The sequence below is a fragment of the Lepisosteus oculatus genome, chromosome 8 (assembly GCF_040954835.1).
Source record: "Lepisosteus oculatus isolate fLepOcu1 chromosome 8, fLepOcu1.hap2, whole genome shotgun sequence".
NCBI lineage: Eukaryota > Metazoa > Chordata > Actinopteri > Semionotiformes > Lepisosteidae > Lepisosteus > Lepisosteus oculatus.
In genome coordinates, this window is record NC_090703.1 from 9,885,603 (window position 1) to 9,948,514 (window position 62,912).

At 43.7% G+C, this 62,912-nt stretch overlaps 2 protein-coding genes and 1 long non-coding RNA gene across 5 annotated transcripts; 2 read left to right on the forward strand and 1 right to left on the reverse strand.

The window, feature by feature from the left end:
* Positions 1-10,775: 10,775 nt before the first annotated feature.
* slc35f4 (solute carrier family 35 member F4) lies at positions 10,776-50,710 on the forward strand. 2 transcript variants are annotated; one of them, XM_015350063.2, is made up of 7 exons: positions 10,776-11,378; positions 45,292-45,592; positions 46,493-46,712; positions 47,308-47,433; positions 47,768-47,960; positions 48,494-48,583; positions 49,871-50,710. In XM_015350063.2, the coding sequence occupies exons 1-7, from the start codon at positions 11,078-11,080 to the stop codon at positions 50,110-50,112; spliced, it is 1,473 nt and encodes a 490-aa protein (XP_015205549.1). In that variant the 5' UTR covers positions 10,776-11,077; the 3' UTR covers positions 50,113-50,710. The 2 variants fall into 2 exon arrangements, with proteins under 2 accessions (XP_015205549.1, XP_006632280.1); XM_006632217.3 differs by lacking the exon at positions 10,776-11,378 and adding an exon at positions 35,585-36,375.
* On the reverse strand, positions 26,066-26,831 carry LOC107077725 (uncharacterized). Its single transcript, XR_001478727.2, has 2 exons — positions 26,647-26,831; positions 26,066-26,554 (listed from the first exon to the last, which is right to left on the reverse strand). It is a non-coding gene; the product is annotated as an uncharacterized lncRNA (long non-coding RNA).
* A 1,891-nt stretch (positions 50,711-52,601) lies between the features above and the next one.
* On the forward strand, positions 52,602-58,363 carry LOC107077738 (uncharacterized). Of its 2 annotated transcripts, XM_015350102.2 has the most exons (6): positions 52,605-53,723; positions 54,348-54,415; positions 55,016-55,084; positions 55,448-55,531; positions 56,136-56,271; positions 56,921-58,363. In XM_015350102.2, exons 1-6 carry the CDS (start codon positions 53,492-53,494, stop codon positions 57,526-57,528), a joined length of 1,197 nt encoding a protein of 398 aa, XP_015205588.2. In that variant the 5' UTR covers positions 52,605-53,491; the 3' UTR covers positions 57,529-58,363. The 2 variants fall into 2 exon arrangements, with proteins under 2 accessions (XP_069049290.1, XP_015205588.2); XM_069193189.1 differs by lacking the exon at positions 55,448-55,531 and having other exon boundaries at positions 52,602-53,723.
* Positions 58,364-62,912: the final 4,549 nt, after the last annotated feature.

A 62,912-nucleotide genomic window follows, 5' to 3' on the forward strand; every position in this document is an offset into this window, starting at 1 on the left:
CGATTTCTAGCTTGTTTCTTCCTAAAATGAAAACCAGTAAAAATCTAAAAATGATTGCTATTGCAATGTTAAGCAATGTTACGATCAAGAGGAGACCATTTGTCACATCTATTTAATTTGAATGCTAGTAGCTAAAAATGAACCCATGATCCCATTCAGCCATTTCAGCCTTAAAAACATGCTAAGTAGCTTTTCCCACAACCCTTTGTGCAAATGGTACCTCCTGCTCTGTTTTCAATACCTTCCTCCACAGTTCCCACTGGGGTTCCCTGGTTCCTGCTTCAACTCTTTCCTAAAACAGTCAATTGGGTTGACTTTATCTATCCCTTCAGCCTTATTTTGAGTGAATGTACTGTATCAGGTCTGCTGGTATTTTCCGATAGTTATCCCTTAAGTTTAATTTCATTTAGCCTGAAGTCTTTTTTTAATTTCCTCTGTACAAATTTCAAGGCTTGCTAATTCTCCAATGTTTATATCATCAGTGAACAAGCACTCCAAAATGAGCATTTGCCCCTGATCTGTGCTCCACTCATTACCTAGTTCTCCACATAAAGGCATGGCCTCAAATACCTACTGTACTGCCTTCAAATCAGGAATTCATCTTTTATGAGGAATTTAAGTAAGTCATGAATGTCATGATATACTGTATGTTGTTTACCTCTCAACATTGCTTTTACGTCTATAATTAACTATAATGAAGAAGTTAATTAAGCAAGACCTTTTGTAAATCCATTCTAATTATCCTCTTCTGTCCTCTTGTTTATTTTAAGTGCTTCTTATACCTGTATCATGCCTGCCTCTTCTGCTCTAATACTATTTAATACAGAGCTTGATCTTTTGATTTTTCCACAGCCTGTTGGCAGTTTCTTCCATGGTAAATACTGAGTGGTATACTCATTCATGTATGAGGCATTTCCCTTTCATTTCCGAAAACTTTTCAGTCAACTGTAAGGACACTTTACATCAGCCTTCGTTGTTCTTTAGCTTCTCCAATACCATGTTATACATACATATACAGTAATAGTTTGAGTTTCCAAGCGGAAAATGCGAAGCTAAAGAAAATAGTTCCAAACTAAAGAGCAATTACTATCAGACCATGCAGCTGTGCAGTCCATTAGCTGCTGACAGCAAGTACATTATTGAGTTTGAATGAGGTGCGTGTTTAGTACCCTGAGCAATGCATCTCATTATTAATCTTTGTAATGAAGACTCTCTCTGTATAAAGTCTTTGTATAAAACATATAAAAGAGGGATATTACAATAAGAGTCAAAAGGTTTGCTGAAATTGAATAATCTAGACAACGCATACAGTAGGTCATGCAGAGCTTTTGACAGTAGCTAACTATCTCTGTGGTTACATCTGATAACTGGAAAAAAAGATGTGATTTCAAATGTAAGTTGTGGTTTTTAAACTGAAGCTCCAGGGTGGCTAACACCCCAGTGCTGCTTAGTAATGGGTACCACTTCCACGAGAGGTGGATAGGTGGAGCACCCACAACGCCCCCTCCCAGCCCCTCTTCAGAGCAGGTGTACAATTCAGCAGGGGTGAACAAGCACTGGAGGAGAAGACTTCCACATCCTGCTTGGCCTTTCCATTCATTCTGGGCTTGAGCTGCGATGCACAGCTTCTCTTGTGTGCAGAGAAGTGAGCTCTACAGAAATGTGTCAAAACCAGTGTCATATACTGTACAACGCAGGTGATCACAGCCCTTCCCCACACACACATCCTCAGTTTGCATTTTCAGTCCAGTGCAAACCTGATTACCTGACTGCATCCTGTAATATTTGAAGGTGGGGGTATATTTTTCAAATACATGTGGACTCCGATTAACCATAGCTCTTATTTTTATTTTGCAGGCATCTCCCTTTTTTTCCCTCTTAACACTGCGCATACACGAGGTAAAACATGACCACATTACCACGGTGTGCACATTTCTTCCCTTCCTGTGCTTTATGCATCAACTTATCCTAGCACTCTAGCGAAGGGTTGAAACCCCTGTTATACGGCTCAGAACGACAGAGAGAAAATATGTGAATTGAAAGGTTATACAGTCATTTTTAGTGTATGCTTATTTCTCAAACAGTCAGTGTATAAATCTCTCAATGCCAATATTTCTACAAGAGCTGTGTCCTTCCAGGTGAAAGATGGCTGAAACACTGTATGTCACCATGCAGTTCATGTCTCCTGCAGGGCCAGAGACAGAGCATTGTCCAGCAATGGTGAGGATAAGGCTCTGTCAGAAGCCTTTTATTACCTTTACATTCTGTATGCCTTGCAGAAGAAGGTGTACTGTAGATGTGCGTACTTAGGAAAGTGTGGGATTAATGAGGCCTGATGTATAAACTCTACAAAACCTTGTATTTTCCTGAGCACAGCTAATTAATTTGTTTATAACCAGCCTTTTTCATTACTGCAAACTGCATTTTTATGACTGGGTTAATACCCACCTCCCATCATTAAGAGTGGGGTCGATTAACCAGGTAACCTTGACTTAACGAGTGTGACTTTATTATTAAAAGATTCATGGAGACCCAGCTTCACAGAGACAATTTTCCGGGCAAGAGTTAAAAATTGAATTTTTATTTGACCTTGGCAAGGAAAGTTTTTAAATGGTGAATTTTCTTTACCATTGTTTCCTAAATGTGGCATCAGTTTTCATCATAACGTTCCCATTTATTACTGTAATCTGAGCTTGGTTTCACTCTATTCATGATATGATGTAACACAGTATATTTTTTAACGGTGGAGCTGGAGAGCCAGGAGTGGAAGACTTTTGTAAAAAGTAAAGAGTGTTAGCACTCAATGTCTATATTTCAATTTCAGGCTGTCTAGTTTTAGTGCCAACGTCTTTTGTCTAAGGTACACTATGACCAGAGTCAGTGTGCAGCAATCAATATCACTGTTAATTAGTTTTGCAGTAATGAGAATCATTGTCAATCAGTATACAGTAACCAGTTGAAGTAGCTCAGGTGGGTAGCTGCGTCAGCATGCATAGTCTGCAAAGGAACAAGTAATAGGTTTATTCCCTGCTGAAAAGAGAAGAGAGAAAACGTTTCAGCTGTGAAGCCTTCTTCAGGTATGATCAATATCACGGCCAATCAGGATGCAATAATTTAGAATCATTGTCAACCAGCATACAGTAATTAGTATTATCGACAGTGATTGCGAATAATACAGATTACTGTACACAGATCAACAAGGATGCTCAGTACTGTTAGTGATAGTAATCAATGTCATTGTAAGTTGTAAATACCATCATCAGTAGCACTGATCTGAAGTCATCTAGAGGTACATCTTTGGATCTCTAGCCTGTTTTTGTCATTGAGACTCTCTTTCTCCTAGACTGCCTGGGAGCTACTTCCCCACAACATTCAATTTCACTGCAGCTTCTCCTAATTAAACATATACATCATTACAGCTAGCCAATAATTAAACCTATTAAATATGTAACATCCTTCCAAGTTGACCTTTTAGAGGTGGCACCTTGCCACAGTTAGCATTGCTATATTCAAAAAGGGAAAGTTTTGATCTCTTTTATTTTTATAGCCAGTGCAAGTTATCTTTAGCACACACTCAATATCTCATTGGGTTTGATAGCTCACAGTGCAGACACTGATCTCAAAGGTGACCTGGCAGGTCTAATGGCGTGATTCTCTTCCCTGCCCCCTTGCTTCTTTCAGGGAGTCATTTTCATAAGAAATAAAGGCTGGATCAATAAGCTGGTAATTACATCCTTTTCTGGACCTAGAAAGGCTCTGTCCAACTTTTACTCTCACTTACAAAACTCTGTCTTCCATTTACTCTCGAAGAGACATGTCCATGACTAACCCACAGCAAATGACTCAGTGAAGAGATTACTACCTTCAGTGATGCTTTCACAGTCCACTGTGGTGTCACCATCTTGAGAACACCTTCCCTTTGTTTTAAAACAATGGTTATTTCCATTTTGAACCAGTTAGCGTCAGATTTTGAAGGTCTGAGATCTGCTAGTTGCTTCTGAAACTTAGTTTTTCACTGAACCAAGGAGGGGACAGGTTTTCATAAAAGGTTTAAAAGCAGTCTTGTCCTAAAGTCAGCGACCATAGTCTTTGGTTAATTAACAGATCTGCTTCAGAACCCCTCTTTGGGGACAGTGGAGGCCTTCCTGCCCCATGTCCTGGATGGGCTTTCATGGCAGAGTAGTGCAAGACCAGTCTCAACTTCCAGATGACGGCAGTCACTTCAGGCTGTGTATTCCTGCCTTTCTCTCTGAGAAGCGGGTAGATTCAGACAAGATGGAAACTCCTTTCTGAACTATACTAACTCCCCAAAAAGGCTACGGGACCTGCCTTCCTCAGTCACATGACCAATGTGTAAGACAACTGATTGGGTGACATTTTAAAAACCAGGAAGTTTTTGTGTTGTTTGGGAACACAGAACAGATGATCTTTTAAACGATTTGCACCAGAGGAAGGGAAGCGTTTGACTGACTGACAACTCAATATGAAAGTCTCAGAGAAAGATATATTCTTAAAATTCAAAAAATACTTTTAATTTGTAATTAAAAGAAGACTGTTTCATTATGGCTGTTTTACCTGTACTCACCTGTCAACATTTATGTTTGTCATACTCGGCTCTCAATTGTCATCCATCTGTATTAGCCCTTTTGTTTCTAATTGACTTCTGTATTTTGGAGAATGGCCAATGGAAAACTAAAAAAATAGACTGGCAAAGAAATAAAACAATTCACAGTTCCAAAAGCATATCTTAGCAACTGTAGATGTTATGTTTAAACAAGACCTTTTTGCTGTCTGTATACATGTATATATATACTGCATATTACCACATCTATAGCAGTTTACTAACAAGATTCATTATATGGGATGTATAAAGCAGAAAAAAACAACTTTACAAACTGGAGATATTATATTTTCCCTACTGACATGGCCACATCTGATCAATACCATCTGCGTGGCACAAGACATCACATTGTTCCCAGATCTTAACCAGGATATATGAATAGATAAACTGATCAGCACATCGTATAGCTCCATATACTGGTGGTGAGGAATCTTAAGTGGGTCTGCTGCCTAGAGTCAGCAAAGTGTGTCTAATCTGTAATTGCACATCCCCTTCATCACAGATTAAATTTGATCGAAATGTTGTTGTTGTTTCTTTAAAGCAATTATAAAAGAATCATCCAGCTTGTTCCATGATGATTTATTGAATTATCTTTCTCCTAGGACTTGCCAGTAGTTTAGGAAATAGAAATGAAAACCGGTTCCAGCCCCCTTTCTCATTGATATTCTGGAGCGTGGCCCTGCAGAGACATGGCATGCACAGGGAAGAGACAACACACTAATGCAGTTTGGCTTGTACCAGACTCCTCTGTGAGACACACAGCTGAACAACAAAAGATCTGTAAACAGGCTGGTGTGAAATGAACATCTTATTCCTCTACTGAGGAAGAGGAGATTTTGCAAATCAGAAGACACCACCCTAGGCTCAGATGTGTGCTACCAAATGGACACAATCTGGATCGTCTTTTTCATTTATATACAGTATTGGATTAATGGAAGTTTAAGACAAAACTGCAATGTGACTAATTGTGCACCTATACACATTGAATTAAGCATTCCTAATAACGAACTGAACTGTCAATAGTTCAGTTCTGGAATGGGATGCTTTTGTGTGCAATCAGTTTGATCTTTCCACTTTCACATACAGTAGATGTTCACAGAGTGTTTTCTCTAGCCTTTCAAAGACATGCTGACTAGGCTGATTGGTGACTTCCTGTACAGCCCTGCTCCCTGTGTCTTTCAAGATGGGCTCTGGCTCACAGTGACCCTCAATGGGATAAAGTGGCTGCAGGTGATGGTTGGATTCATGCATCTCCAACAGGATACAACAATGTCAGATTAGCAAATAAACTATGATTACTGCTGAAACACGCCGTGACCATTTCCATAAGCCTGCATGTCCATTTGTCTTGGGTATGAGAAATACAGAATGGTTTGAGTATCTTTAGACCTCCACCAACCACCTCTGACAGACCATTCAACCTTTCTTTGTCCTCAACACAACTTCTTGAGTTGACCTCCTAAGAACATAACTGGTACAAGGCCATGGTACAAGATGAAGGCCAATTGGCCCATCTAACCCATCATTTTGTTGACTTTTTCAGTGCCTTTGAGGATTTTGAATACTCAGGTCCCCTTATAGTCTTTGTTCAAGACTAAAAAGGTTCAGTTCTTTCAGCCTGTCAGTGTAGGACATTCCCTTAAGCCATGGTCTATTCTCTTTGGGTGTCGTATCTACCTATGTATCATCTTATGAAGAAAGCACTGCTGCACTATAAAAAGTGTGAGATTCTTGCACACAGACTTTTACCTCTCATGCAGTTAAATGAGGTGTTCAGACCTCATTTGGAGATGAGATTCAGCAAGTCAGTAAATTACACTTTAGGGCTAATAGAAGACATAAAAAGGTGGGATTGTCAGAGTATGACAAGATAAAGTCCCTGAGTGGTTCCCGTGGCACAGTTTTTCAATCATTATTAATGTCTGTAGCTAAGGTATTTATGTACAGTAGTTTATATTTGTTCTCACTTGTACATCTAGACATCTAGATTCAAGGAGAAGTATCCCACCCAGGGTTTGAACCCACAACCTTCTTATCACAGGTCAAGAGCCTTAGCCACAAATCCATACTGGCACCAAACCCATCCCTCAAAGCACAGCAGTGAAATTTTCTGCTTCACAAACAGTTAAGGCCCCCGTGAGAGGAATAAGACATACAAGTCTAAGACATCTATTCTTCTCTCCCCTCTCCTCAACAGGTTCAGATCACACTGCCTTATTACATACCACGCTAAGCAGAGTAATCTGGTTAATGAACGGATTTATAGGAGGTGTTTAACTTTCCTGTCATTGATGGAAGCCGGCTGATAATTCATTGCACAAAGGACTGGTTTCTCAAGGTGCTACACACCTTGCGTGTCTAGAATTAACAAAGAGGCAAACAGTAAGCTCTTGTTGATGAAAAGCAAGGGCAAGTAACTTTCCCCTTGTGTGGAGGGCAAGGTCTCAATTGCACATACTGTACATCTCCATTACATCATTGTGTGGCTGCTTGAATAATGAAAAGAGGCAGCAAATCACTGAAACAGTAAAGTTTTAATAAGAGCACCTACTCCAAGAGATTGGATCAGAGTTTTTGTGCTCACTTGCACCTAGATATTAAAATACTGATCTGCACAGAAAATATCAAACTAGCATGGAAGTGCTCAGTGTCTTTCATAGCATTCAACTGGCAAAAGACCCTGTGCAAACAAGACAGCTTTAAACAATACAGCAGCTAGGTTGAGGACTTGGAAAACTGCAGTCCAGTGCCACTTCCTGCGGCCCACACATTCTGGGCTCCAATACACTCAACGCACAGAAGACAATGCGAGCACTTCCTCTAATAGACACTTTAAACAGCTAGGACAGGGATGATGGTTTGAATCACACTGAAGTCATCACTACTGTCAGACAAAAATACATTACAAGCAACAGCGTGCAGTATTATCAGAGTGGATGGTCAATGGAGTTCTGCAGTCATCTTTCATGAGACGCACTAGGGAGCGTGCAGCCCCATTGCAGCCTCATTCATATTTCATGTGGGCTGCACACTCTGCATTTGGAATGAAGTCCTTGTCTGCCCAGTTTTCCGATGACAGGGACCAGGAAACGGCAGGAGCTCCTTTCCCTCTCACGTTTCACATTCATTGAGCATAAATAGTCCTGCAGCTTTCAAACTGCAGCCCCTTTGAATCTACAATGAGGGCTTTTTCTTGCTGACCACCTGAAAATGCACTTCTGCTGGGCGTCTGTCCACAGACCGCCACGCGGCCATTCGTGCGCACAAGGAGTCGATTTGCTCTCCTAAAACACCTGGAAGGGAAGACAAGGTGACTGTCACGATTGTAATCCCTCCCCCTTAAGGGCGCTCCGGCTCTTTCACATTTTACCTGATCTCCTGCACCGGCCTCCTGTTCCGGTTTCCCCTTTAAAAGCCAGACGCTCCCACTATTCCAGGGTCAGCTTTGGAAGATGGACGCCACAAGGCTTGCCTATTTTCCGGGTTGTCCGAAGGCAGGTCTTTTCCCCCCGGCGTCCTGACCATCTAGGTCCAATGCTTAGAGCACCTGGCCCCTTTACCCTTTTTGTATGGGAAGATTATGCCGTCTGCATAGGGTCCTGAAAGACGCTTCGTAACAGTGACAGAAAGGGCTCAGTAACTGTGACAGAAAGGGCTGGAAGGTCAAACAAACAGCACAGAAAGAAGTGAGTGGGGGAGAGCGAGCACCCTCGGCAGTATGAACCATATTAATCTCGGCTGTGCCTGTGCAATGAAGCTAAGAAGAGGGCGCATTTTTCACACGCTAACAATCAATTTCACGCAAAGAGCAGAAGATCTGGACAGCTCTGCATTGGAGACGCTGAAATACAGCAGCCCCTGTTATTGAATTCGGAAAGGAGCAGTCAGCAATTTTCATCGGCATTTACAAAACGAGAAGATCCATTTAGAAGTAAATCCAGTCCTACAACAGTAACTGTTCTTCCATATCTAGAAAACGAAATGAGATTGCTTGGGGTTTAGACGTATTAAAAAAAAACTGTCTTCGCCAGAGGACTTTGTACACTACCATATTTATGTGATTTACCCCCCTACACACAGAGAGACAACATTTTTTTATTATACACTGTTCTATTTATAGAGCCTCTTTTAAAGCCGTCAAAGATTGATAATCTCTCAAATGTATTATAGTGTGTGCGGACAAAAGGCGTTTAAACTGTATGCAATAGTACTTTGAAAAAGTATGTTTTGCAATTTCAAGAAAGCAATCCTGAGATACACAGAAAAAGCAAGTCTTAACGTTTTTATTTGTATCATCCAAGCGCCGTATTCCGTTTTAAATCGGGAGATGATTATACTTTGGTATGCAGCATTTCCACAAAACAACAAGAGATTCAATCAAATGCCTTTATTTCAAGCATCAGTAACCTCAACAGCTCTAAAAATAAACAGGTTGCAAGATGATCTCTTGTGACTGCAACGTCGGGCGCATCTGTATGTTTATCTCGTCTGCAGTTTACCCATTGTTTGCTCAGTGTAAGCCCTGCTGTGAACCCTCCTGTCCGCCGTCCTTGTCTGACAGACGGTACCGTCACGGAAAGGCGAGCAGATGAAGGGCACTGGTGGAAACCTGGCGAAGAAAATGAGAGGAACATATGCATGGCGGTTCCCGAAAGAGAAACGAAGTTGTGCTTTATTTGATTACGAATCTGCAGCTAAGAGAGTACGTCCGAGGTTTTCTTGGGCACATTGTGTATTCTCTATTTAAATCCCTGTTTCTTTCGACTCCTGGCGGAATAGGCCTAACGAAAAACTGGTCTTCGCAAAGAACCTGCCAGAAGTTATGACACCTGTTCGAAATGCTAATAGCGCGTACGTGAGATCGCCTCAGCACTCACAGCTCCTGCATAAAACCAGGGTTGTTACATTATTACGCGGTACAGATGGACCGAAGGCTCGGTGTGTAAACTGTATCAGGTGTATATTCACAGAAGCTGGTTTCCAAATCTTGGTTTCATACGAAATCGCGAAACTGGTCACATTCATTAAGGAAATGGGATTCATTGACAGCTCTTGTGAGGGGAGTGTTTAAAGCGTGTATTGTCCACAGTTCAGCACCTATGTGACGGACAGCTCCAACACACACACCTGCACTCAAATAACCTTATCTACCGGACACGTCTCAACGCTAGACCAAATCAATACATCGGATCAAAGTGCACATCCCGCCCAAGTCTGCTATGTGCACTTTTTCACTGACTTGTTCGTTTGGTCTTGCCAGAAAACAGATTCTCACTCTCGATTTTGTGTGTGTGTGTTTGCTCGATGTCTGCATCGTTAAGGAACTCCATTTGATATTCGTACCCTTGTTGTGGCAGAGCGAGAGAGAAAACGCCGCGTCTCGAACGCCCAGGGGGACACACTCGGCACGCGCTCAGTAGGCCAGTTTCCTTCATGCATATTTCATGAAAACAAAAAATAGAAACATCAGCTAAGTGCTGTATGTGTTCAGCACCAAGACACGGAACACACACGAAAGCCGCGGTTTCCCAGGGTGCTGTCTACTCCTTTTCCAAGCAATAAGACGGACTTGGGGTGGTTAAGGCGGACTTTCAATCTCCAAGCAGGGTGCTGTAAATTTGGTTTTAGAGCCCCTGAACGAAATAAAAAGCCCCTAAAATGTTTCCCTTTGTTATTTTCCTTAATGCAATTTTCTGTTTGCCAGCCCGAAAGCGAGTGATCACTAAGACACAGGTGCCGATTTTACCTTTATCACGAGGTTTGGGGTTGAGCTGCTTAATTTGCTTTTCACATTTTACAGACTAGCGTAAAAATAAATAACCACAGGGCCTCCTGTCAGATTTATTGTTGGAAACAGGCGATTTTTATTCTTTTACATACAAAAATGTTAAAAGTCCCATCACATGAAATCACAAGAAAACACATTAAGGGGTGGGAGCGAGATTGTTCTCCTTCGTGTTGGTTTAATGCTTTAAAATGATTGAAACCCTTCGCGTATAATACTATGATCATACATAATAATTCTTTTTTAAAAAACTCTGGAAAAGGCACTGAAAATTAAACAGAACGAGGAACAATATTGTATTGATCAAAAAGACTATGCCACAACATATCAATATAGGAAGGTAAAGGGGTTGTCAACACGGTGTTGCCGCAAGTATGATAGTCACATTAAACGCGAACACAGACAAGCTCGTAAACACTGCAGTTTTCCAGCGTAGCCTTGTCTTTTGCTGTAATAATCGCCGAGCCTAGGACACACCGGGCACAGTTAGTGGCTGATGGTCTTCAGCAGATTGTAAGACGCCCCCTGGCGTGTAATATCTGAAACTGTTGCCTGTGCTTCTCATTTCTTTCCAAGTTACTCAAGCTGCCTCAGCGTTGCAGAGCGGCGGAGTAGCGGAATGTGGTGTGTCGGTGTTGTGGTGTGATGCTGTTGTTCTTAACGGCGTCTGTATGGTGAGCGCAGAGTCTCCGAGACCTGCCCTTTGCCCGGCCGGACCTAGGATGAGCAGGACGGCTGAAGCTGGTGAAGATGGTGGCGGTGACGGGCAGCCCAGTTTTGCACTAGAGCCGCTGAAAACCACGACCCTCCCGGTCAAGGCATCCCCGACCCTCCCGGGAAGAGACTCGGACAGGAGCCCTTGTTACACCGACACCATCAAACCCACGAGCAACGGAGTGCACACCATCGAAGACAGGATACTGCGGATCACAGGTTACTACGGATACTACCCGGGATACTCCAGCCATCGAAGTAAGTCCTCCTTTCTGTTTTTTAAAGCTGGGCGATGAAGCAACAGTATGCTGGAGTTGAGGCAAATCCCGCTTATTGATCGCAATAAATCTCGGTATCGTTCAGCTAATGAATTTGACTCATGCTCTATTAACAATTTGTGTAGACACAGTCCGCAGTACAGTATACCGTAATGTACAGTGGGATCAATTTAGTTTTACCACACCTGGGAGTTTGAATGTGCTCTGGTAGGAGGGAAAACATCCATAATTGTAATTAAGTGCAAGAGATCTCTTTTCTATCGCTTCCCTTGACTGCATTATGTTTAAGACCGTGTCCGTTTTTCATATCAAATGGACAACGCACGTTTCATTCAAAGCTGCGTCTTGGCTGCCTGTACATGTATCTATTACATCTGCAGTCTGTTTGGACCTGGCTGTGGATTTAATTTGTAAATCAGCGCTTTACTTTAGGAAGCTTTTAATTGCTTATCGATGTGGGGAAATGCGATCTTTTGTTTAGCATAGATGATTTCAGTTTCCTTTCTTTAATTAACCGATTACCTATTTGTCAGAGATAATGAGAGATTAATTAAGTTATCATTGGGATGTTAGCTATGGTCCTCTTGCTGTTTAGAACCATGTTTTTGAATTTTGTTCCAGATGTTACTGCCTACCATTCTTATTGGTTTCCTTATTGGACTGTGAATTCTTGTAAGCGTCAATACTACATAATCTTCGGAAAGAATTGCAATATGAGAAAGGCTTTAGGCTTTACATACCCATTGCATGGTTTTATTTTACTAAAATTTGACCGTATACTTTCGGTACACGAGAGTTCTCGTACAGCCAGTCGTTCTGAAAGCTGCAGGCACTGACAGAAGGATTTGCTCCCAAACATTTGAACCCGTAATGTCGTTTGAAATCAGGGATATTTAACTTGCTGTGCCTGTCTGACCTGAAGAGCCGTCCTTCAAGAATGCCTGCACAGCGGTGCATTGGAGGTTACAGTTTAAATACAGTGAGATGTGACACAACGGTTCGTAAGGGCCGTTTCCTGTAAACGCGTGATCGCCGAAGGTACTGTAATGAAACATTTTTTTTCTTCTCTGCACTGGATATACAGTATAATCAGATTAGGGGGTTCCATGCTTGGAAATTATTTCTAGGTTTGATACACTGTATCAGGCAAATAAATGGAAACATTTTGGTGAGTCGGCCTGCAAATACTGTGGATTAGTATCAATGACTGCCGAATGTAAATCCACTTTCAGGCAACAGAAGGTGACATTTCTGATTCTAAAGGTGACGTTTCTTTTCTCACTGAATCACAAAACCACAAAGTAACAGACAGATTGATCTGTATTAGGGGAGAACGCTATGGATAGTAGCTCAAGGACCAGAGAGGTCAGTAAATTGATTAAAAACACAAGCAAAACTGTTTAGACTGTGGCTCTCCACTGGGTGAATTGTTTCCCTGGTGAAATCCCAACAAACGTCTCCAAATATTTTGTTAATATTTAGATACCTCATAACATCTTGCAGGACAAAGATTTACATCAGTGGATCCCTGTGCCTCAGGGATCTGTGTCTTCTGTTTTGTGATCCAGATGAGGTCTTAATCGCAGGCTAATTGCAATTTCTATATGGGGAACTTTTCAAAAGTTTTTTAAAATTTGAATGGGATTTATGGTTACCATCAACCTTGTGCCACATTTCGAGTTTTATAGCTTCTTTTGTTCGTGTGTCTGAGGTAAATTGCAAAAGGAGGAGTAGTCCAGAGCATGTATCCTGCTTTCCAAACTGTCTCTTACCTGAAATAACACCAGCTGGACCAGTGCAGAAGGAAAAGGCTCATTGTGGAGAGTATTTGAGTTTCCGTTTAAGAGACAGCATAAAGCTCAGTGTGCTGACGTTTCTGGAGCAATACAGTTGGAATCACATCACTTTGAACCAAAGACTGAATGCAGAAACTGGTCAATTTAAATTTTTTACAAGCAAGCCGATCAATTAAAGACATCAATTAACAGCAGTAATTCCCAGCTCAGTTGGAATGGAAACCAAGGAAGAGAGCCCGAAATAAGACACTATGTACTGCGTCTCATTCCATTATGAACTTTGTGATTTCATATTGTGCCTTTTCCTATGAGGAGGATAAATGTATCAGCGATTAAGTCTTGGAATAAAGAAGAAGAACTGGCAAGAGACAAAAACCACACGTGAGCTAAACTAAGATACTCACAGGCAAGCACTGCTAACCCTTCTTGGTTTTGCTTTACAAACAAAATAAAATTGAACCTTGCAATGCCTTGTGAACCGAGCAAATGTCTCCTTTCTGCAGTAGTTGGTAAAAGGAGAATTCCTTTACATCACACTTCATCACCATTCCAGGTCTTGCCTCTTTATTTAAGAGGTTCCTGCTCCAGCAGGTGAAGTGGTCTTTATTGTTTTCAAAGAGTTTGAAAATGGTGGTTTTAAAGGTTTTTGCAGAGCTGCATGTAGTTTTATTTCCTACCCTTTCAGCCCTCTGTTTGCATCATTAGGAAATACACCCATGGCTGGTGACTACAGCGCAGTTGTGATCTACTGCAGCTCTCTAAGAGAGCCCCTGGGCTGATAGAAACACACAGCATGAGTGAAGAGCTTAGTTGCCCAACCATGCTTTACAGCACTTTTTAAATAGGAGCATTTTTCACATTTGGAAAGTTAGACTCCATCACAGCAGTGTGAGAAGCTGTGCTCTGGGACTGTAACACCGTGCACATTCAGCTTTTAAAGAGTCTGTGATACCTTACTTACACGTTATTTCCACTGGCATCTTATTTTAAACACTTCAGGCAGAAAATTCCTTGGATTATAAAGGACTAAGGCTACATAAAAAAACAAAGTTTCTCTGGAAGTGATCCAATCAGAAAGATTTTTTTCAGGGCAGACATGATGCCCTGCAGGGGGCAATAAACCCCTTTTCCTGCTGGGCTGTTGTCCTGGTGCTATGTACTGTACCCTGCCTTGCGGACACACTGTTGTGCAGCCTGGCGGTTTTGTTATTAAAGATGTGTCGGGGTCTATTTATGATGTCCCTTCATGCAATTTTGCAAGCAGGTTAGGGAGAACTTTTTCCCAGTAACATCAGCTCTCTGCTGGAGGAACAATTGCAGGTCCAGTGTCAAAAATGTGAGGTAACATTAAGTGGAAGATAAGTATGCCTACTGCTGTAAATGGCCTGGAAGATTAGAGAATACTGAAGGTTTTGCAGGCTCTCAGGAATCTAATAAATGCATCTGCTATGGCAATAACATTTTAAAATATATGTCAAAGATGTGTATTTAGCTGTGTGAGAATGTAATGGTCCTATTTTTGTTGTGTGCTGTAAAAGTAACTCATCCAGTCCTGAGTGACGGACCTGTTATCAACCCCTTGTGCCCAACTGTGCGATCACAGGTGTTGTCATCAGAGGGCCTGGAAGCAGGCGCAAGTTTCCAATGGGAATGGAAGCTCTAGGCATTATCCTGTGGTTAGGAAAATGCCTAGAGCTTCATAGTGTCCCTAGTTCACAAGAGCTACTATCCAACAGGGTTATCTTGCAGTCCTGAAGACAATGTTGAAAGGTTTCCCAATGGTCCTTAAAATAAGAAAAGCTGAACCCTTCTCCACAAGGCCTGAACATCTTATGATTTAAAGAGAACAAGTGAACGGACTTGACCAGAACAGGGCAAACCTCACATTAAACGTGTGTTTCTGAACTGCTCTGTCAATAACCTGGGAATGACCAGGGCCAGGACAGGAGGTATCGGAGAGATGGACCCATATAGTAAGAGGAACAAGATCCAGTTCTCTGGGCTCTTATCTGTAGCCAAATGCATAGGAAATATTTAATTTCAAAAGTTTTTTTCACCATTCAACTGAAGATCAGTTTACATACTGTAAATAAGGAGAAAATGAAACTGACATTTGGTGGCTGAATTCAGACACCACTATAGCTAAGCTCACACAGAAGGGTGTACAAAGTAGTTAAAAAATATCTTGTGCCTAAAAATAATAGTTCAGATATTTGGAATATACAATCTCTATTGACATTCCTACAGTATTGCAGAGACTCTGTTACTTGTCTCCTATTATAAGTCATATCTAATGAAACAAGACACAGACATTTCAACAAAGATGTTATTGCAATTATAGCTTATTATAAAGCCTTGTTCAGCATGTAAAGCTGGACTGGCAAACTGTTTATTCCATCCATCCATTACAAGGAAGTCACACACTGCCACAAATATGAGCTGAACAGCAATTGAATTCGTGAATAGTTTGTCAGTAATGCTTTTAACAGTATGTTTGTTTTCATCACAATTATGACAAAAACTATGAGTGGTAAAAGAATGGAGCTGGGCATCTGCTCCTAACAAGTTCCTTAGCGAGGGGTGCAAAATAAATTTGCATTGCCGCAGGCTCTTGTGCTGAAAGTGACTGTGGAACTTGACAGAGATCCTATCAAGTGAAGAGAAGCTCTATTAGGATTTGTGTGCTGGTGGGTGAGTGATTCTACTGACACAATCATTCTAACACTGGTGCAGCATCGTGCAGAGAACGGGTGGGTTACACAAGTCCACCAGACCTGTGAAGCCCTCTGTTTTTTATTCCCTCGCCCTTAATTACTTAAATCAACCATTTCTTTCAGAAAAAAAAACTTTAAACCCATAGGACATGAGGAGTAGCCCATTCCTTGCACAAAGACTGAAGACCAGTCAGAAGGAGATTGACAATCCTCTGTGCTGCATGCACCTCTTACTAGCCACACTCAGAAATTCTCTGAAATCTTGCTAATTTCTTTGTTTATCAGGGCCTCACTGCTGCAGAGCTCCCAGCAATTCAATCAAACCCTCAATTAAATTCATGATTATCTTTATTAGGCTTTGCAGCCTGAAGGGCTGCAGGCTGTAAATCTCCCGCTGTTAAAGAGCTGCAGAACAATTAAAATGGTCTTAATGAAGCAAAGTTGTTCAGCTAAGCATATAAGAACTCAGATAGGACAGGAGCTGCTGTAGAAGACACTGGGATCCAGAAGGTGAGACCTCAAGTTGCTTCTATCTTGTTAATGATTATTATGTATATGTACAGATTGAACAAATGCTCAATTTGCTCTGAGAGTACTGACTGAGTAAATGCATATATACCGAGGATTTATTGATAAATAGAAAAGGATTTGATCTGAAACACTTCTTCAAACTTGGCCTTGTAAATGAGAGGCATGAGATTGTTGTGCTATGGTGTTGGCAGAGTTTGGGCATTCTGTTTGACCTTTTGAAATGTACAGTACGTGCAACAGTTCTGTGCAGTCAATTGAAAGGATGAAAGTTTATTTAACTTCCCGATCGACAGAAGAATCCTGATCGTCTTGTACAGGGCAGAGCAGTCACTAGCATTTCACTGTAATTTTGACCAGATCACACCTGGTTTGTAACAGCAGATTTCTGATTTGATTCTGATTTGTTAAAACGCTGCTAGGAGGGCTGCTGTTCCCTAGATCCAGACTGGGCTGCCTCCTGCGTGGCATGCTTGTGTGGTTTTGCTCTGGGAGCTCTATTCTTCTGTGTGTTTTGATGACACATCCAGGGTGTAGTCCCACCTTGTGCTAAAGGCTTGCTGGGACCCTCTGTAGGATGCAGCAGCTATGGAGAATTCAGAATAAATGTTTAAAAGAAAAAATGCAGTTGTAAAGTTCCATTAAAAATCATAAAAACGCAGAAAGCCTGCTGTATATAAAATATTGTCACCCGCTGATCAGGATGTCTGCTGGTCTTAATATCACAATCTAAAATTACTTTCTGGATATTACATGCAGTTTGGTCCTCAGCAGAAAAGGCATTTATTGAACACGAGGGGGCATTTCAGCTGAGGCAAGCTGCCAAAGGACGTTTCAGACAGGGACTTTTTCTGAATTATTTATCATTCAAAATTGTGCTATACAATACAATTTTAAATTTAAAAATGGCATTGAAAGAAACAGGCATCCCGATAAGCGGGAAACATTCCGTTTTAAAAGGCTCACTGGATTAATGCGAGCCCTTTCAGGGTTTGTCGTGAAAGTGGGGCTTCTTTCTTACTTCCAGGGCTCATCAGCTTGGGGTTGAAATGTCCGGATTCAGGCGATGGTGGTTCGCAGTGGTGTGAGATACAGCCTAACTCAGGACTCTTATTCCCACAATGAACTTTTGACAATACATGCACACCTGCAGAGACCTTTTCTTTCTTATGAAGTTACCTGCTGTCGGCTGAAGTACCTGTAAGGACATTGTTGATTATGAAATATATTGCGCATATATTATGAAAGCAGGGGCTAATTGCATGCCTGAAATAGATGGTCGTTTTTTCTCGTCTCATGTCAATTTCTGTTTAGCCTCCCACACAGCTCCTTGTTTCCTCATGAATATTAGATATGCTGGGCTATACCTCACTGTATAATTTATCACTCATAAGAGATTCCTGACAATTTTAACTGCAGGGCTGCTATGAATAATTGGCTGTCAGATGAAAACAGTTTTGATAAGAATCTCTCTCTGGCTTTCCCTCTCTCTCTCTCTCATCTTCTCACTCTTTCTCATTTCTTTTTTTTTCTCCCACTCCTAGTTTCTCCCTTTCACTCACTGTAAATGTTATAAGCACAATTCAATTAGCACAATGTAGGAGCAAGCAAGAGTGCTGATCCTCACTGGCACTTTGTTTAAAAGAATTTGAAAATACATGTAATCATTCATGCAGTCTTTAGTCTTTTGTAAGGAACTCATTGTTAATTAACCTCATCATTCCCTAGCTATCATGAAACTGAATGACCAGCTTTTTAAAATTATTGTCTTATGCTTTACCTGCTGCATATTGTATCATTAATCAATGGTCTAAGGTAACTCACAAGATGCATAATCTAAATCACGATAAAAATAATATAATACTTTTTAAAAAACAAATTACATGTCTCAGCTGAACATTACCTGTACTTAAGTGAACGAGTAATATTTTTGGAATCTCTCTGGGTTGTAGTATGTATGTATCTTTTTTATGTAAGAATAAAAAAAATCCAAATTCATCACCATTAGATCTGATCTTCTCACTTGTACAATGTACAATTAACCCCTTTCCTCTAGAGAATCTACTAGCTCACAGAAGAATTGCTAACCTTCTCTTTTGTTTTCATATTAAAATTAGAAAGAGTTGCAAATTTATTTTTTTATCATATGGAATTGCTAATACTGTCTGAAACTCATAAAGGAACTCAGTATGGTTTATACTGAAGACATTGATATGCATGTAGTTAACATTTATATACACATTTAATGGAAGATATACATTTCCTTATAACCGATGTATTGATGAGGCTTAATAAACTGGCTTTTTTTTTCAATACAATTTTGTCATACTTGTGACTATGTTGATGATAATTCAAAGTCCATTATTTGATGCAAGCTCAAGACTGTAATTGTACAATGTATCAAGTCAGTCCATCTGGACTGCTATTAGTTGTGGTGTCAGCAGTAAGACCAGCGTTCTTTTTATTTCAACTTCTCTTTATCAATATAACAAATGAGAAATGAACATGTGTGTTAACGTGTGGCATCAACGTGAGAGGCATGAACACGGTGCTGGTTAATTGTGTCTTAATGCACCTTATTTCATTATTTACAGTACCTGTTATTTCTTTTCTTTTGTTGACTTTATCAAATTGTACTCTGCAGCCACTGGTCTATCCACACATATCCATACACCATTCAGCCCCAACACTGACCTTTTTTTTTATAGCTCGTAGCTGTAACCCCATACACCAAATTGACACCCTTATTCCTCTGGACTACAGCTGGTTTGTGCAGACTAGAGAAGCCACTGATATTGAGCTGCACCGAAGGAGTTTGAAGTGTCCATTCTGGAAACCTGGTGATAAAGCTGACCAAGCTGAAAGGCTATTCAGGCACCTTGTCAGACAAGTCATAAATCAATCCTCTACGTCACCTCTTTAATGCCCCCTTGATCTTAAAATATGTTTTGTGCTTGACAATCCGACATATTGATTTTTCCATCCAGAAAAAACATCAACCTGTGGAGATTGCTTTGTCACCATATTTTCGATTCTTTGCCCTGTTCTGGGAAATCTCTGAGATTTTCCCTGTGACAGTTGCCCTAAAGAGGTTTCTTTGGTCTGGAACTGTACAGGTACTGGGCAATGGCGTACCTAGTCAGAGTAGACAAGGTACAGCGTGCACATCTGAAACAAGCACACGAACAAACCCCTGGATGATAATCCCATGATTAGACTGCTCCAGGGCTCTGCTGCAGTGAGCTATTAAGCAGTGAACATATCAGATAAGGCCAATACTGAAATTCGGAAGAATTTAATCAATACTACGCAATATGTGTGATATATGGCTATTAATTAAATGCAGATTGTGCTTAAATGGCATCTTGTGACCTAACAGGCTACCCTTCAACCAGTGTTGCCTTAACCAATCAATGAGGAATGTAAAATACAGAAATTATTTTAGAGACATGCTTTTTCGCAGTTCTTATTTCACTGAAAAATTCTAATGCCTAAGATTAAAGAGCACCATTTTATAGTTGGAACTGTCACATGTGATTCAGATGAAGGATTTAAAGTAAGTGAAGTACTTTGATATTCCTGTTGTGATTTAGCTCTCTTTGCTTTTTCAGCCTGGTGCTGTTGTGTAATTGTATGGAGTGTATGACTTGTCATCCTGTCTGCCTTTGCCACAGAAGGATGTTTATACCCATTCTTCACTGTAAACTTGTGTACTTCAGGTTTCAATCCTGTTAGTCTGAGGGAAAAGATTCTAGCATAGCTGTGTGTGCATTCCTGCTAAGAGCTCCCCTTCTCCTGAGGGAATACAGTTTTGAACCGAGGTAATCTGTAGTGTTGGCATTGTGACCTCTTACTTGTAGACCTGAAATTGAGGAGCACAGTTTCTACTCATTTCATAACAAAACAAGATTGTGTGCTGGGGGACAACAAGAGGGAGAGCAGAGAGATTGAGGAATGAGAGCTGTGCTTGTTATTTATATTTTGTTTCTCTATTAAACACAAAGTGGATTGTTCCGAGACAAACTAAAGCTCTTTATTGGAAGTAAACATAGTATTAGATTCATCCCTCACATCTGCAGTGTTATTGTGTCTCTGTTATACTGTATATCTGAACTTCACTAAGAACTCTAAATCTGTCTTGTTGAACAGATTTCGAAAAGAGATGCCCAGTGTCTGTGACCATGTACAGGATGTATTTGCAGGGATGGGGATGTCTGAGCACATGACACGACCAAACTGCTGATGAGCACCTGATGGGGACTGATGGGCTTTGTTCTCAAGGTGGAGAGAAGGTTACCTGCAGAAGACTTGAGTAGGCTGCACATGGTGTAGAGAATGGGCGCACAAGGCTCCCATCCCTCCCATAGAGAGGCACAGGGCTTCTGTCTAAAGGCTCCGCTTACAGGGTGGCAACAATATTCTCCAGGCAATCAGCCGAGAGCTGGGCTATAAATCCTGAGTGAATGGCCTTGTGCGCAAGGAGATCGCCTCGCTTTCTTACATGCTCTGGATAAATGTCCTGTGTGTGCATGGGTATGCACATGGATTCACCCCCTGAATCAGGGGGTGTGTGTAAGTCACGTTATTACGTCCATTCTGTGTAGGAAGCACAAAAGAAAATACAATCTAGGGAATAGTGTCGTAAGGTTTCCTTTGTTTTCTTTGTGACATTGACTAAAATGTCAGTGCAGGTTTATGGCGACACCCAAAGAAAAGATCATTTCCAGGAATGACTCTCTTATGAAATAATGTGCAGCTCGTTGAGTCTTGAAAGGATATGGGGCTTTCGAACTAATATAGATATTTACTTTATTAGTGCATCGCTGATCAGCCTCGTTTCTCTTAAGGATTTTAGTCATGCACCAGTTTCTTTGCAGCCGAAGGGAATCATTAAGTTATTAGGCTCTAAGTGCTTTCTGCCCCAAATTACAGTGATAAGTAATTCAGAAATGGAAAGCACTAATCAGACAAGATTGGGCCTCCCATCGTAGACCTGCTGGGCCGTCTCTCACCATCTCTGTGATGCTGCTCGTAATGTGAAGATAAAGATGTTCTGAAACTCTGAGATCCAAGAAAGTGCTCTATTTCCTACAGGAAATAGATCCTGTACGTTTTAAATTGCTGATGCTGGCCATCTTAGGGACAGTGACGTGTGGGGCCTTCTACTCAGTTCTAATCCATTGTTCCAGTTCCAATCAAATCCTAAATTATGGTGAGAACAGTTCTATGCTCCTTAGGGTTTACTTATTCGGTATGTTGGTTTTCCCAGTCATGTATAACAGACCAAGGTTCTGTAACCCACGCAAAAAGTAACCCAGGAGGTGGAGTGGTGGCTCTGTGGCTATGGATCTGTGACTGTGGCTAGAAGGTTACCAGTTCAAATCCCACAGCTGGCAGAGGAATCCTACTCTGTTGGGCCCCTGAGCAAGGCCCTTAACCCCAACTGCTCCAGGGGGGCTGTACAATGGCTGACCCTGCACTTTAACCCCAAGCTTCTGTCTGTGTGTCTCATGGAGAGCAAGCTGGGGTATACGAAAAGATGAATTCCTAATGCAAGAAATTGTATATGACCAATAAAGTGATTTTGATCTCTATCTTGAAGCAAGGCAGGATTCTCATTGTCATCTTTAAAAAAAATCATTTCAATTTATTTCATTAAAAGGTTGTTTTAGAAGAGCAGGACAGACAAGAAAAACTATGTGTTTTGACACAAGATCTTCATCGGGACTTCTAATGATCACCTTGACACTAGCTCTTTTCATAGGCCTCTATTGCATTGAATAAATTAAGACGCAATTGAAATGTCTTACACACAATTAAAGTGTGTAGGCTTTATTTAACTGACAGTTAACTTTTCAATAGCAACAATTTTTAAACTTCAAGCAGAACCATGATACATGATGATGCATAATCAATATTGTCATGTCATTCGCCAAACCACTTTATACCACACAGTGTCACAGGAAGCCGGAGCCTACCTGGCAAGCAATGAGCACAAGGCAGGGTACACCTGGATGGGGCACCAGTCCATCGCAGGGCCAGCGCAAGCTGATCATACATGAGGACAATTTGTAGGCCACAGTAAAGGCCGAGGGGTGAATTTTGGCCCGGACACTAGGATAACTCTCTACTCTTATTGAGAAATGCCCGGGGATCTTTAATGACTACTGAAAGTCAGGACCTCGGTTTAAGGTCTCATCCGAAAGATGGCACCCACTATAGTATAGTGTCCCTGCCACTATACCGGGGCATAAGGACCCACACAGACCGCAGGGTGGGCGCCCCTCACTGGTCCCACTAACACCACTTCCAGCAGCAACCATAGCTTCCCAGGAGGTCTCTCATCCAGGTACTGACCAGGCTCAACCCTGCTTAGCTCCAGTGTGTAGTCAGTTGAGAGCTGTAGAGTGAAATGGCTACTGGCCATAATCAATATTATTATGGCAAATTACTGTTTCATGGTCTGTTATATGTGATTTCATTTCCTTCGGTTTTTATGAGCCAACCCACCAGGTCACCTAAGCCTTTATATCACAACTTGACTTAGAATTAATAAAATCTTTAATTAGACTTTATATTATCTACATTTGGATAGTTAGGACATTTTATATTGTGCAACAGTTTCATCTACCACATTGAGAATTGTCCTTAAATCCTTTGAACCAGTTTTCCTGTTGGACCAGGGAGCTGTACAGTACATTAAAGTAACTTAATCTTTTAAACGTCTACCTCATTTAAAACAAAACCTACTGGGAGCAGTGGCAAAAGATCTGAGTTGTGAATATCATGCCAAAATTGTTTCAAAATTATCTTATTGATATTATTGGAAACAAAAATAAATTTCAATGGCAAATCTTGACTTTTCCACTAAAGGTATATCATGTATATGTTCATGACCTCCAACAGAATATGTTGTACAAGATCCTTTGATTTTTTGGTATGCTTTTGAATCAATTTTCTTTGATAGCTTCTGAAGAAAACACGATTCTGCATGTATTTCACAGTCAGACTCATTATTGTCTTTTCAGTTGGATAAACTGACTGCATTCAGTGTTCTTAATCACAATCTATAAGCAACATTGTATTTTTATCAGCATCCTTAATAATATTGTAGAGACAGTTATCAAATAACCAAACAATTAACAAACTGATTGCTTGTAGAATTTAAAAAGTATTTGTGGAATGGAAATCTAATGTTTCAATACCCTTGGATGAAGGCATGAGAATAGAGGACACGAAGCATGAAATTGGAGGATACTTGTATATGTTTCCTCTCTACATAAAGAATATTTGCTTTTGTCCTAGAGTTCCAAAGAACCATTAGATTAACTTCAGGTCTTAACAGTAAATATTTCATGGGCGTGTAAAACTTAACATCAAAGAGAGACTACGAGAGGGGTTGATAGAAATATTATGTCAAATTCCTGAATGGTATTGACAAGGTTAATTCAATGGAATACTTTAAGATAAACAATGACACAAAACTCTGAGGACATAAATGGAAATTATGCGATAACATAATGTCCTAGCATTCAGGACAGACAAGAAAACCCTCTTGTGCCCAAAGAGTGGAACAACCTGCCCAGCCATGCTGTTGAAGACAATTCCTTCTAATCTTTCAAGAATCGGCTAGATGATTGCACAGCCCAGAGTGTAGCGCATCGCATGATCAAGGTGAGGTGAGGGCTTGAATTGTTATTTCACCTGAGTTAAACCTTCTCTATTGCCTTCTTAATATATCAATGTTCATACCTCATTTCCACCTGTTAGCCTTTGATCATTTGAATAGATAGCTCATAGAGGGAGAAAGTCTGAGGCTTGTCAGGTGTCACCAAAGAAAAGGAAGATGTATCTACTCCGTCTTTGCTTTCTTCTTTCACAGAGAGAGTGAAAATGAATTTCAGTGAAAAACCGAGAATGCTGAAGGGGACTGTTGTAGACAGATCTAAACCAAGAAACCCAGACCAAATAATACATGTATCATAAAAGCTGAATAAATAGATACAAAATAAAATGTTTCACACGAGTATCACTCGGGGAGTGGTACGGATGTGAAACAGACAGCTAAGCAAATGCAAAGGCTACTAATTGGTTGAATCTGTTACAACAAGTTTTATGAGAACCTTAAAGCAATTAAGCCCAAGTAACCTGTCATTACAGATCAGTTTAAATAGCCTGATTATTATGTGTCACTGGCTTCCAAGCTCCTGCCAGGAATGAGCTGAGAATTGTGCTAAAATGTCTTCAATTACTCCAGTGAGACCTGCAGCAATATGAGACAGTTGCAGCATTTGTCTGATAGTGCTTTCCAAGTCTGATTTCTGGACACAACCAGCAATCAGTATGGTCTTATGGCTTCTGGTGCCAGAGTGGTTCCTTGCAGAAGAAGGAGCTGTTAAGGTAAAGAGCAATGCTATTTCCTGTCTGTTCTGAAGGACTGATGTCCTCACATCATATGGAAAAAAAACCCTTCTGTTTCTTGATTCTGGACAGGAGATGTACAGTACAGTAGTCACAGATCAGTTTCATGTGTCTTGTGTTGAATAACATTGAATCCACACTACCTTCAGCTCTGTGCTTTTTCCTGAGTTTCAGTCTGCTGTTTTGCTGCAGGAAACTCAGGGGAGACTGGCACCCTGGAATGTGTGGCAGCCCACATGATTTGAACCCTTATGATTTCAGTCATGATGAACCCCTAAGATTTGATCGCGGTATGCAGGAGTGAATTAAGAGAAGCGTAAAACATGATGATTAAGTGAGGATAAGATCGGGAAATACAGGAACAGATGATAAAGTGGAGACGATTTGGGGAAAACTGCTAAAGCATTTTCCCAGTTGTGCCACACAAGATAAAGTATAGCCCAGATGAGAAAACTGCAGAATACCACACACATTTAGCAGAGCAAATCTCTGTCGGGCTGTCCAGCCTGCTTGTCCTTTTCTTCATTTGATGTACATTTGGCTTTGGCTGAAAATCTGGAATTTCTGCAGGGATTATTTCATTGCAAAACCTTTGCCTATAGCTGTACGTTGAAAAGCTCATCCAGCAGGAATTGAACCTGGGCCAGGGAGGAGTAACGAATTCTGTGGGACAACGAGATTCTCCCAGAGGTGCTGTGCCTGTTCTGGTTGCTTTTGCCAGCTGAGAGTTACGGGCCATTATGGGAGAGTTATGGGACCCCCCATTCAATACCACCTCCTTAGCAGTGAGAGAGAGCTGTGCTCCTGTTTGGCTTTCCTCCTCCAGCCAGTAACTGCAGCCCGTTGAACCTACAGGCACAGGGAGGCACCTATAGTGGCACTGCGAGTTGAGACCAGGCTTTTCTGTAGACACACAAATGAAAATACTGTGTCCAGTGTCTGTCTATACTATCTGGCAGGGAACAGAAGATTCTGCAGTGCCTGTTATAAAGCTTCAGCAGGGTTAATGGCACTCCATCTGCCCCTTTTAACATCCCATTTTTTTAAAAGGCTTTATGGATGTGGCACACTGTATTTCAGCCGAAGCTTACATGGTTTGAATGAAGAGAAGCCAGCAAATGATAGAATCAGAGGTATGATGTCACATCCCTTCTCCGATACGCCACAGCCCAGTCCATGTCCAACATCACTGACACCACACTAGTGTGTCCTGTCGTTTATTTTTTATTCTGTAGGATCGAAGCCAAGTTTTCTGTGGAGTTTCTTGTACAGTTATAGGCACATTAGCATGGGGGAAACAGTCGATAATTCCGTTCCGGTGTGTTCCCTGCCTCCAAGCTCACTTCCACACCGCTAAACCTGGAAATTAGTTTCCAGCAGGATGCCAACGCAGCAAAACTGCACTTATATACGATAAGAGGACCGAGAAAGAACTCCCCACCCCAACTCCGTGGCTCTTGGGAAAAGCCGTGCCTTTCCCAGCTGCTAGGCAGTTGGGAGACGGACAAGGCGTGGTAACCGTGATGCCCCCTGGAGGTTCAGTGATGCTACTGCAGAGCCCTGCCAGAGATGCCTTGATGACGGGCCCTCAGAGCAGAGAAGTCTTTCAACCCGGCACCAGTCCTCCCAGGCGGCCTCAGACCCCCTGCAGCAGCATCACGACGATGCGTCTGCTCGCTTCAGACCCCCTGATGTCACTGTGATGAGAGGGAAGATTCAGCAGGCTGCGTTGTGCTTTATCAAGAGCAATTTATCTACTTCAGCTCTACAGCATTAAGGACCTTCTTACCCCAGGTGTCTTTGTTAATGGATCACGATGCTTCACACATCGCGCTGACACTGTCGCGCAAGCCCTTCTGCGGCACTGCAGCCGTAACGCAGGCTCGTACTGCCCTCTAGTGGGAGGTTTTCATAATCGCATCGCTAAAACTACGTCATTGTAAAATATCACATTCAAGTTTACTGTCCTACGTATCCGAGTACAATGAAATGCTTACTTGCGTGTTTTCCTCTCGTGACAAATGACATAACAGATGACACAAAAGAAGACATAATATTGACATAGAAAATGACATAACAAATGACATCACAATTCTTGGAGACAGGAAGAGGGTAGCAGCTATAATTTTAACCAGCATTTAGACAGTAGCTCACGTAGTGTATTTTGATTTCAGTGCAAAAACAGAGCAGGGTAAGAGGATTTAAGAGGTAGAGTCTGGGAGTCTTATGGCTGTGAGGTAGAGGCTTTCTTTGAATCCAAGAGGTTCAGCTTGTATACTGCTATATCTTTTTTCCAGAAGGAAGAAGAGAGAGAAGGGCATTCCCAGGATGGTTTTAATCTTTGAATATTTACTGTGCTTCTGTAGAAATCTGTGAGTGTAATTCTAATAAAACACACTAGATGGCAGCCTTGGTCAAGAAAAGTACCCTTTGAGGTGGGTGTCTTCTTGGAAAATGTCTCACCACCCCAAAGGCGAGAATTCCTACAGTCATTCAGGCATGTGGAATACAGAGCCAGAGGTGAGACGTATTCTCTGGTCTGTATATTCAAAATCACTCAGGTGATATCGAACCTTGTTACACTTCATTGACAAACTGGTGCTGGTTGAGGAGAGAACATTCATTTGAACTTGCCACAAAAACGGGCAAGTTTGTTGTGAACTTGGAACTTCAATAAACAGATTTCATATCATGCGCCAGGCAGCAGTGTGATTCAACAGTGCAGATAAAGCAAGTGGCCAATCCGGGGGGGAGGGTTGACTAGAAATGAATCACAAAGAAAGCTCTGGTAAAATAAAAACAAACATTCTTTTTGGGGACCGGGTGTTTACTGAATTCAGACAAGCTCTTTTTATTTAAATATTCCCCTCGAACAGTCCCAGTTCGAAGAAATTAAAAAGTTGCGGAGTTCTAATGACGGGCAGCTCCTTCGGTTGGATCCGTATAAGCAGTTCGGGCTGGTGGGAAGAAAAAAAACCGCTTGCTACCCTGTCAGCAGACAGCGTGCGAGGATTTGCAGTGCGGTGGAAAGGGCTGAAACTGCAGGTTTGTGCTGACTGCACGCTTCCCGGTCTCCAGAGAGCAGGCAGGCAGGCAGCAGCTGAGGAAGAGAATGGCGCAAGCCTGAGGAAGAAGAAGATGTGGTCCTGGGAAGGAGGCGAAGGAAAGAGGGGGCGAAGGCCAAATGAAAGCAAGACCATCTGTCTTCTGAGGAATGCTGGGGACATCTGAAGGAACTTGCCACCCACACTTGTTTATTGGTTTCATACTGCAGCTTTTGTAAGAGTAAAATCCCTCTTCCAGCAGCCTCGACAGTGCGTCTCCGTGTTGTCCGAAGCTCTATTGAGCGAAGAAAGTTTGTTTGGTTGAGCTAGTTTTTTCATATCTTTTCAGATTACATCAGATTGTCTTGAAATTAATCAGGGGGCTCAAAAGTTTTAACACGGCTTGTCCTGGATAAACGACAAACGTAACAACTAATCCTATTGCTATTAATAATTAATACTGTACATCAGATCAGGACCGGTCCGTCTAAAGAGAAATAGAACAGATTTTTGTGATGAGATAGGAGAACAATTAAAACAGTTAAAATTTCCACCTTTATGGTCAGAGCTCTGTGCTTGTTGCAGTGTAGAGAGAGTTTGTACTGTAGTCGTCTGTAAATGATCGGTTAATAGTTTCTGCTTTGGCAACACTGTAATTCATCAGTCATACCAATAAAGCTCTTTGAATTTGAATTTAAAATTTGAGTGAGCTGCTTTCCAAACGCAGTTTAGCGAGAGCTCGGCCTTTTAACAAAAAGACAAAGACAAAAGTAATCAGCGGGCCGCGCAGCAGGTAATCTGAATGATAAAGAGGCTGAATGGCGCTGTGGCTGAAGAGGCCCGTGTCCATGTGAGGAGAGGTGGGGGGTGGGGCGGAGAGGTGCCGTTGCTAAGGGGGGCTCGGTTATTTTAGGATACCTGCACACTCCGTTTACGCGGCGGTTGCCATGGTGAAGACAGCCTGAGATAAACCTCATCCTGGAGGGGCAAGGGAAGGTTGGTGATGGTTCTTCTCCTCTCTGGGTACCAGAAGCGACGCTTCTGCTGGAAATAAAAAAAAAAGAACGTCGCCCGACCGTCCAGTCCAATCCCGGTGCTGAGAGAATGCACAGGGAAAAAAAGTGAAGGCTATGTTACCCAGCGTATGTAAGGAACGAGCAAAGTCATGTGGAGTGATTTTCCCAGGGGCAGCCATCATGATTAGTGATGATCGGTGATAAGGGGGATTTCTCTGAGTGGTGTGGACACTACAGTAAACACTGGTGTGCTGGACAGCAGAAGTGCTACAGCAGCCTTTCTTAGAGGAGACCTGTGCTTTGTACCGCCCATTATATAAAAGGCTTGAGTTTTATGATCTGGTAAAAGTCTGTCTTTGTAACTTTATGCACCAGATGTAATGCATCCTAGCTGCTGCTACAATCCCCTCTCATTGAAAACACCCGTGACTTCAGTTGGATCTCATTTCTGAAAGCGGCTCTGATTTGTTTCGCTGGCGGTCCTCTTTCTTGCTAATGTTAAAAGTGCGGCTGTTTATCTCTGAACAGACTATATTCTTCAGGAATACGTGGAACAAGCAGCCCAGCCATGAAGGCAAACCCTGCCTTCTTTCAATAAAGGGCTTTAATGAGGTCACCTGATCAATTAACTATTGTCAAACAAACTAGACGGGTTCAACAACCTCATCTGTAACATGTCTTATGTTCTTTTGCTCACTGTCCCTATAGGCCACACAGATTAAGTGGTGAACAACATCAGGCCACATATACATTTTTATACACTTTAATGGCGATAGACAAGTTCACATGTGAAATGCAATACTAGGCACTCAAGTGACTATCCTCTCTTACATCCACAGTGAGAAATATGCGTGCCTTTTCATTTCCATCCATATTTATCTGTTGGATCCGCTGCTTTCTGCCTGTGGTACTGCAGCCTGCTGTCACAGGTGTCATCTGGGCAGGCCCTGCCATAGAGTTATAAAGGAAAGGGGTTGAAGAGAGATCCATGTGGAAAGTCTCCGTGCTCAGCCTGCATGGCAGTATCACACTGGAAGACGGATGGCTCAGATACCAGGCTTTTTAGATACTTTAGAGAACCACTGTCCCATGTTCTGCTTAAACCAGAACCCTTGAAATCAAACACCCTGTCTAAAACAAATTGAAATGAACTATCATACTGTAAGAATTGAAACAGTACTATTGAAGATGTCCGTTTCTGCATCCATAGCATAGACAGGGTTTTTTATTTTTAGCTTAGTCTATGCACTCTGCTCTAAAGAATACTAGGCCTAATAATAGAACAGACCGGCAATGGTCTGACATCAGGAACATGACACAGACCACCAGGTTCAGGCAGTAAGTGTAACAAAATCCATCTGATGACAGGGGGAATGACTATACAGACAGCAGTGCTGTAGCAGCATCGGAGTTTAATCATCTGGTCACAAACTTGACAAGACAAAACTCTGATCACTGAGTCTCTGGGTCTGAGAAACTGTGGAGGCCTAATAACAGAAATAGACACACAACCAGTTTTAGGAAGTCTGATTTTAGGTTGGAAAAAAACTCTTTGGGGCTGAAAATGGATTGAAAGGATTTTGCAGTGCTGTTAAAGACACCATTCAAAGAATGCATTGCACATTAATCCCGAAAGATCAAAAGAAAATCATCACACTGATCCAATAGATTCAAAGGAAGGAATTTAAATTAAAAAAGAAACACCCTGTGGAATATAACAACAGCACAGAAGAATCTAAAACTGTACAATATTGCTTTGATGAAAGAATTGCAAAGAAACTACTTAAGGCAAAAGTGCAAGGTTTGTTAAGTTTTTGTGGAAATGGTTGGTCATATGTTCTGGTATAAAATAGGCTCAAAACAGGATTAACACCTATGTTAGATAAAATATTTTTACTTTAATAATGGATTAATCACAGCCAATTAAAAATGACCCAGGCAATTAAAATGGTTACTAATACTTTTATCTTGTCTTTATTGCTTTGTTATACTCTTATTATTTACTTTTTTGTAATGTACCGTACACATTGTGTGAAAGTGTTGTCAATTGCACTGTGCACATCTCAAGAGAACAGTGCAAATATGAATCCCAATGTGCAGGTATATACAGTCCAGCAAATACACTCTTTCTTATCTTTTCATGTACAGTATATAGTGCTAATAACTCTGTCCTGGGTCATGTGTTTGAAACCAGTATACAGTTAATACTGGAAGTAATCCTTCTAGAATAAAGGTGTTTAATTTGAATCGCTGTGGGCTAGTAGTGGCTGCAGGGTCTGTTCCTGTGTGCTGCGTGTGCTGTACCATTCCATTACTTCACTTTGGAACAGGAGAATTAATGAGCCAGCCTGTGGAAGCTGAAACATTTTCTTCAAAAACAAATACTACACCCACTTCATCTGATCTGTCCAGGAGTCTGCCCCCTCCACCGTCAAGCATAAATGCCTTCTCATAAGGCTATTTTAATATTTACATGAATATAAATAGTCATGGAGCCTATGAGGCTGTGAGACATTTATCATTGTGACAGCATCCCACACCATTCACACAGCGGAGAAAGCAGAGGCCTCACTGAAATAAGCACAGATTAGAAACTGCTAGTCCCCTTGGCTCCTCTCATACCACACTTTACCTGTGGAGCAGCGGGCAGGGGTCTGGGCTTCCAGCTAATAGGGGCCCAAATCCTGCGTGAGACAGTGCTGTTGTACCTTTAAGCAAGGTACTTCCTCTGAATTGCCCCAGTAAAACACCTAGCTATATGAATGCAGGTGCAGTACTTACAGGAATGCACCTTTTAGTGGGGATTCTGACAGAGGCGTTCAGTCATAATCCTACAGATGGTGTCTTCACACCGCCGGCTCCGCGGCCAAGCGCAGACACCACATGTCTGAACCTGCGGTTCCTCTCGTACTGAGCCGCATTCCTGCTGCTGCAACAACACGCGACGTGCAAATGGAAGTCCCTCTCGACCAAAGCGTCATCCAAGTCAATTAGTAACAGTGACAATACTAAGACAGGCCTGAGAGCCCAATCGTGGGATTAGCACCCCTGTGTCAGGGGTGCCCCTGCACTCGTTGTTGTCATCATTGCTCCATTCCCTCTGGTCTGAAAGAGCTGGTAGGTGTGAGAGCCATCAGCTACACTAATGAAGACAGACAGGCTTCCGTACATCCTTACAGCACAGAGAGTGAAGCATACCGAGAGAGCAACTACAAAGAAGAGCTCAGGTGTGTATCAGGTGTGTTCTATATATTTAGATTGGAAAGCTATGTTAAGGGAGAAGGGGAGAAGGAGTGAGATAGGAACACACAGCAGTAGTGACAAGGAGCAGGGGAAATGGGCAACTGCAGAGGACTGAAAGGAGTTTGCACCTGGGAAGGTTTTTTTTTTGGTAAAAACAAATCATCCCAGTGACACAACAGATCGTGGGGAGAGGGCGGGGGTGGAGGATAACGGTGATGATGGTGACTGGATTTTACAGAGATGGAGACCTTAGCACATAGAAAAGCTGCCATATTATCCTGCAGATATGCATATTGCCCCTTGTCTCTGCTTTTATCCTTGTGATTCTTTCAATCCATCTTCTCTTTCCTCCCCCCCCGCCAGGATCCCCGCGCACGCAGTGCTCCCCTGCGTCTATCTGCGTCTGTGTAATCAGCCTGTCAGTGATAACGCAGGCCGGGAGTCCGGGCTGGAGAGCAAGCCATCCTTTCCCTGGCGGAGTGCCCCGCAGGCCGCCAATCAAACCATCCGGCTCCACACCAGCACCGCCACACAGCCAGCAGGACAAACACAGACCCCACAGCCAGATAAGCCCCTTCGTGCCCACAGTTTCACTGTCTCGCCAGAACACTCAGCTCAGACCACAGGTGCTAGACTGGCGAGACTTTTTTCTCTAACCTGTTCCCCACCTCCTGGCCTTAAGCCTTGCCAACATCTGTGCACCAAGATCAGTACTCGGTTTTACCGTCAACCCCCTACCCTTACACACACACACAAAACCTTTGCCAGGGTTATGGATTAATTCCTTCCCGGGATTTATTCTCTTCCTCCTCTTCCCCTTCTTTTTCTCCTGCCCACTTCCGTCTCCTAAAATAAACAAGGTGCAGCACCGGACTGACTTGAGGATTTCAGACGAGCTGGAATATTGTTTATGGTCTTTGTAGTGATGCCAACTTTCCCATTATTCCCCTAGTCGGAGGGGTAGTGTTACATGGACAGTATTGTGAAGCATTGAATATCTAACAGCATGGGTCTTTGTTCTAGCACTTTACATCTGTGATTTACATGAGAACACTACAGAGCAGTGGAGCACTGCATGTCCCTTTGCACCAAACATCTCCCTGTGCCTTGGGTATAAACTCCAGCCCACACTCCCCCCCATCACTGCGGTCTAAGGCTGTGTAGGACACAGAACTATGTGCCTGGATATTGTAGTCTTAATGAAGTAAGAGCTGGGCTCATACCGTTCCATCAATATTTGTGCATTTTTATTGGCAAATTGATCATAGAGCACAATTGAACCACTGGCTTGGGAAGCAACAGACTGTCAATAAAACAGAATCTAAACAGATTCTCCTGAGCTGTGCTGATCCACTCTCTAGTTCAATACTCCACAGGGAATCGCAGACGTGCGTGTTTCCTGCTGAGCCTCCCCAGGTTAATATCACAGGAACAGCGTGACACTGCAGATTTCAAACGAAATAATAGGGGTTGAACTGGCTCCTTTCGGTTCATCCTGTTTCTGAGTCTCAGAGCGGAGCTGGAGCATCTTTGTGAGAGCACCGCTCGGGAGCTGAGATCAAAGACCGGGCGAAAGGCACAGAGTTTTTTCCCGAAACAAGTCTCATCCTCTCTGATCTCTTCACATCAGATCCACCTCTGCTCTCCTCCATCCAGCTCCTCTCCTCCACCCCCTGTCGAAGTGTCCCGACGAGCTGGCACGGGCCGGCACTCTTTTCCACCTCGGACGTGGCTACACTGCTCTCCAGAGCTGTTTGTTGAGCGGGGATGTATTTCAGGCTCCTTTGGGATCCCAGCTTGAAATGGAAAATGTGATGTGTGTATTTATGAAGATGTTGATCAGCACTGCTGTTCCCCCAGTGGGAGACAAGGTGGCTCAGTCAAGTGCTGTCTGAGTGTGTCCTTAGGCTCCTCGATTTCCACCATGTCCTGAGCAAACTCATACGACTTCTCCCAGCCGTCCTGTTCATCGAAGCCCCTGTTCCCCGCTGCGCTACTGTCAAGTACTGGGCTGCCTTGTTCAAGAGTGTACTGCTGGCTTTCACTCAGAAGTATCTAGTCACATTTAAAAAATAATCATGAATGAACAATCATTAACGATTATTCCATTAAGCAGAGACTGATCAGAGTAGGAACAGGGTTTATATTACCCTGTGTCTATCATTCATATTGAGTTTGAAGAGCCTCACAAAAGCAATCCTATAAGCACATTATGTTCAGGTTTTGAGCTCCGACCACCATTTGCAGTACATAAGATGTAAAGTAGAGGTTTTTATTCAAATGTATTTTCTGTACGTATTTGCAGATCAATTCTGTTTTAAACGCAGTATTGTGAGATATGCTAGAATCTTGATTGAAACCCCATTTTACCTCACGACTGCCTCTTTGAAAATTAACCTTCTGTAGAATTTACTCCTGAATGGAGGAGCAGAGGGTTGTGTGAAGGACTTGAAAAACAGCCCTGAACTCTAAAACGTGGACAGGAGGGGGGGCATTGCTTTCTACAATGTATATACACATTTTTCTCAAGTGGTATGTCCAATTCCATGATATGGACTGGCCTGGAGTTTTCCAGCTATGTTCAATGTCCTAGCTATGTTCCCCAGGGCCTAAGTTTGTGTTTGTGTGTGTGGCAGTGGCGCCGAGTTTGTGAGCTCACACTTCTGTGCCTGTTCGAGCAGCAATCTGTGGACTGTAGCTAAATGCATTCCACTCCGCAGTGTATCAGCTCTCCCGGCAGCATCATTAACTGTCTTCTGGATTCAGTGCATGTGGAGCGTGTACTTTCCAACAGCAGGACGCCTCGGCAGCACTGCCCCCAGGGAAGCCCACAGCCTGCATGCTCACAGCCGCCTCTGATGAGATCACTGGGCCTCCAACACAACAGCAGTCCTGTCCACAAGAGCAGGGGGCCTGCCTCCATCACACAGCAGGCACCAGGGTGAATGTGTCTCAGCGATATGGCTGGCAGTGGATATATCAACATATAATTCAGATTTATACTGAAGCAAACCTTCTGATCTCCCCCCCAGAGATGGACTTCAAGATCATTCGTGCCTAATTACGGGGAAAAACGACTCCTGTTAAAATTTCATGGACTGGAAAATGAAAGTTACAGTCTTTTCAGCAGTGCAGTGAAACGATAGTCTGTCAAATTAAAAAAGACTCTTCGATTTCCCTGTCATCAGGTAAAAATGGGGACAATAGTACATGATGCAGCCCTGGATAGGAAGAAGGCTGAGGTCATGAAAAGGTTCATGTCAGTCAAAGTTTCCTCATTGCTGCAAGTCAAACAGTATCATCTTGAGATGAAATTTTGCAATGCATCACACAGTGAGAACCACCAGACTTCCATTGCTTTTTACACCCCTGTGTTTGGGAATTATGTTTTATAATCCATGGAAAAGGTGTACACCAATGCAGTTTTGTGGGTGGTTTTATCTAAAGCAACTTCAGGTAGTGCTTTAAAAAAAGAAAAGGCTGACGCGTTCAGTTTTCCGAGAGACTTGCGGGAGACCCACACTACTGCACATTACAGTGTCTGAGCATAAGGTGCCGCTGGCTGCAGTCGAGCCAGTCTGCTCCCTGACAGAACTGGAGGGCTGTATCCACGCTGCCTGACCACAGCACTAGAAATACGCAGGATCAGGAGAAACCTTGAAGTATTGGAGAAGTGTCACAGAGGAGGGGGGAGAGAGAGAGAGAGAGAGCTGTCTGCACAGTGCAATTAGCAGAGACACCTCGGTTAGCTTCCAAACAAAACAGGAGAAGGCTGAGCTAGCGTGGGGAAACGAGAGAGAGAGAGAGAGAGTGGGAGGGAGCGATTGTGGGAGAGAAAGCGAGGACGAGAGCCCTGAGTGAGGAATCGGAGCCCTGCCGCACTCGGGCTCCATCTCCCTGGGAGACAGCACTGCCCTGGCCGAAGCATGCAAGATCAGCAGTAAGCGGCGCCGACTTCACGGAGCACTCCAGGAGCACAGGAGGAGAGCGCTGGCTCACAGGGATGCCCAGCGTCCCCAGGAACCGCTGACTGTGGCACTGAGGTGAAGGCAGCCAGGCTGATCGCCAGCCAGCTGAAAACCAGCCGAGGCGACCACCGGGGAGGAGGGGAGCTTTTGAATTGTTTTGCCTACCAGAGGATGAAGAAACATTCTGCCAGAGTGGCTCCTCTCAGCTCCTACAACGCCTCTGTCCTGACCTGCCCTGTCTCCGAAGGTAAAACTCCCCCTCGCGGGGCTGTGCTGAGTCGGCATGTGTGTGCCTCCCCGTGTGCACACTGAGTGTGCATGTGTGTGTTTGTCACGGTGTGAGGGTGCAGGGAGAGGCTGGGCTCTGGCTCATGAAGTAAGGTCTACTTTCTGAGCCGTGAGACTAGGGCTTGGGGTGAGTGTGTTTTTTGCTCGGGGTCGTCAGTGCAGTGGAGTGCAGATGTGCTTGTGTGTGTGCTGAAGTGCGTGCTTATGCTTGATGGCTTCATTGCCTTCGTGTGCTATTTTGCTTGTCTAAAACACGCTTTCGGTTAGCTGTAATTTAAGCCATAAACCAGGCTTCTACTGTATAGACTTCCAGAGATATTACAAAATGTTTGAGGGGACATTCCAGGGGGAAATTGACTGAGGTCTCATTGGGTTAAGTGCATCTCTAAAAGTACAAAAAATACTGATTACTGTATCCTCCTGTGCACATTTCTTTTTCCAAAGCAGTTTACAAAAGTGGTTGTCATTTAGGAAATGAAACCATTTCAGGCAGAAGTTTTGTCTTTTTGGAACGGAACACTTTTCAATGAATGAAGAGGAAAGATTTCAGGTGATTACACTGATACTTGGAGAACTGACGCCCCTCCTGTTTAATGACACTGTGGGACAGAGACAATGCCTGCAACTCTTCGCTTTGTGCTGCCATCCTTCTCATGCTGTGGGTATGTAAAGGAGTCCTTGCTGCGATTGTGGACTCTCAGATTCCCTGGGCTCTCACCATGCTGCAATGTTTTGCTCCCCTGCTGGCAGAAGACACAACTGCAGTCGAAGTTGTCGCTCCAGGTAGAAGTGTGCTCTGTTGCAGTTGTGTTCACGTAAATAAGTGGCCAAAGGTCCACAAAAACGGAGGTTGATCAGAACTGAACTGCAAATCTTTCAAAAGCAGCCTTTGTTTTGTGTAGTTGTTTGTGTAGTTGTTGGCTGATTGCGTTGGCTGGGTTGTTTGTGTCATATTTATAAAATAAGCTACAAAACTGCTACCTCACTCTTAGTCATAGAGTGTATAACACAGTGCACTCCAATGTACAGGCCATCTACTCATGAATTTGAGAATTGTGACATGCACATGAAAGGCAGGTTCACATGGAAGTACGTATCCTGTTGGCTGCCTTTGACATGCTGACCTCTTTCTCTCCTACAGCGGTACATCCAAAACTCATCTAGCTGCCCACCAGTGCCCCCTGTGGCTGCCCCACACTCAGCCCTAGCCCTGCACAGGCCCCACACTGTGAAAAGAGGCAGATGGCTCAGCAAAGCACTTTTAATAGTCTTCCTGCCTCCTGTTCTAGTAAAAGGCTCGTAGTGGGGAGCTGAGTATAAGAATATTTGCAGGTACAAACATGATTTCTGATCTCAAATCTAAAGAGAAAAGCTTACAATAACCATTAAATATCAAGTAAAGAGCAAGTAATAGGAAAGCAGAGTGACGTTGTAGCTGAAACATGGAGAAGTAAGACATACTGTGGGAAACCATGTAAAAAAGCAAATGAAAAGACTGACATTAGCTCAGTGACTTCATGGGAAAATGCCAAAACACTATGAAAATTGGTACCTTTGCTTTCATGCCTGTGCCTTAACAACTACATGGAGATGACATTTCTACTCGAAAACCAGTAAACCATGCTTTTACCTAAGTACTGGCTGCCGGACTGTAGTCTCCATTTAAATGTGAATAAGATAAAGTACCTGGAATTAGGCAGCATGCACCTCCCCCATTACTCTTTTCTTCTGAAACACACTGTCCAGTTTAATGACTAATTGTTGAAGACCTCCATTAAGATATTCACATTGCATTTCCAATTATGTACTCTTCATTCTCTGCAGTCTACCTGCTTTGCTAGCATAATGTTCCGATAGTTCCATATCTATCACAAGTAAACACAGTATGTATAAAATTTTGATTTCTTAATTTTGTAGTAATTTAAAGTCCCACTCAGTGCAGAGCAATATAGTCTCTTTCATTGCTTGGATAGAGACTCACAGACTGTACTGTAATGAGATACAATTGGTTTGACAATACGTCTTCCAGGCCAACGAAAATCATCTTTCTTCTTTCTTCTCTAAAGCTGGAATGGCCGTCTTCAAATGCAGAAGAGTTCTGAGCAAAATGCTTAACAGGGTCGCGCACTCTGACCTCTCGTGTACAGATGTTATTAATGTAGCTGCCAATAGTTCTTTGTTGGGTATGGGGAATAGCCCAGCCCAGCTTGAGCTTGAAAAAGGCTTGCCTTGACGTGATTTGGCAGTGCGCAGAGATTGATTTCCTATCCTTGCGCGAGCAAGGCCGATACAGTCAGCTCCCGAGGGTGAAAAACAGCTCAGTTCTCCAGGGCCCCGGGGTCGAGTGACGCTCTCCCCTTTCCTGGAGTCATGCGGGTCCTTCCTCAGACCGGAGACAGGCAGCAGGCTTCCCAAACCCAACACAATCCATGTGTTCTCACTGGCAGAATGAGCCTACAGAAATAGTCATGCTTGAGTGACAATACTAGATACCTGATTTTCTCCTTGTGGCCAGTCAGCACTTCTTTTTTTGTCAGCACCCTGCTGGCTGTCCTGTTTTATATATACATGGTCTGTTTAGGTCACACTGTAGTTGTTCATTGCCTGTTGCGGTTCTTTGTTCTCTGTTGTGGTGCTTTGGCGGTACGGTGATGGACCGGTCATGCCAGTAGAGCCCTTTGAACTGCACAACAGAAAACCGATTGGCTTGGAAGTTGTACAATGTGGAGATTAGAGCCCAAAGGACTGGGAGAGATGCAATTGTGACAGCTGGGAAGTGGGCTGCTGCGCAGAACCTGAGAGCAGGATGAGGTCAGGTTAACAACAGTGGAGACCAGATCTTTGTCGTTGTTCTAAAGATAAAGCACATGCTGTTTACTGAGTTTGCAATTGTTGTTAAAAAAAAAAGAAGATGGAGAATCTACGGCAGCTAGTGTATTATATTTTTCCTCTCTCAGCTGTTACATGGCGCTGTTTATGACAGTTATTTGAGGGGGGGGTCTGTATGAGCACAGTTTCCTCTTGGCAGAGAAGCAATCCTGCCGCAGTGGCTGGGGACGTGCCGTTTACTCTCGCTAAGGAAGATCTGAGCACCCTGGGCTTGTTCATCATCGGAAACACAAATTAGCCTGATTAGATTTCGCCAGCTTAAGGGATGATCTTTCCCTGTTGCGTGTCCCCGTCCCTTCTCGAGATCGGAAAAAACCATCCCTGGGAAAAGGGAAGGAGGAAGTCACATCTGTCTTGCTTGGTCGTATCTGGCTCAGCAGCCAAGTCCACTCATGGGAGGATAAGCACTCTGCAGAGTAGAAAGACGATTAGAGATGATATTAGTAGCTGTATATTCATGGCCGGTGTATACCTTTTCATTGCTGTGATGGACTCGGAAGTACTTTACCAGATTGCAGACAATGCATTATGGATAGTGCTGGTTGTACAGACACGAGCCAGATGGCCACAGTGTGTTTTGTACATAACAAAACAACCAAAAGCTTTATGAACCCCTTCATTTCAACTTAAGCGTCCAGTAACAAGAGGATGCATTTCAAATTACATTAGAATTTCCAATTTCCCATTTTGTATTTCTGTCAACTGTTTAATAGCTGTTGTGAATATGACTTCACTTTTGAACGTGTCTTAAACAGTGCTGTGTTGCTTGCATGTTTAAAGTGGGATGGAATTTTTTACGGAACCCCTTTTTACGTATTTACTAATCTGTTAAAAATGTTAGCCTACTCACAGGAGCAGCAAATCTGTCTACACATTTCCAGTCAAACTCAACAAAAGAACATTTAGGAAGACAAAGAAAGCATCAGGTACTGTAGATTCAGCTACATCGTGTTTCATAAGCTTGAATTGTATTACAAAATGTTTTTAATGGCAATGTTCCCCTTACAGTTTTTACATTTTTCTTTTGGAAAGACAATTTTTTTACTTTTATCCCTCCTCCTCCCAATTCAAATAATCATCAGTCATTACAAATCCATATGTTGTACTGTTACAGCATTTGTACCGGCATCAAGTGGTGAGGATATCTTGGATTTCCTCCAGAACATGTGCTGTCATAACCAAGTAAAAAAGATGTCCTGTCCGGATCGTTGCAATCCACCTGCTCCTGAAACGATCAGTGGTCATTCTAGGAACCCAACTGCAAACTCATCCAGGTGTAGATGCAGGTTCTGTTGTGTCAACATACAGTCCACGTGTCTTTGGTTTTCTGCTTGAGTATCTGCTCTGTTGCAGAGGAGTAAGAATCTTGTTAGTCATTCCATCTGAGGTCGGCGTGTCATGAAGACAATCAGTTATAGTATTCACACTACATGCATTACCAAGGTCATGCTAGTAATAAGTAATGCAAAGATTTTTGATATTGCAGACATGAGTGGTTTCCTGACACACATACACGCTAAATTAAATTTGTATGAAAAAGCTGCACTGTCTACTGTGTATGGCCAGGATACATTATTTAAATTCATATTTAGTTAGCTAATAGGAACAGAGTATCCATGTAAAACCTCCATAGACATGGAGAGAACTTACAAACTCAGCACAGACTCCACCTCAGCCCAGAATTCACCTAGGACCCTAGAACACCGCTCACTGTGACACAATGAGCACGTACTGTTTACTTCTTAGCTAATCGATAGTGGGTGCACTATTTTTTATGTGCTGTTAGCATGAGGGTTGAAGTCGCACAATGAGGTCTGGTGTCACAGCAAAAATGAAGAGTGGAAAAACAGGCCAATTTCAATCAAGAAGACTGAGTTATGTTAGTAATGCAGGTGAAATAGTGTCCACTCATTTCCCCCGCGTGGGGAAGAAGACTCTGGTCTTCCTTCCTTCTCAGTGAACCCCACATCCAGTTTCCCAGTTCCCGAGAGACAGAGCTGTACGTGAAACTGACCTCGCCAACCCCTTCCTCCAAAAAAGACAACCCCACAAGTTTTCATTTTGCTGTAACAGCTTCTCTGACCTATTAAAGCTTGAGTTCAAATATTTTGCTTTTCCATTTATCACCTCTAAGATGTCAATTGTGCATTGATTTCCATCAGTTCACAGAGCATCAAGAGCAGACAAGGGAGATTAATTGGTAAAGTTTTTAAATATCCAAACCTTTTATTTCATATTAGAGTGTCCTCACAGGCGTGCTGGCTACTGCTTGTAGGAGCATTTCTAATTGCAAGTGATTTTTTCACACGGCGTCTGATTTTCTTTTTTTTTTTGGGGCACAGCCACGTAATTTCCTCAGGAGCTGCGTCCAGTTCCCCACTCATTCCTCCATTTTGCACTTCTAGTGATGAAATGCAGTTTCCAACAGATGTTCAGGAGGGATGATGGAAACCATATTCTCTTTCATTTCAGCTGCCCTAACCTGTAGTCATCCCTGACGTCATTACCCAGAAGCCTCTCTTTTCACATTCTTCTCATCCACCCTTCCTCTGCCGCATGTCCACCTGTGCAGCTCCCCCTGGGCTCACTCCCCTCTCTACAAGGGGCTCCCAGCCTCCTCATCCAGGGGCCAGGCAGGTTAAATCTGACCTTCCCATGCCTAAGCATGCAATACACATTCCCAAAACGCATTTAATCCTTGAATGTGGTTATTCCTCAAAATTAATGCCACATTGGTGTGGGAGAGAAATGCGAGAGATGAGTTTTGGCTCGCTATTTGGGCCTTTTCAGACCACCATGCAGATGTTCAGACTGAGGTGACAAATCATTTGGGTATTAAATTCACTCTTGAGCGAGTGATTATATCATAACCCTTCCACTATCTATCTTCAGCTGTCCTTACCACATTTTACAGATGCACAACTGAGAGTGTGCTCACATGTAGTATTACAGTGTGGTTTGGCAGCAGCTTGTTGTCTGACCGGAAGGCGTTACTGGGGGTGATCAGGTCAGCCCAGTCCATCGCTGGAGTACAGCTCCCCGCTGTAGTGGACATTTTTACAACTCGCTGTCTCAGGAAGGCTGAAAGTATCGCTAAGGATACCAGTCATCCTGGTTCCTCACTTTTCTCCCCCCTTCCCACTGGTAAGCGTTAAAGGAGCATAAAGTCATGAACTTGCAGACTCAGAGACAGTTTCTTCCCAGAAGCTGCCAGATTACTGAACTCTACTCCTGCCACAGGCTCACACTGATGTGTTTTTTAAACTGTATGTTATTTAACTTGTTGTTGTTGCTACTGCTGTTTTGTATTAATGTTTTTGGTGACTCCTTTGATGGTTTCGTATTGGAGCATACATGCAAATAGGCATCTCATGGCACTTGCGCATATGACAATAAACTGAACTGAACTCATCTCACACCTGGCCTCTGGCTGCTTCGTCAGTAGTCAAAGGAACGTTGTGGTGGTTTTGAAATAATGAAGTCTTCCTCAAATGATGTTCCCAAATGGGTAATTAATGAAGAATTAGGAAGCTTGAGACAAGCGGACAAGTGTTAGAGTGACTGGCATGCGGACAGGCTGGCACACGACTGAGGCTGGAAGGGTCACGCAGGGCCAGTTGCCCGAGGTCGCGATGCCAGGGGGAAAGTGCTGAGCTCGTCGGCACAGCGGACAAGCACATTTCGTTCTTTATTCCTGCTCTGGTGTAAATTGATCGGCGCTGGAAGCGCGCTGTAATGGATCCCCGCTCTCTGTAAAAAAACTGCCTCCCCACCTCCCCCTCCTCTCAGGGTGACTGCGTTTTTATGAACCCCCCCCCCCTTTCCTTGCACCCCCACTGCAGGCCAGAGTCCTGCCAAAACATTTCACTTTGCCAGCCAAAAAAGAAAGGAAGAAAAAAAATGAAATCCTCACTTTTCTTTTTGGCCGTTCAAAATGTAGTGTGTGGCTCCTAAGGTACCCTATGCATTATGGGTCAGCTCCCAAATCTCCAGCCTGCTTCTGTTCCACGTAGTGCTTACTCAGCCACTAATTCCGAGCTACGAAACAGAAAAGACTGAACCTGCAAAATACTCATACGCATACAATAAGCTGAGCTTCCCAGCACTGCAGCTCTCTTCTGCACATCCTGAACCCTCTGGTTTTGACAGGAGAAACTTGACTATTTATATCCACATTTAGTATTTGCCTGTAGGATTTTCACTTGAAGTGCACATTTTTCAAATTCTCGATATAATCAATGAACATCCCAGGCATCCTCATTCGATAGATAGGATACAAAACGTCTCTCACTAGCTTCTTTCCTTAACAGAATGAATGTATTTTAGCTTTTTGATAGGTAATGTTATCAGTATGCTAGATTAATGTGTAAGACACCATTAATATTAACAGTAAAGCCTATCTGGGGCACAGTAAACACATTTTTAGGAGCCTGATATGGTCTTACTCTTAAGTCAGAGAAGAGGAAACTCAAAGATCTATCTAGTCTTTTTCTCTGAACAATTCATTTGCAAGGGAATGAGGTTACAATTCAGCGTCTTAGTACGGTAAGAGTAATTGCAAGTCAGACTGTAGTGAAGTTTCAAATACCGCGTGTCAAAAGCAAACTAGCATTGTCCAGAAGTAGCAGTTTAGCACCCATCAACAGGGGATCTTACTAGCACTTACTAGCTGAAAAAAAAACCCAACATCTAAGCTCTGACACCTTCTACGGATATAAAGATTTCTGAGTGAATAGGGTGAGAGTCTAGGGTACGCTTCAGGCATACCTGAGCATCTTTACTGTAGGAATCTATTTAGATGCCATGATATTGACTCATAATGCTGAGAGGAGTGAACGAAGGCCCAAAAACAGACCCCTGTCAGAGACCACAAGATTCTGAACAGATCTGAACAAAAGCAGATGGCATCCAAACAAGAGCTCATCCAGACAGGTACAGGTATTTTCAGATGATTCCATGTTTCCTAAGTTTCAAACCCTGCTGTTATATCTGGGAGAAGATATAACTATATATAAACTCAAGGCTGTCATCGTCAGCAGCAGTGCAAAATGAATGACTACATTAGTGTATTTCTGTGCATTGGGTCACCTGGAATTGGCGTCTGCTGTAATTTAATGTCTTATGACCTGGTTAATTATTACCTTCTCAAGACCCTTATATAATTAAAGAAGATAATAAAAGACAGCTGAGAGTGTCAGTATATTATTGCATCTGTGGATTTGTGTTTAATTGTGAAGTACACGTGCACACAATGTATATTAGATTTTCAAGGTTCTGTTCACCAGTAAGAGTAATAATTCTTCCCCGGGAGAGGTCCTTTATCGCTTTTCCTGTGTACTGAATGCAATAGCATTGAAGGCATTCCAAAGTCCAATGAAAATAAGCAATTTAAATTAAATAAAACAGTTTTGCATTTGATGAGAGGCAACAGATACAACCAGAAAATGTGGAAAGGAATTCTCTTTTCTCTCACTAGATGAATCGGTTTCTTTAATTTCTTCCTACAAAGTGATGCTTAACGAATGCAAATCTTTATATATTCAGTTTTAAGTGTTATTCACTCAGTGTTATTCATGCCATAGCAGAAAACACAATAATTATTTCCCGCAGCTGTAGAACACTGTGTGTCAGGGCACAGCGAAGGGCTTCTTAGTCCTGATAATTCTTACTTTAGTGTCTGCTGTGTTTACTTCTAGCTGATTGAGCCCTCACTTAAATAAACAATAAGCTTTTTTATTTGTTTTCGTGCATTTAAATAGTTGGAGATCTCAAATGATGTCATTGAAAGATGAAGTAGCATGAAAATTGTCAACTTTTTAGAATCCACATCTGTAAAAAAGGTATAATTTAGCAAACTGCCAGTCCAAGTAAGAGCTGAATTATGTGCTAAAGAGCTCTGTTGGAATGTTGGAAGCACTGTAAGACACAAGGTGCACCAGTGAGTCAGTGGAATAATCTTGTCCCTTCTATCTCCTTGTCCTTGCAGGAGAGGAAGGATCAGAGTCTCATGCAGACACACCGGGCAGCGGGGACAGTGAGACACCCTCACAGTGCCAGTCCTGCACCAGCACGGCCCTCAGGGTGCTGGGAGGGCTGCTGTTGGTGCTGTCAGTGTCCTCCTCCTGGGTGGGCACAACTCAGGTGGTCAAGCTCACCTTCCAGTCCTTCTCCTGCCCCTTCTTCATGACCTGGTTCAGTACCAACTGGAACATCCTCTTCTTCCCCATCTACTATTCCGGACACCTGGTCACTGCACGCCAGAAGCAGACCCCCATCCAGAAATTCAGGTGGGTTCTCGGGTGGGACGCAGGACTGGAGACAAAGTATCTCTCAATGCTACAACACAGTGATCTCGTGATCATACATAATTTTACAGTGAAGTAGTTAATGAAAACTCAGGAGTAATGATGGCAATCAAGGTCCAACCTGTGCTACACTAACTTCTCATCCCCCAAGCTGTGACTTGCCAAAATGCTATTAAAGCCATATATAAGCACCTGTCTCTTTCTGCATCCTTTCTCTGCACCATCACCTTTACAACTCCCCTTGGTGAACTCCTCTCTCTTCAAGCGGGTCCTAATTCCTCATCCCACAGCCAGGTGGTTGGCTCTCAGCCAAGCAGGTTAAGTCAACGTTTCTCAGGCTTGATGCCTCAATAAACATTCCCATATGTATTTTCTTACTGGGTGTTGTCATTCCTTGTTAACCCAACTGAATAGGATTTACTCGTTCTGCGGTATGCCTAGGTCTCCACAAATGCACGTGACTTTTGTTTTTTAATGAGCTGTCTTCAAGTCAGATGTGCTGAAGGAGAAATGAGAAGGATAATGAGAGTAGGTGTTAGGCCCATGCGGATTATTTCAATTGTTAACGAAGGATTTCCAAAGACTGAACAGTGTGGTTGGCTCACGACTATCTGTGCTAACCTGTTGATCCCCTGGCAGATTCGTGGACCAGAGACTGAGAAGGCAGAGAAGAAAAATTCGGCAGACTGTTGGTTTAATCCAAAAATATTGCATGCTGACTTCAGCAGACCTAGTGGGTTATACCCTGATGCTCTGATTGAATTCCCACTGCAAATCCAGGAAGCAGGCCTACGTCCATGTTCATACTGGTTGTACATCCGTGACTATGAGGACTGCCCTGTCCGGCTTTCTGTCCCTCTCGCCTTCGTCTTCTCTTTGCAGGGAGTGCAGCCGCATTTTTGGAGAGGATGGCTTAACCCTGAAGCTATTCCTGAAGCGTACAGCTCCCTTCTCCATCCTGTGGACACTCACCAACTACCTGTACCTGCTGGCCCTGCGCAAGCTCACTGCCACTGACGTCTCCGCTCTCTACTGCTGCCACAAGGCCTTTGTCTTCCTGCTGTCCTGGATTGTCCTCAAGGACCGGTTCATGGGGGTGCGGGTACGCTGGTCTTGTAACGCTATGGCCCGTGTGGCCGTTCCCCCTGCTACAGTGGTGTGTTCATTCAGACGTGTGGCATTCCTGGAGGCTCCCCTCTTTCCAATGGGGCTGTGTGTCAGTGAAAACAGGGCTAGGGATGTTAAGCACCCGGTTCAGTGACAGACAAGGAGTTGGGTCCCTGGGTGAGGGGCATTTGGCTATAAGTGAAAGAGGGAGTCTGGGCTAGTGAAGGCTGACAGTAAGGATGAGTGAGTGTTACGAGGGGGAGAGAGGCCCCTTTCTGCATGCTGACCATCATTCACTAAATGTTTATAATCCCACAAGGCTATGTTGTCCAGAGAGTCTCATTAAGAGAGGATGAAAGGACCATTATAACATGCAGTCATTGCTGTATTCCCTCTTCCTCAGGCAATTTGGGCTGATGAGCTGGAGTTCAAGACAAATAATAGGAAATGGGATGCCTGTTGTGACCCTGTGGTGGAGGCAGCGCAGAGATCTACCCCTGCCTGCATGACTGTGCTGTAGTATATCATGTGGTCCCTCACTCTAGATTCTACTGCTTTCCCATGGTGCTCTGTGCCTCTCCTCCCTGCAGATAGTGGCTGCTATCATGGCAATCACAGGCATTGTGATGATGGCATATGCAGATGGGTTCCATGGCGATTCCATCATAGGCGTCGCCTTTGCTGTTGGCTCCGCCTCTACATCAGCTCTCTATAAGGTGAGTTGATCTAATTGACAGCCAATGCATTTTGAATGACAGTCACTTTTAAAGGCAGGAACAACTGTCGCACAAATGCTGGTAGGTTAACAATATCACTTTTGAAATCAAGGCAGGAATTAAATATTTGAAGTACTGCTCTTTAACTGTGCATGTCAGATGTAGTCAAGATTAAACTTGTGAAGGAGTAGGCTTGAGCTATCTGGTCCAAAGCTGTCTCAAATGAGGTCAAAGTTAAAATGAAATAAAATTGTTGTTGAAAATGTATTTGGTACATTTGACTTGTTGAATGTGTAGAGTCTTTGCTAGAAGTACTACATTCATGTGTTTTCAGGTGCTGTTCAAGATGTTCGTGGGCAGTGCCAACCTAGGCGAGGCTGCGCACTTCTTCTCCACTTTGGGATTCTTCAACCTCATCTTCATCTCCTGCACGCCCGTCATCCTCTTCTTCACCAAGGTGGAGCACTGGGGGTCGCTGTCGGCCCTGCCCTGGGGCTATCTGTGTGGCGTAGCTGGGCTCTGGCTGGGTGAGGACACGTGCGCGCTGAGAGGGGCTGTGTCAGTGTGTGTGAGAGAGCCTCAGGGCCAACGAGAGTATCAGATTGACTCCTCGCAGGAGTTTCACTGACAAAGGCCAACCCGCTGGACCACTGACATAGCATCTCCGTGGGTCTCATACTCCTGCCTTTCCCAGTTCATCTGCTTTCCACAGAAAGCGGAGCTGACAGAAATCATGGCATGGCAGGTGTGTTCGGTTGCAAAAGGAGTGTTAGGGGCAGGTGCTGTTGCCCTACATGGTGACACCTGGTTGTCTTGGTGCATATGAGTGAGTCTCTTTCTGCAGTGTGGTTGAATGTGCACATGCAATCTGTAAAGAGGTTTGCTGTACTATTTTTGCATTAGTGTTCAAATCAGGATGCACGTTTAAGTGAAACCTTCCCCCTACCCCACCTCACCCTAGACGACTTCACCTAAACATCTTCTGAGTAGGATTCATTTTAACTCTGACCCGTCTGATCCTCTTCCACACTGCTTTTCTCTTTATCACACCCCTGAACAGCGTTCAACATCCTGGTGAATGTGGGACTGGTCCTCACCTACCCCATCCTCATTTCCATCGGGACCCTGCTCAGCGTACCAGGGAACGCAGGTAGGCTCGCTGCATCTGAGTGGACCTGAGATGATTGGATACAGGGGCCAGCACATTGCACAGCAAGCCAGCTTGGCTCTCACAGTGACAAAGAGATTGCACACTGCCTGCACATCCAAAATGTGTCATTTGCTAATTAATAAAAAACTGTGTTCAGAGCTACTCAGAAGTAAATGCCCAGCTTGCAACTGAAACAGTCTGTTGACTAAAAACTGTCTTCCTGTTTTGGTCTATGTGCACTTTTCCTTCAAAGCTTCTCTGCAGTTTAGAGGAATTCTTCCTACCTTGAACAGAATGATGTGAAAACTGCTTTGTGCATATCTGATCTCCACAGTATCACCTTCCTGTCGGATATTTCACTGCACCAGATGTGTACATGTCATCCAAGCTGCTGAAGAGAATAAGGGGTAGTTCCATTCCCACCCATCTATTAAATTTCCTGCATTTACATTCTAGACATTTTCCAGTTTACCAAAAGGGTTTTGCTGCAGGATACAAGCAGCATACTTACTACCTATATCCCACGTATCCCACTTCTATAATCCTATTTTTTATATTACTCCCATTTCTCACCTTTCAGCTGTTTTTGGGGTCAGATCTCAGAATGTTCAGTAGGAAGTAACAGAAGTCTTCCATGTACGCCAGGCAGCTTTACATAAACATCTTTATCCATTTAAATCGCTGATCCAACTAGGGGCTCTACTGCCATGGAAATCTGAAAATCCCGGAGAAATATCTGTAACTCTTCTGTGGCAGCCTAGCTTTGACGATTGCCTTCAAGATACATTTTAGCGGTAACAGATGCTTGTGTATTTTATTATATTAAGGAACATAAGAATGGTTCAAAACAAGAGCAGACCTTTTGGCCTATCTAGACCAATTGGTAATTAGTAGTGAATAGCTAATGGCCTGAGGATCATCATCCAACTGTTTCTTCACAGAGTCCAAGGTATCGTCTTCAATAGCAGGGTAGTCTGTTCCATACGCCCACCACCCTTATGAAAATATTTCACGGTACATTAATTTCGCAGGGTTATGAATGAATGAACACCACATGTACAAATGCTGAATTCAGCTGATGTCTCATTGTTCTTGGGTTTGCTGCAGTAGGTATGGCTGTGCATCTGGCAAGAATACTGTATTACATGTGCCAGCTGCTGTGAGGATGACAGGACAGCAGGCATGTTTCCGGAACTGCTGATAACACATTTCTGACTTACTGTTTTGGAGCGGTGTGCTGGTACAGATCTCACGTTAAGCCATGCGGCTGCCTGTGTCTTTGCGCAGCGGTGGATGTGCTGAAGCACGAGGTGATCTTCAGTGTGGTGCGCCTGGCCGCCACCTCCATCATCTGCCTGGGCTTCCTGCTGCTGCTGCTGCCCGAGGAGTGGGACTCCGTCACGCTGCGCTTCCTCGCCACCTTCGCCGAGAAGAAGGGCGAGGAGCACGGGGAGGAGCTGACCGAGTCCAGCGTGCACACCCGCAGCCGCAGCCGCGCCAACGGCGCCGTCTCTATCCCGCTGGCATGACCCCCGACCCCCGACCCCCGACCCCCGACCCCCGACCCCGCATGCCCCGGGCGCATCGCTGCCTGCCCCGCCAGGCGTGCACGCTCTCTGCCTCTGCCCGGCGCAGGGGAGAGGGAACGGGACTCTTCTGTTCGGCGCCGCACGGGAGGCGGCTCCACTTGTTAATGTCCAGAACCGGAACGAAACAACAACAAAAAACCTTGCTTGGCTCCAACAAAATCTAAGTTCCCTTGAATATGTTTTTAAGCACTGAGTAAGCCGCAATAGCTGTCTTGAAGGGAACGACACGAGCCTGTGGGCTGTTTACTTGGAAGGAAAGGAGATTTTCGCCATTCTTTCGCCTCCTTTTCCTGCCTTCTCCTCCCCCAATCCCAGCATCCCCTCCCAGCACCAGGGACTGTATTCTGTGAATATAAACATTGGCAGGGCCGGTATGGCCCTATCTTACCTGTATTTACGCATTCAGAAACTATATCTATAGGGAACAGAGACAGTTTAAACTTTATTTAGTATTATTATATACAGGAATGGGTGTAAAATACATTATGCTGAATAAAGATTTTCTTTTCTTTTTTTAATAAAAGGAAAATGATCCTCAGTATTTTGTTTTCTATTTTGCTTGTTTAAACCCTGCTTTCCAGAGAGCTATTTTGAGATATATGAAAGTACTAGATCTGCTCTCATTTTGCAGATCTTTGAAGTGAAACCATGAACAGGTTCTCAATTAGGGAAGCAAGAGCCTGAGTGGCAACAATAGATGATATGCTTGTGTGGTATTTGCGTGCCGTCACTCACTGCTTTTCCATCGGATAACTGCTTTTAAAAATGTCATTCCTTAAGATTTTTCTGCAGGAGAAATTCCAAAACCAGAGTTTGTCCAAGCCAAGGAGCTAAAATACTTCATGAAACCAAAAAGAGCTAAAGAATATGGAAAAAACAGTGGAAAGGGCAGGATGGGAATCCACGAATAAGGAAAACAGATGGGTGTTTTTTTTTTTAAAGTTCCAAACATTGCCATCCCAAAGACTTAAGCAACACATATGAAAGCACTAGCTCTCACCTCGCAGATCTGAGAGAAACCACGAACAGGCTCTTACTGGATTGCTGCAGTCACTGTTTTGGGATTTCATTTCGGATGAAAACCTTGTACAAATAAACATGAGAGAATATCTGAGCATTGAAACAACTGGTGTCTGAAGCCGCTGTGGACCTTGGCCGGTGCGTGAGAGACTTGTGACAGTGAAGGACCCAGTAGGTGCCGTTATGTAAATCTGTCCTCCTGTATGATTAAACAGCTGTGAGATGTACCACAAGCCTGCATTGCCAGGGCTCCAGCAGCTTTGTAACTGACACACACAGGCAGTCAAACACAGACTGTTCGTGACAGCCAGTCCGATGGGGCGAAATCGACTTGGAGGAAACGCGTGGTAATGACTAGTGTGCTGAGAAATGTGTTTTCTAATGAAGCGTTTGCTGAAGTGACAGATTTGGAGAAACTAGCAGTGCTGCTTCATTAAATCAGAGCTGGGGTGGGGTGGTGATTTGGGCAGGAGACAGAGGGAGGTAAATTATCATTTCTTCTCTTCTACATTCTTGAGACACAAAATGCCCCCATGGTCCTTCTATTATCTTAAGTCATAAGGAGGTCTAGTAACAACTTCATGGGATTTTGAATCTAACGTTTCCCTTGTTTTACTACAATTGTTTTACCTAAATGGGCATGCACTCACATAATGCTCAATTATCAATCAAAATAACTCAATTGATCACGTCTCGTTTGATAGAGGAGGCTCTCTTCAATCAATTGAGACTGCCTGTGATGCTGGAAGGAAGTAACCACCCATATATGGATGATACAGCCTCCTCTGTCAAACGTCTTGCTTTATGGGCTACAATCAGAACCAAAAGGGGGGACCACACATGCTGTTCAAAACAATTCGAGCCAAGTCTTATCCATCAAACATCAGCCGATTTCCGATGTTCCTATACTGAGCTGCCTGGGCACAAGCAAGCAGATGCTTGTATGGAAATAACCTGGCTCTGTGTGTCAAGGGTTCATCAGTTGCTCCCACAGACCTGGTGACTTGTCTGGCCTGTGTCTCCATTCCAGTTGAACAGGGCCCAGACCTCTGCCTAGAATGGGCCCAAGAGGTTTCTTCTCCGTGGGGTAGGGGGTGAGGGCAGCTCTCGCAAGATAGGCATGCCTGGGGTCAAGGGATGGACAGGGGACCCCTTTGGATTTTCCTACCTAATTGAACCAAATCAAGTTCCAGGGGGAATACTTGGTGATTGTGGAAGGCTACCTGAAAAGCTGGCACAGCTTCCTGAGGGTGCAGCTCCGCTCTGTCATGAACAGGTCATGCTGCCAGCTGGCACAGCCCAGGCAGAAAACCACACACACTCACCAGGGTGCACCCTTTCTCTGCACTCTCCTAACACTGAGCAAGCAGGCTGATCTGTGCTCCCTGTTGCTCCACACTCTGTACACATGGCTGGGCAGCAGGAGGGGAGCGCACAGAAGAGGGTGGTTGCACGTCTGGGTACTTTAAGGCATTCAATTGTTAACTCGGTGTGGTTACAGTCTAACCTGTGGGGAGGGAGTTGCCATGGAAACCCAGCTCACTGGGGTGTGGAAAAGACGATAACAAAAAGAGAGAGACGTTTATACTTGTTTGACCACAGAAAACGTAGGTGACAATAATTAATCCTCCAGTAGTATATCAACATGCCCTGGAAGAGAGTGTTTCGGGGCAGACTGGGGTGACTGGGTGTGAACAGGACAGACAGACTCACAGACTGGCAGGCAGAGGGACTCGAGGACACCTCACAATCTGTGGCCAACGGACTTTCCTGGCACAGTCCTTCTGTTTCCTGTTACTGACTAACTGAAGGGTCTGCAAATACCCAGGGACTGAGAGGTGTTCATCAGGTGAGTCTGGGTAAGTACAGAAACAGCACAGCGGGGTCAGACACGAACAAAACTTTGCACATGGAGCCACAGACGAACTCAGCTATGCAGCAATTCTCTCAGCGTTGTGGGAGCCCACAATTAAAACAGCTGTCTGCTTTATCTGGAGGACACAAAAGGAGCCCATGAAACACCCGACAGTCCTGCTTTTGGATGAAATAATAATTTGTGTCAGAAGACCTTTCAGTTTTCAAAGGTTTCAAGGTTCTGAGTCAAACATAAGAGCCAGAAGTGTTATTGACCCTAAAAAACTGGACCGTTCTGAGACCTTGACTCTATCATGCATGGTCACTGGGAAAATCATATAACCACTGGGGGAACCAGTTCAAGAGCAAATTCATTCCTGGATTAACAAGGGAATTTCAGGGTTAATTACAGAAACTCTGCTCAGGACCAGGTGGTTTCTGGATTATGGGCACCAGCAGTACCAGACCCAAGCCGGTGCAGGTGGCTCCATCCCAGAGCCCTTCTGAGCAGAGAGCGAGCCCTGTGCGGCTGGAAAAGAGACAACCCTGCACACACTGGACGATGGAACCACTGCACAGTGACCAGGAGCAGCAAGGGAGTCTGGGAAGGAGAAGGACAACACAGCTGCCTCCCCTGAGACAGGAAATGACTTATAGCTTCGCCCCTCGCTCTGCAGGTAGGTCATGGATCAGTTTGTCACAGCTGTGGCTACAGTCACAGATGGGGTGTATATAAGGTTTTTGTTCATGTCAGCTGCAGGTTCTGGACATGAGCCCAGTTCACATGTAAACTAAAACCAGAACAAGAGGAAGCATTATGAAAAATAATCACTTTATTTTAGACTTCCCCCCCAATTAAAACAAGTGCTGTGCCATAGTAGTCTTCCTGTATAGTGTGTACATAATCCAAGCAATATGGATTCCCCTGGAGAGCACTGAGCACTGACAGGCAGATTAGGCTTTGAAACTGGCAGTGAGAGAGATCGTGACAACCTGTGTGCACCAGGATTGCGGCCTTCTGGGACAGCAGGAAAGGCCCTGTAGAGATTTTGCAAGAACACCCTTCAAAATGGAGTCCCTGGTCTCTTTAAGTTTTCTCACGAGTAGGTCGAACAGAAATATTTGTACTGATGCTCTCTTCTGTCCCAGGTGCATTTAATACAATGCTCCATGTTCTTTCATCACTACATTTACTGTTACTTTAAATTGCTTTTACAAAGAGAAATGCTCATTGGCATTAGCGATGTGGTGGTGCTGTGGTGGTGACTGCTTGATGTTTCCCTGTGTCCTGTTGTCTGCAGGCCTCCAGTCTCCTGGCACCAGTGTGGGCGGTAGCATCATTAAGTCCCACCCTCCTCAGAGGCCACAGGTCAGCACACAACGGTGTTTCTCCAATTGGTGAAGAAACTGAGTTTGTGGTACACCAGCATGGACTGATTATGGGCAATGGCTATGCTCTGAGCTGTTCATTTTTAAACTACAGAGACTTTGTCTCATAGTCAATGTATATACAGTACCTGTATATATATTATGGTTTTGGACAATGTTATGCTGTTTATTTCATAGCCCTGGAGACTGATTATTGGAACCTATACAACACAACCGCAGGTTCCTTGTGTTGTCTGTGTTTTGCTTTTGTGCGGAGCTTAAACTCAACACAAACCTACGATCAGAAAAAAACTCACGTTAGCTGTAGTTTCTTTACCGGAGAAAAAAGCTGCCTCTTGTAACTTCAAGACATCGGCAGGGTCCAGTAGCTATTCCACTCAGGGCATGTAGACTATCCAGGTATATGACAACATTCACCAAGGGCAGCAGCAGAATGTCAGTTTCAGAGATGATTACCCTGTGCTCTCCTGTATATACAGTAGTTCTCACATGAATCTCCAGATCTAAGACAGCAGTGATCAATAATGAAGTAGTGACCTTGTGCACACTGATGTCTCTACATTGACTGATCTTGTGGCAGGGACTGCAGCCACTGGCCCTGCCCATCGCTGGATTTCTCTTCGAGGAAGTGGCCAATCACACGGCCCTGGTAAGAAGCTCCGCCTCCTCATAGTTCTGCCAGGAGAGCTCATGTCAATGGGCTGATTTATGTTCTCATCTACAGATAGAATCCAACAAAGCCTGAAGGCTGGGTTTACCTATTTCGGGAAGTTATCTTAAAGACAGTAACAAAAACTAGGTATTGAAAACTGTTTCCCTAGCTATAGATTGAATGGAGCTCTTCAAGCTTTCTTGGTCTGGTAGGTACTGTACATCCATCACCTTGGGCTGTAACAGCTCTTTCCACCTACCTCTCATCTCCATTCTAACACTGTTCTCTGCCCACCCCACTCCTCCTGTGTCTGGGACCCTCTCACGCCCTCTGACCCTTGCATTCTCTCTTGCATGTCAGGGCACACTACCAAAAGGTGGGGACTCTCTCCGCTCCCCCATCCACAGGCAGAGGGAGTGCTCTGGCAAGGCTGGCCCACTGCAGGTACAGAATCTCACAACCTTCACTCAGACTGCGAGCGATCAGGCGCATTAGAGCACTGGACTGCTCTTGACTGACACAGAGCTCTGTCCCTGTATCCTCTACTCGTCTGCTGCCTTTTTCCATGCCCTGAACTTTCTCCCATTAGTTCGTGCCAGAAGTGAGTGGCTGTGTGAAGGTGCAGCAGTGGGTTTCTGTGGAATTGCGTGGGAGAGACAGCTGGTGTGCGCTGAGCCCGTGACAGCTGTCCCAGGGGCCGTGATTACTGTGTTGGTGGAGTGGAAACCCCAGAGAGAGCTGTGTTGCAGGGCTGGCCCACATTGACCTGTTCCTCCTGGCAGGTTTTCTTCCCAGTGGATGCACACCACAGACAGCTGGAAAAACTGGCATCTCACTTCTGCTTTTTCATGTCTGTCTCTAAGCTGTAGGGCTGAAAAGATCCTGCCAATAAAACAGATAAAGTCACGTTGGCATTAAGTAAGCATCCATTCAATGAAAAATACTCATTTCTTTCCATTATTTCTCTGTGATGCTTGCTTGCCCCAGCACAGCCTAAATCGACAAGCACCGCCCTTACCATTGTCACTATGTCTCTGTCCCACGACAGGGGGGAGTTCTGGAGGCCCAGGCGGCTCTCAGTCGTCAGTCTCACGAGCAGCGCCGAGCACAGAGACGCCTGGTCCGAGAGATCCTGGAGCAGAGGGGCAACAGGGGGCACAGAGGGACAGTCTGCATGGCCAGCGGTGAGATGAGAGCACCTCCCTCCACGTGTTTGTGCTGTAATCAGGCTGTGTTCCTGCAGCTAATAAACAAGGCAGGAAAGATAACGCAGAGACAGGAGGAACAGTGGGTATAGGTGCGACACACAAGGAGCAGTGGCTCTGTGGCTAAGGATCTGTGCCTGTGACTGGAAGGTTGCCGGTTCAAATCCCGCGGCTGGCAGAGGAATCCTACTCCATTGGGCCCCTGAGCAAGGCCCTTAACCCTAACTGCTCCAGGGGCGCTGTACAATGGCAGACCCTGCGCTCTGACCCCAAGCTTCTCTTCCTGTCTGTGTGTCTGTGTCTCCATGGAGAAAAGCTGGGGTATGTGAAAAGATTAATTCCTAATGCAAGAAAATTGTATAGGGCTAATAAAGAAACATTAAAACAATCTGCACACACTCCCTGCTCAAAAGCTGCCTAATAACAGACAGCATCCCCAGGGCAGAGTCCTACTGTAGGATGTGATGACATGGCAAGAGACATCCAGACTTTGTCAGCTAGTTTAATCTGAATTCATGTCATAGCCACACTGAAAACCTTCCTTTACTTAACACAAAACGCGAGGCAAAGAAATAATCTTCCTCGTGTCGTGATGGGCTGTGTTTCCTCATTTCTGCTACCCCTACAGACAGAGGAGAGCTGGAAGGGAAAGGGAAGCGTAACGTACGTCTGGTCAAGAGGCCCGCTGAAAGAGACATCTTCTGGGACTCGTCCAGTGGAGAGGGCCTGGACCTGGTGGAGGCTAGTCCTGGACTACAGGAGTGGGAGTTGGCTGAGAGTCCCAGGACCACTCAGCACCGCTCCAGCAGCCCGGGGTCAGTCTGGGAGGAACAGGGGCAGGACAGCTCCCGTTCCGACGGGGAGCAAGGTGGGCTCCAGGCAATCAGGACACAGCACCGCAGACAGGGAGAGGTTCCAGAAACCTGCACCAGGCAGTCCAGACAGGGAGCAGACAAAACAAAGACCTGGATGCTGGGAGGGGAAGGAGACCTGCGCAGCCGACTGAGAGCCAGCAGGCTGGCCAGGGGGCGGGGAGACGAGGCCTGCTGGGAGGTGAGTGCTGGCCTGACAGGATCTGCCAGAGAGAAAGACGAGAATCCCTGCTGGAGGCCTGAGGAGGAGGACTGGGCCTGCAGGGCCCTGAGCAGACGAAGGCAGAAGATCGCAGGCAGACTGACCAGAATCAGGCCTGAACTTAACCCCTCGTTCCAAGACCAGCTAGACCTTGACTTTTAGGCCCATTGTGGTGCGGGGGTGGAGGGGGGGAGGGGTATATCTACATTAAAAAAAGTTGCTGGTGCTCAATTACCAGAAAGACGAAGCTGGAGTTCAGAAGGCTGCAATGTGTCAACCATGATCCTGAGTGTGGGTGGCAGATAGGGAGAGAGGAGATATTTGTGCTCCCAGTGTTCTTTCTGCTGTGAAGAGCCCAGTTCAGCACGGATCTTTCCGTGAGGCCCAGAGGACAGCATTCATTCTGGAAAATGCTGAGCTTTTCATTAAACCTGCATTTCACAGACTAAAGGACAGGCATTTGGTACAACTTGACTACAATTTAAAATGCAGTGCACATCCCTAGACACTAGTCTAGATTTTCATGAGAAACTAATACAGCATAGATAAGTGTTTTGAGACATTTTTTAGGGAAGGAGAGCCACAAGAAATCTGTACTGGACTTTGCACAGCAATGTTTTGTTAATTATATTAAACCACTAGAGCATTTTTAGCATTTTTATTTTTAAGAAGACAAATTTTCTAAAGTGAAAATGCATAAATGTGTTACATGTATATGTATATGCAACTTCAGTCCTGTTTATGGTAGAACTGCATGATCTTTAACTAAATTATTGCATTGCTCTTGCTCTACAGAAAGAAAACTGTTTTGAAAGTTTTTAATCCTGATGTTTAAGCTATTTGGTTATATCACCCTGGAAAGACCTACTCTACTTTTCCTTCTACGCATTTCTAAATAGTAAAATCTTTATTTCTTTAAATGTGAAGGAAGTGCTAATTAACGAGGTGTTGGTTTATTCTCTGTGAATTACACAGCAAACAGGAAAATAAAACCCTTTCCGTGTAGGTCTAGATTTTTTTTCCCCCTCCAGCTGACATAATTAACATGACAAAGCGTTACTCGGGTGTTTCTGTGAGGTTTCCTTTTCCACTACAGATAAAACGGAATTTAAATAATACCCATTATGAAGACAAATCAGGTGGTTTCATAGCAAGATGGTATTATACAGGGTTAAACAGTAGGCTTCCCATGAAAACGCCGGTGAATTATAATAATTCAGTGTAGGGTGACACCTAGCGATTACTAAGATATTGCAGGCGAAAAGCGTCTAACAAAAGCTCTCGGCTCTAATGGATTGCCGTTCCACAAAACAGCACTTGCAGGCGTGAAGTGCGTCTGTGTGACGATTAATTCTTAATACCGAATTATAGGTACTACATTATTTTATTTATTTGAAGTGGGGGCGGACTAGGGTGCGAGGAAATATTCTTTTTGGTCTATTAATCCACTGTAATGCTCAGTAATATTGGGCAATCGTGGCTTAATAAATCCTGATGGCAAATTAATGTACATAGACATATCGATTAAAAACTCAAATACATGAATAAGGTACGGTATATGTATGACTTTGAACAAAAACAATTGACTCAAAACCTTCACTGTGGTTTGTGACAATTGTCACAGCTCTGGTTGTTAATACAGTTCGATAATTGCTCGATGAAACTCTTCTTCTTGGAAGCCCAGACTCGAAATTCATAAACATTTTTCTACCGCCACGGCCTTCAAAGGTTAACCTTAATTCTTACATTTGTGACATAGCTGAATGTCAGTGCAATTATACTCATTGAGAAAATCTTATTTATCTCACTATTATTGATGAGATATCAAAAACATAAAAATAACATAAAAGTCTTACTTCGCAAATGTAGCTCACATTCATTGGAATCTTCATGAGTCAGGGTTAACCATACACTGTATGAACAACCAATACGAAGCACTGTAGTATGAATCCATTCTATCTACCAATCACTAATCAATTACTAGTCAACACATTATCAGGTGCTGTTCTCTACAAGGCTATTTCTTAACTGTGAAACAGATTAACTGTGATCATCGAACAAAATGACTCATATTTAAAGAAATTCTAGTAAAGTACTGAGAGGTAAGGATTTCTGCACAGTACTGTGTGCAAAGGATTGAAGGAGCATGGAACAAGCTACTCAGCCAGGCTGTCCATTCTGAAACCCTTCCTTTCAAGAAAGTATTTAAACATGATCCAGCAGCCATATCACCCTGCAACTCACAACTGGCAACCCACTGAAGCTAAGCAGGTGTGAGCCTGGTCAGTACCTGGATGGGAGACCTCCTGGGAAAAACTAAGGTTGCTGCTGGAAGAGGTGTTATTGGCCAGCAGGGGGCGCTCACTCTGTGGTCCACGTGGGTTCTAATGCCTAAAATAATGCCTGTTCTAATTGTAAACAAGCGCCGTCCTTCGGATGAGATGTAAAACCGAGGTCCTGACTCTCTGTGGTCATTAAAAATCCCAGGTCATTTCTCGAAAAGAGTAGGGGTGTAACCCTGGCGTCCTGGCCAAATTTCCCATTGGCCCTTACCAATCATGGCCTCCTAATAATCCCCCTCTATGAATTGGCTTCATTACTCTCTGCTCTCCTTTCCACTAATGTGTGGGGAGTGTTCTGGTGCACTATGGCTGCTGTCGCATCATCCATGTGGGGGTGGTGGAGGGGAGACCCCATTACCTGTAAAGTGCTTTGAGTGGAGTGTCCAGAAAAGTGCTATATAAGTGTAAGCAATTATTATAATAATTATTATTATTATTATTATTATTATAACACCAGCAAGCACGGGGAACGAGTTAAAAGTGAGCTTACTTCCATACTCTGGTGGCTTTTTTGTATGAATGACATCCTTGTTAAAAACAAGCTGTCTTTGCAGTGCAACACACACTCGGCAAAGACACTGAAGCTTGTCCCCTCCCTTGAGACAAGCTCTGAGCATTACACCTGCCGAGAGAAACCAGCCACAGAACACCTCAGTCCCTTATTTCCCAAACCTTCACTTAGCGCTCTCATTGTGGGTTTAGCAGCCACATTGCAAAAATGTGAAAAAATATGATTTATTACCAGATTTGTTTTCTTGAAATAAGAAGATATCCTGCAGGGCATCTTGAAGCAAATAAAATGAAAGGAAGAGAGAGGGGTTAATAGACAATAAAATTATCCTGCAAGCCAACTCCTTCCCCAGCTGAACTCGGCACAAATCGACTCAAATTCCCTTTCGGTTTCCCCCCCTGCTCACATCAAACTGACTGCATTATAAATGGCCTCCAACATGATAGGACAGGCCTTTATTCCAAGGCACAGGGTTGGCCAGTTCTAGCAGTTTACAAAAACACCTGACAGCTGCAGGCCCTAGAGTAGATTGCACCAACGAAAAAGAAGACTAATACATTTAATATATATATATATTAATTCAGGTGGGTAGCTGCGTCAGCATACGTAGGCTGCAAAGGAACAATAGGTTTATTCCATGCTGAAAAAAAGATGTGGAACACCTGAAGAAGGCTCCACGGCCGAAACGTTGTGTTCTCTTTCTTCTTTTTTTCAGCATGGAATAAACCTACTACTTGTTCCTATATATATTAATGACAATTTAAGTTTTATTGTCACATATCACTTCTCTTTATGGACATTAATGCAAAATAAGGAAGAAATGTTCAAATATCCAGTTCATGTTTTGCTCTGTTTTAGGGTCCTGCAACTCTACACCCTCACATGGATCAAACCCATGAAACTGACATTTACTAGTTTATCATGCACTTGCACAGTTGATCAGAATCAGTGGCTCATAGTCTCACTTCTAATGATCTGATTTCAGCTGGGACATCCCTGAAGTCCACGAATCCACAAATGTCTACGGTCTACACTGTAAATCCGAGACTGAAATCGCTGTATATTTTCAGTAGTGCATTTCAGATCTGCAGCTACAAATACACATTGAATTTGCTGGGAGAAAGAAAGGCAGACAGAACGGCATCACATTAGAAGACCATTGTCTAAATATTTAAGTGAGAAAGTAAAGTCACTTTTCATGATTTCAAGAAGAATAAGTGTTGCAAACCCAAATGATATTGGGGCTATATACAATCATTTTACTGCCTAGAATTACTGCCTGTTAAGTGTTCATAGGTGGAAAGCAGGTGTATTTTTTGGTCTTGACTGACAAGTGTGAGCAAAGCAATGACAGATGTATTGCAGATCTATGAAAGACAACCTCTTCCGAGTGGGTTTTTTTTCCCTGTAGAAATGTTTACCACAGAAAGATGCGGAAGCCTAGTTACATCTGAAGGGCATATACTATATTCTAACAACAGCTTGGACCATGATAGTGAGCAATAAGTTCATAGGACAAGATGTGGAAAGTTTGTATCATCTTAGTTTATAGGATAGTGCACACTTTACTTCACTGTAACCCACTTGTTAACCCACTGTAACCCACTGGTTCCACCCCCAACGGCTTAAGACTTTCAGTATCAGCAAGACTTATATCCATAAAAAATGGGTGGATTTGAACTTAAGATTTCTATTAGATTCCTTCTGTTGGTGCAAATCTTGAGCATTAGGATTATGTGTCCCCTTTTGCAACACCCTCAGACCACACTTACCTGCTCAGCAATGCCACTGAAATATGGCCAAGAGAAACACCAGCCTCTGCCGTTTTCTCATCTGCTCTGCTTCTACAATCCAACATTGTGGAGATCTTAAAGAAAGGGAGTGATGCACGAGGACATCAGCAGAACTTCTGGATCTCAAGTAAACTTCAAAAGGAGTTGTATTTAAGCTCAGCAGACCACCTGCTACTGGTGCTCTTGGTACACACCCACTTTCTCCCTTCATGAGCAGATGTCAGTAGACTGTCAACCTTTCTTGACCAGGTTACTTGGTAGAAGCATTCTGGTCAAATGTTAGCTTCCATCTAGCATCCAACAACCAAGACTCCCAAAACACCCTTAATGACCACAGGGTATACACCCCCCTACTGGCCCTCCTAACACCATTTCTAGCAGCAACCTTAGTTTTTCCCAGAAGGTCTCTCAACCAGGTACTGACCAGGCTCAAACCTTCTGAGCTTCAGTGGGTTGCCAGGTATAAGCTACAAGGTGATATTGCTGGTACCTGTTGGGTTTTACATGCCCCACAAACTCTGTTAACCAACCCCAAAACCGAACAATCTAACTAAACTAAAGTTGCTTTACTGGACCATTTCCAAAGCAATCACCTACTCCAAAGCTGCATGCAAAATTTAACTAAAGGAAAACCTTATAACGTCGCTGAAAATAACTTTCAAATGATTAACTCTATTAAAGGTTCTGTGACGTAACAGAACTTGACTGGAATAAAACCCAGAGGACACGGCATCCTTGGGACAAATTGGAAGCACCTACTCCGATGAGAACGATGATCGTCAGTGATGAGAAATACTGAGAAACCTCCAGACTTTAAAAAACAACACGAATGCCACTTTGAGGGCTTGCCTGCACACTACCGTAACTGAAGATCGGCATTGAGAAGCAAGGGACTAAATG

Bases quoted from the DNA above. Each gene is read 5' to 3' on its own strand.
- slc35f4 (XM_015350063.2), top strand. From the start codon at position 11,078: ATGGTGAGCGCAGAGTCTCCGAGACCTGCCCTTTGCCCGGCCGGACCT. The intron at 47,434-47,767 runs GTGAGTTGATCT...ATGTGTTTTCAG, and splicing joins CTACATCAGCTCTCTATAAG to GTGCTGTTCAAGATGTTCGT. The intron at 48,584-49,870 runs GTAGGCTCGCTG...GTCTTTGCGCAG, and splicing joins CAGCGTACCAGGGAACGCAG to CGGTGGATGTGCTGAAGCAC.
- LOC107077738 (XM_015350102.2), top strand. From the start codon at position 53,492: ATGGGCACCAGCAGTACCAGACCCAAGCCGGTGCAGGTGGCTCCATCC. The intron at 53,724-54,347 runs GTAGGTCATGGA...TGTTGTCTGCAG, and splicing joins CTTCGCCCCTCGCTCTGCAG to GCCTCCAGTCTCCTGGCACC. The intron at 55,085-55,447 runs GTAAGAAGCTCC...CTTGCATGTCAG, and splicing joins TGGCCAATCACACGGCCCTG to GGCACACTACCAAAAGGTGG.